The 72,089-nt window shown below is 45.1% G+C and overlaps 1 protein-coding gene and 1 non-coding gene across 11 annotated transcripts; both read left to right on the plus strand.

Annotated features, from left to right (window-relative positions):
* Window positions 1–526: 526 nt before the first annotated feature.
* LOC109895823 (E1A-binding protein p400-like) lies at window positions 527–29,685 on the plus strand. 10 transcript variants are annotated; one of them, XM_031830165.1, is made up of 53 exons: window positions 527–642; window positions 1,738–3,087; window positions 3,207–3,314; window positions 3,477–3,558; window positions 3,821–3,934; window positions 5,681–6,066; window positions 6,166–6,465; window positions 6,650–6,835; window positions 6,940–7,080; window positions 7,187–7,265; window positions 7,362–7,411; window positions 7,517–7,571; window positions 8,487–8,576; window positions 8,734–8,847; window positions 9,008–9,198; window positions 9,401–9,578; window positions 9,677–9,813; window positions 10,066–10,235; window positions 10,453–10,627; window positions 10,886–11,022; window positions 11,233–11,419; window positions 11,590–11,759; window positions 11,921–12,093; window positions 13,266–13,535; window positions 16,494–16,667; window positions 16,932–17,075; window positions 17,227–17,282; window positions 17,423–17,712; window positions 17,904–18,106; window positions 18,260–18,429; window positions 19,273–19,469; window positions 21,073–21,184; window positions 21,464–21,730; window positions 22,790–22,864; window positions 22,996–23,130; window positions 23,251–23,295; window positions 23,569–23,722; window positions 23,827–24,059; window positions 24,255–24,428; window positions 24,521–24,568; window positions 24,664–24,800; window positions 24,929–25,079; window positions 25,179–25,358; window positions 25,470–25,515; window positions 25,611–25,723; window positions 25,913–26,114; window positions 26,293–26,429; window positions 26,681–26,905; window positions 27,121–27,295; window positions 27,438–27,583; window positions 27,778–27,936; window positions 28,060–28,137; window positions 28,439–29,685. In XM_031830165.1, exons 2-53 carry the CDS (start codon window positions 1,771–1,773, stop codon window positions 28,730–28,732), a joined length of 9,330 nt encoding a protein of 3,109 aa, XP_031686025.1. In that variant the 5' UTR covers window positions 527–642; window positions 1,738–1,770; the 3' UTR covers window positions 28,733–29,685. The 10 variants fall into 10 exon arrangements, with proteins under 10 accessions (XP_031686025.1, XP_031686026.1, XP_031686024.1 ...); XM_031830166.1 differs by lacking the exon at window positions 527–642 and adding an exon at window positions 744–1,052; XM_031830164.1 differs by lacking the exon at window positions 527–642 and adding an exon at window positions 744–905.
* LOC116374910 (small nucleolar RNA SNORA49) lies at window positions 18,582–18,711 on the plus strand. Its single transcript, XR_004210935.1, has one exon. It is a non-coding gene; the product is annotated as a small nucleolar RNA SNORA49 (small nucleolar RNA).
* Window positions 29,686–72,089: the final 42,404 nt, after the last annotated feature.

Raw genomic sequence — 72,089 nt, forward strand, 5'->3', positions numbered from 1 at the left:
ACATGATAGATATAATATGTTACTATTACAATGATAACAAGACCATTGAAATGATTGGGATACTTTATACACAAACAAAAATTCTATACCAAAATTACAAATTTCTTTGATTTAATTTAATTCTCTTGTTAAGACATTATGCCTAGTAAATAACAACAAGAATAACATCTTCCTGAATCATTATAATTCGATTTTTGCACTAAAATTGTTTCTTTTTTATATTATTTAATTTATATTTTTTGTATGTTTGAGTATTTTCTTATTAATACCTGTGCTTTGTTTTGTTAGACATGTTTGATGTAGCAATGTAAGTTGATTTTTGTATTATGAATAATATATATTTTTTATGTATTTAAAAAAAACGAAGTTAGGGTACCCCAACAAGCGGCCCGCAGGCCAAATGCGGTTTTATTTGCCCCCAAGCTCCTGGTGATTTTAATTGTGGAAATCTGTTCCCAAGTATTTCCACACATAATGGAGAGACAGATGATGATATACAAATGTAAGCGCAGCTTTAAATATGATGTATGTTTGTGCTCCTTGCGGTCAATCTACAAAATTGTAATTGTGTTCCGCACCGACCAGCCGCTCAAGGAAAAAATCGTTCCTCGCTTGAATCTAGTTGAATATCCCTGGGTTGAGGTAAGAGTTAGGGTTAAGTAAGGGTTATGGTAAATGTTAGTTTAAGGTTAGGGGTTAAGGTTTAGGGTCGCGACGTCCCAAGGATACCAGATAGCACGATCCTTGAAAAATTTAAGGTGGCCACCGCCATGTTTCAGAATGAAATATGTCCAAAACATTACATGTAATATTTCCGTATAGCAGTATTTACATTTCATACATTTTTCTTTATTTTGAAATAATACTTTTTGGTTGATGACACTACAGCGTGAGTTGTATTTGCTGTAAGTAGCTAGTTCCGTCTATTTACCCATAGACTAACGTATTAGCTAGCGCGAGCTAGTAGCACGCTATCCGAGGGAAGGAGCGGAATATCGGCCTTACGCGTGCCAAGTATTTGGACATTTAGCTAGTTGACTCAAAAGCTTTTTGTAAGCAACGTAAATACACATTTCATTAATGCATGGTCAACGCTGCATAGTTGGCTAATATAATGCTCGACCGTAGCATTATAGTTAGCTGTATCACATCTGAGTTAGGACAAGGCCGTGCAAAAACATAAGCATAGTTTAGCTAGCTACTGTAGCTACAGCTCATTTGAAAATATAGGCAGCCTAATTGTTTATTATGCTGCTGGTTATGAAGGTGGTGTTAACTAGTTAGCTGCATAATATGAAATGGCTCGGCAGCTATTATTACCTAGCTTGCTAACGTTAGCGAGCTCAAATAGCATTGTTACATTGTCTTAAATTCTGCAAACAACATTGTTAGTAAGCTAGCTAGATGCTCAACTGCGTCTGTCAGTGGATGTTTTTCTTTATTTCTTTACAAAATAAAACACGTCAAATATAACTAGCTAGCTTGCATGATGGAACTCATTCATGAAAGGCTACCTTTGCCAAGCCATTCACTGATCTTTGCCATAGCTGTCAAAATGAAAAGTAATGTTACAGCGTCAAATAGCTACAGTTATTATGTACAGAATTATTCATGGTTGACTTGATACAAGAATATGTCAATGTTTGATTGAATGATACATATTTGGATAGTTTTGACCATTAAAATATGAAACCAATATTGGCTAAATGATTTGATGATAATGTCTACCCGCTGCAGGTATTGTTTCCCATAAAGTAACAGTGTTACGCAATGCACCATGGGAGTGGACAACAGCATATGCAACGGCAACTTCAGAGATCCAAGTCCATCACTGGATCTGAAGCAGAAGAGCAGCAGCAGCAGACCATGGCAGTTACTCAACAGCAGGCAACAGCCAACCACCCACAATCACCTGTGACCACGTTTGCATCTGCAGCCAGCCCTTCAGCCCCCAAGTCACCCAACTACCAGATAATCATGAGCCGCAGCCCTGTCACAGGCCAGAACATGAACATCACCTTACAAAATGTCAGTCAAATGGTGACGGGCAACCAACAGATCACCCTCACCCCGCTCCCCCTCCAGAACCCAGGCTCTCCCGGCTTCCAGCACACAGCTCCGCAATGGAGGTTTGAGCATGCCCCGTCCTCCTATATCCAAGTGACCTCACCCCTGCCCCAATCCATGCAGCCCCAAAGTCCCACCCAGCACAACCCAGTACCCCTCCATCGACCTGGGGCACCCGGAGCAGGACTGAGTGTGTGTGGACAGAGCCCAACACGTTTTGTTGATACTGGCATGCTTGTGAGACAAATCAGTCTTGGCAGCCCATCTGGAAGTGGCCACTTTGTTTACCAAGAGGGGACAGGGTTGACACAGCTGGCTCCAACCACAGCTGGGCAGGTGCAGCTGCAACTGTCCTCCCCAGGGGCACCAGGCTCTGTGCGGGAACGCAGGTTGTCACAGCCTCATTTACAGACTGGAGGCACCATCCACCACCTTGGACCTCAGAGTCCTGTGGTCAGTGGCACTGCTCTGCCCACACTGGGGAGCCCAGGCCACATCACCACCTCCAACTTGCCACCTCAAATCAGCAGTATCATCCAGGGGCAGCTGGCGCGTCCCATGATATTTGAGAAGACTCTTGGTGTGGTAGCTGGAGTGGGCACAGCTGCCACAGCATCTTTCAATATGCCTTCCACCATTCCTCCTTCCAGCCCTTCCCTCACTAACCCTCCCCAAGGCATCCCCAATCCCCCCCTTACGCCTACCGGCATGAGCATGGGCTCCATCAAGAAACAGATACCCAAAAAGCTGGAGGAGATTGCACCTTCCAACCCAGAAGTGGCCCAGCTGAGGAAGCAGTGTCTGGAGCACCACACTAAGAAGATGGAGGGTCTGAAGGAGGTCTTCAAAGACTACCTGATTGAGCTGTTCTTCCTCCAGCACCTCCAGGGGAACATGATGGACTATTTGGCTTTCAAGAAGAAGCCCTGCGTCCCGCTTTTCACTTACCTGAGGCAGAACGACCTGGACCTTGAGGAGGAATCAGAAGAGGAGGAGCAGTCAGAGGTCATCAATGACGAGGTACCGTTACAGAATTGATTGATAACTTGTTGTATTGTGTCTTAAAGTCCTATATTCAGAACTTGTTATCCTGTGTTTAGGCTACATGAGTCTAGTTCAAATCTCTGTGCCACTCCCAGGTCAAGGTTGTCACTGGAAAGGATGGACAGGCGGGGACACCAGTTGCCATAGCTACACAGCTTCCACCCAATGTTTCAGCAGCATTCTCTTCCCAGCAGCAGTTCCAGGTGAAGAACGGTGATGGGGCACCAAGTGACTGCAACCTCTATAACCAGAGCGGATGGAACGGATTTATCGTTGTTTTAAATGTTTCCTTTTTTATCTCTTGGAAGACCATTTTTGATCTCTTGTATCCAAGCTCTTGTTAACCCTTGGATATGTCTCCTCAGGTCCACCTGGGAGCATCAGGCAGCATGACAAACCCAGGGGACATGGATGCCTTTAAGAGGCAACAGGCAATGGCACACGCAGGTAGGGCAAGGACAGCACACTCCCGTGGCCTTTTTGTTGGTTTGTTTCCTCCCCCTTTTCGTTCTTTTTGTTGTTGTTTTTTGTTTTGTTTTCTTACCTCAAATTGCTTCTGCTTTTAGATATTTGGCATCTTCTACTAGCGCTGTGTGTAGAAGTCTTAACCCGAGGAAGGAGAGGTGGTCTGTATGGTGTACAGAAAGTAATTTCTGTTTGCCGAGTGTCTTTTTCTCGTTATGAGGGTATTGTGTGTTTTAAATCCCAGATCAGGCTAAGAGGTCCCGGATTGAAGTTGGTCGCCATAGAATGATTTTCCAGCATCCTGGTGTTTTAGGATCACCTGGCGTTCCACTCCAGCAGCTTATGCCGACAGCGCAAGGTAGGAGTGCTACTACCAGGCCGTTATGTGTTCTGTTCAATGCTGCTGGACGTGTCATCAATCCTATGAGACAAACTGAATTCCAACAGCGTCCCATTGTCTCCAACGAAACCTCAAAGCAGCATCAACAAAGCGATCTTCATCCATCCGCTGGACAGACACCCCAGGAAGTTCAGGCATAGCTCTCCCAGCACTCTCTCTCTCTCTCTAGAACAAGGGATAAAATGGGGAAGAAGAAAAAAAAAAGTCTGAAGAAAGGAGTAGCCTCACTGGGAAGATGCCATGTCTTATGATTTGACTTTTATGTTTTATTGATCATCCGTCTCCATCCGTTTCTATTGTCAAATGTGTTCTTCTCGAGCGTCTGTTTGGACGGACTTTCCTGTGCCGTTGGAGCTTTGGCTAATTCGCAAGCGGATCACGGAAAGTAAGAAAGGAGGAACCCTGGGAAAAAACAAAATGTATCTTTCCAGTGGGGCATGTTTGCTCATTCGGTGATTGCTTTTTTGTTCTTCCTTTTTTATACTCATCATTCTCATCCCTCTGTCTCCTGCACCCCCCTCCCTCTCCGTTGTCCATCATTGCATTGTCAACATGGATTCACAATGCATTTCAATACTAAATTCAGTTATCAGTCATCAAGAGCATCCGTTGTTTCCTTTTCTTGTTCCATCATGCTCATCCTTTGTTGGTTTCCCCCATCTGTTTCCATGGCATACCGTTCTGACTTGGCCTCTTTCCCCCCAGTTGTAGTAGGAAGGAGGGGAGCCGTGTGGAGGAAGCTTGATGCAGTCATGACATGTCACAGGTTGGCGTGGTGTATGTCAGGGCCAGGTGTTGATGTGGTCTAGGGGATGATGTGAGTGATGGTCAGGGAGGTAAGACAGGTGCTGCTCAGTCTGTGTGCACAGCTCCGCTCAGCCCTGCTGTCTGCAAGATCACATGTGTGTCCTCCTGCTCACTCCTTTGCTTTGCTTTGCTATGGTCTGTGACCACAAAACTAGAGGCAAGTATTTGCCAGCATTCCAGCTAGGCATGACATTGCTTCATGCATGCTGAACATATGGTGTTTTTGTGATGGTGATTGCTCAATTTATTTTATTTTTTCCTCCCCACTGTTTTTATATTTTCAATATTTTCTGTTTCATTTGATTTTTAACCCTTTCTTCTCAGTCCCTCTGCTGAAACTGTTTATGCATGATTAGTTCTGCTGTTTTAATCACATTCTCTTCTCTTAACATTTTAAAGATAATGTTTTTATTTTTGCATTAACAAAAGTAGTATTTTATTTGAAGGACATGTAGATGATCACATTGATTTTGTTTCTTCTGTAACCATTGTTCTTTATCATTTTCATGAATGTTCTCTCTTCGTCAACAGTAAGAAATACACTGCTGTTGACTCATAGTACATCCAATTGAGACGTTCTGGGTCGCTGGTACCATAGATGGAGCAGTAAACACTATCGTTTTAGAATCAGATGATCACGTTCAGTCAGTACTGAAATGTATTGGCTTAAGAATGAGGCACAAAATGCCCTTTGGCCTGAGTACAGCTCAGTCCCCCTTTAGTGCTCACCTGAATCTCAGTCCAGTGCAGAGTGTAGTGTTTTTAACAGGCCATTATTTTAGAGAGAGCAGGATTGGTATGGACAGAGAAACAGTAACTCACAGCCGCACCTTGTTATTCTTTCCCTCTCTCTGCTCCTTTCCTTGTTTTCCCTATGACTTGGTTACTGTGCACCAGGCGGGATGCCCCCCAACCCACAGTCAGTTCAGATCCCCGGGCAGAAGCAGAACCAGCCGCTCTATGACCCGTCTAAAGGGCCTCCGGTGCAGAACGCTGCCAGCCTGCACACCCCTCCCCCCCAGCTGCCAGGTCGCCTCCCACAGGGCGCCCTCTCCATGGCAGGCCTGCCCATGGCTCTCTCTCAGCAGTCACAGCTGTTGGAGAGCTCACCCCAGGCCACCAACCTGCTTCAGGCCCAGGTGAAAGTGCAGGGGGCCGGCCCCATCATGGCTCCAGTAAACCACCACACACAGCTCCAGCAGCAGATGCAGTCTGGCCTTCACCTCCAGATGCAGGCTCAGCAGCTACAGCAGCCTCAGCCCATGCTGCAGCCAGGACAGGCGGTGAGTCCAAAGGATAACTTCCAAACATTGCATGTTTTTGGTTTTGTTCATCGGTTTGTAGATCAACGGTTTGCCTTCTCTCTCTCCTCCCTTGATCAGACTGTGGCTCTTGCTCGTCCTGGAGCAGAGTCCAACCAACCTGGCCAAAGAATGATGATCAACTCCCTGTCTAACCCCTCCATGTCTCCTGCCCCCCTCAATGTTCCCAACTCACTCCCCTCCCCCCACACCATTAGCCCCCTCCGCCATCCCGGGTCCAACATCACCCCTGCCACACAGTCCAAACTGGCCGGGCCCAACAGCACTTCCACTATCAAAATGGGTGGCTTTGTTCAGGGCTCAGGTATGCAGTCATCAGAAGGGAGCTCACAGGACAAACAAGCTGAGCAGACCAAACTGGTGAGGAGTTGGTTCAGAAAAACCTATGACTCTGCAAGAGCTTTTGTGTTCAGACTGTGTTTCATACTCTTTCAGGTGCTTTTGTGTTCAGACTGCATTTCATACTGTTCAGGTGCTTTTATGTTCAGACTGATCAGGTGCTTCCGTGTTCAGACTGCTCATGATGTGACCTCTGACCCCCCAGGAGTGCCAGGTGCACCAGCGTATCTCTGAGCTGAGGAAAGAGGGCCAGTGGTCAGCCAGCAGGCTGCCCAAGCTCATGGAGTCCTCTCGGCCCAAGTCCCACTGGGACTACCTACTGGAGGAGATGCAGTGGATGGCAGCTGACTTTGCCCAGGAGAGGAGGTGGAAGATGGCTGCTGCCAAGAAGGTATGATGCCATAGTCCTCTTGGTGTACTGTTACTGCAGTACTGTCGTTGTTAAGATTTCAGTACACGATCATAACTGCATATGACATATTCCCCATTCCCCAGCTGGTTCGCACCTGTTCCCGTTACCATGATGAGCAGAAGAAAATGGAAGCGAAGTTCAAGAAAGAGGAAGAACTGAGGCTTCGTCACATTGCTAGCACCATCGCTAGAGAGGTGGAGTTCTTCTGGTCCAACATTGAGCAGGTGAGTTTCTCTTGATGTGAACTGTTCCATTGTTGTCCTTATTAATTTCAAGAGTGTGATCCACTCTGTCCATCCTAATTAATTTGTTCCATTTGGTTTCTCTCAGGTTGTCGAAATAAAACTACAGTTTGAGATTTATGAGAAGAGACTGAAAATGCTCAGCCTGCAGAGAGCATCGAGTAAGGGTGAGAGTTTATTTAAGAGCCTTTTGAAATGGTTTTACTACAAGCTAACTTTCATATAATATCTATTGAATATATTGGTTGTTCCTTGTGTCACAGGACAAGATGTTAAACCTACTCAGTCGACAGCAGATAAAGCTGAAAAAGACGTAGGTGCTGCATTGACTTCCTGGCTCTTGTCCAAATTATCCAGACATAATCTAATATTTTTTGGGGGTGATATGACACTTATTTAAAATGTATCTTATTCACAGGAACCCACTATGTCATCAAGGAAGCGAAAGTCCAGCACTTCATTGGCTGAAGAAGGTATCTGTCAAAAATATACTGAACAAAAATATAAACCCAACATGTAAAGTGTTAGTCACATGTTTCATGAGCTGAAATAAAAGATCCCAGAAATTGTCCATATGCACAAAAAGTTTATTCTCTCAAATGAGTTTACATCCCTGTTTGTGAGCAATTCTCCATTGCCAATATAATCCTTCCACCTGACAGGTGTGGCATATCAAGGAGCTGATTAAACAGCATGATCATTACATAGGTGCACCTTGTGCTGGGGACAATAAAAGGCCACTCTAAAATGTGCAGTTTTGTCAAACAACACAATGCCACAGATGTGTCATGTTTTGAGTGAGTGTGCAATTGGCATGCTGACTGCAGGAATGTCCAACATAGCTGTTACCAGAGAATAGAATGTTAATTTCTCTACCATAAGCCGCCTCCAACGTTGTTTTAGAGAATTTGGCAGTATGTCCAACTGGCTTCACAACCGCAGACCACGTGTAACCACGCCAGCCCAGGACCTCCACATCCGGCTTCTTCACCTTCGGGATCGTCTGAGACCAGCCACCCAGACAGTTGATGAAACTGAGGAGTATTTATGTCTGTAATAAAGCCCTTTTGTGGGGAAAAACTCATTCTGATTGGCTGGGCCTGGCTCCCAGTGAGTGAGCCTGGCTCCCAAGTGGGCACCCACCTGTCCAGTCATACAAAATTCATAGATTAGGGCCTAATGAATTTATTTCAATTGACTGATTTCCTTATATGAACTGTAACTCAGAAAGGTCGTTGAAATTGTTTCATTTATATTTGTGTTCAGTATAGATGTAATTTTGTTTAGGCTTTGAGCAGGTGGGTGCCAACAGGTGCCCTCTTGCATTGAACAGTTGTTTGAGCACAAGTTATCCTGTAACTTGTCTATGGCTGTGTTCTCTCTTACAGTTCAGGATGAGGAGAGCACCATAGAGGAGCAGGAAGCGATGGAGGTGACAGCTGATCAGAGGGCAGAGTTGGCCGATCTGGCTAAAGATGGTCAGCATGACACACCTTTTTCTCACCAGAACCAGTGATGGATTTAGCCCGATGACCTTTATTTAATGGTGTTTTCTTTAAAACATGTCATGTTTATAAGTGCCCCTTGGGTTTTGTCTATGCTGAGCCTTTCCTCTCTGTCTTGTACCGTTCTCAGCTGAGATGCCTCTGGATGCGTTGGTGAAACAGTATGCTGGTGCCTACACTGACAACTTTGACTGGCCCCAGCCTGCCCCACCGAGTGATGAGGAGGACCGGGAGGAGACTGAAGGTACACTTAAACTCTACATGTAAACTCCATCTCTGTGTACCCGTCTTGCTCGGTGCCGTGTGATTGTTGATATGCCAAGATGATTAGTTTCAAAGCAAAAGTATTTGTGGACGGGTGGTGTTCTCTCTGTAGTGCTGATGTGGTTATTGTTCCATCTCAGAGATGGAGTCCTCTCTGGACAGCCCCCACGAGGCTGTAGTGATAGACTCTCTGCTCAGTGTGGACCAGTATCGAGGTTCTGACAAGGCCTGCCCCCCTGGTGCTGACGGGAAGCCTAAGAAGGACATAGCAGAGGTGGCAGCCGCCACAGAACTCATCCTACCCAAGGGCAGTGCCAGGACCACCTCTTCTGTGAGTCCTCACATCTCAGCCTCACACTGACCCAGTGGTTCACTGTTGGGTGTCATATAACCAGTTTGAGAATGAGAGGAATTTGGCAAGATTAATTAAATAACAAAATTGCTTATAAACTTAATCTACAGTTTTAGAGGACAGTTAGTGGGTTACTATGTACAAACAGGGAATCATTATGACCCTTTGCTATGTATCTCAGGTCCGCAGCCAGGCTCCTTTCCTGCTGCACGGATCACTGCGTGAGTACCAGCAGATTGGAGTGGACTGGCTAGCCAGCCTCCACAAGAAACACCTCAACGGCATCCTAGCAGACGAGACTGCACTGGGCAAGACCGTGCAGATTGTGGCCTACCTGGCCCATCTGGCCTGTCAAGAGGGTAATCTAACCTAATGCTGAAATAGGTTATTCAATGCTTCTTTTATGTTTCTGTATGTAGACATTCATATAGACTTATTTTAATTTTTTTAAATGTAGGTATCTGGGGCCCCCACCTAGTTGTGGTGAGGACGTGTAAGATGCTGAGCTGGGAGATGGAGTTTAAACGCTGGTGTCCTGGCCTCAAGATCCTCCTCTACCTTGGCAACAGACATGAATGCAGAGCAAAGAGAAGGGTAACTACTAATGATCTGTTTCAATAGGACCTTTTTCAATAGACAGACCCATGAGATTGGGTCCATTCCAGCAGAGAGACTTTGGGCAGGACAGCAGCACCAAATGTGACACAGTAAATCATGGACACTTCTCATGAATACAATGCCATAAAGATGTACATTTTCTTCTCTTTTTGTCTTATTTCAAATGCCCTTGTGTACCAGTTTGTATTTGTCTGTCCATAACTTGTCGTGTTGTTGATGTGTCTCCAGTGGTGGGCGGAGGCCAATAGCTTCCATGTGTGTGTGACGTCCTATAAGCTGCTGCTGAAGGACCAGAACCACTTCCTGAGAAGGAGGTGGAAACACCTGGTCCTGGATGAGGTGCAGCTCATTAAGAACATGTCTGAGAAACACTGGGAAACCATCTTTGCTCTCAAGAGGTGAACAACTCTTATTTGAGATTAGCTCTGTGGTTACACCCAATCACAGACTGGTCTGCCGAGGGCTTTTCGGTGACAGCTTAGTTAGCATGAAATGAAGGCTAAACTCTGAAATGTGTTATTTTTTTACCTTGTGGTTTTCCATGCATTTTAAATTGTTTGCGACTAAGAGAAACAACTAAAACTAATGATGTGTTGTTGTGGTTTGTGTTTCCAGTCAGCAGAGGATCCTCCTGATCAACACTCCACTACACAACACACTGAAGGAGCTGTGGACCATGATCCACTTCCTCCTGCCAGGCATCACCAGACCCTACACAGACTTCCCTGTCAAGCCAGGCACAGACCAGAACCAGGACTACTGCCACAAACTGGTCATTCGCCTACACAGGGTCAGTAGGGGTACAACCAAACGCTCATCTTTCTAATCCTTGTGTGTTTAGAGATTGTCAGTAGTCACTGATATCATAGATCTCGATGGCAGTTTAGTTGTGGTGTGAAGTTGTTTATCATTCCTAATGTGTGTGTTTCATCATTAAAGAAGACATCTTGCTTAACATTGGTGGTCAGTATGATTCCCATTTACCAGGGCATAGCTGTTCATACCTAGTTACCAATTGATCTGACATCATTTCTCCTCTCCTCTCCAGATGATCCAACCCTTCATTCTGAGGCGCTGTAAGAGGGACGTGGAGAAGCAGCTCCCTAAGAAGTATGAACACATCCTCAAGTGTCGCCTGTCCAGCAGACAGAGGAGCATGTATGAAGATATCCTCACTCAGCCAGGGTGAGTCGGGCCTCCAGACACCACAGTTCCTCAGCCTAATGTATGGACAACCTGATTGCATTTTGTCCTATTCTTGTAGACTGAATATTTGAGCACAGGTTCAACGGTAGAAATGCATGAGGATTCTTTGGTTATTAACAGAGCATGGTTGCACCGATGTTAAATTCACTTGCCCTGTTTCTGAATGTCTGGTCCTCTGTCTGCCCCTAGAGCCCAGGAGGCGTTGAAGCCGGGTCATTTTGTGAGTGTGCTGCAGGTGCTGCTGCAGCTGCAGAGGATCTGTAACCACCCAGACCTGGTAAACATCAGGGAGACCAGCAGCTCCTACGTGTGTTTGTCTCTGCAGTACAACACCCCTTCCCTGGTGCTGGGAGCCCTGCAGGAGGACCAACGCACGGTAGGACTAGGAGGGTGCCAGTATCACACAGCGATTATTTTATTTCATTAGTACTGCTCACCCGAATGACGTACAATGAAATTGATTAAATTGGTTTTGATTTATCTCTAGGTCTTTATCTGACAACTTAGTCTCCACCTACATTCAGAACACGTTTTGTCCTTTTCTAGAGCTTGGACCTGTCCCTGTTTGACCTGATCAGTAATGAGAACAGACTGACACGCTACGAGACGGAGGAGGTTCTACCCAAACTCAAAGTCACCCGTCAGCTGATCGAGGAGCTCCACAGAACCCCGGACCCACCGGCCAGGCCCAAGCCCTGCAAGATCAAACCCATGAGGTCTGTGCGCTGCCTTTCACATCACATGGAAACCATAATACACACCACATGACATGGATGATTACATTCTGTTTCTGACGAAAATGCAGAATGAAGTATATTTTTGATATACTAGGCTGACTTGCTTGACCTTTTCATTGAATCTATGATTTGATTGACAGGTTGTTCCAGCCAGTGCAGTATGGTACCAAGCCAGAGGGTCGTCTAGTGCCCATGAGTAGTACTGTGGGTCAGCAGCGTCCTCCAGCCACCACTACCCCCGACACCTCCACCGCCCATCAGTCAGCCCAGACCAGGGGCAAGTCCCCAGTCACCACCACTACCGCCACACAGGGTAAGACCTCACTATAGATCCCTATAACAAGGGTGCACCTTGGTATGCACAGGGGTTCACACTGTTTTCAAGTTGAATAACTTGATGATGTAAATCAAACATTTATCTTAATGTGTTTTGATAATTGAGGTTGATTATTTACAGTATTTTTGCAGTGTGTATCACACAGATAATTGCATGATACTACCATGTAATGGCATGTGTGATTTTAGTCTGTCATGACACTAAAAACTGCATTTTAGTGAAGTTAATTAAACTAAATGCATATTGTGTCATTACCGCCTTTTACATTTTGAAATGGTCTGGTTTATGCACGTGTAACTTTAAAAGATGGGGTCATCAACGTAATTTTGGAAAAAAATCTACAAAACATTTTACTGCTCCAAATGTATTCTGAAGCAGGGAAGTCGAAGGTGAATTTGCCCAGGGATGGGCAACTTTGATGGGGGTGGGGGCCATCAAAAATGGGAACTCTCCATGAGGGGATGCCGTGGCTCGCGGGTGTGCATACATGAGGTCAGAGCCGGCCCTAACTGTTTGGGGACACTAAGTGAAATTTTGCAAGCAACATATTTTAGGTACCTCCTTGACAGTGAAGAGAGAAAAAAGGTAAGGTGAGATAGTCAATTTCCTGCAAATCTACACATTTTTAAAACAAGTTTGCTGCAATTTTACATATTTAGCTATGGAGCGGAGAGAAGATTTAGCAATTTTATAACTCATTTCATGCAATTCTACTCATTTTGCCATGATGGCGGAGAGAAAAATGTGTAGTTTTTTTATAGCTAATTTCCTCCAAGTCAACACATTTTACTGACATGGGCTACTTATTTGACTGTCAGTGACTGACATAACAAGAGAAAAACTGCTGATTCACAACCACATTTTAAACTTGCACTTTGTGTATTATACTATTCTAACTCTCCACAGTACGTTGAGACACCCGACTGAGTTCCATAATCAAAAAATTATAATAATTGGAAATTGATCTGCGGGCCTACAACGTCTGCCAGTTGCCCATCCCTGTTCTGGACCTATCTATCCCAGACCGGTATAAACCAAACCTATGTGATGGACCCACCACCCTCAGGTTGTGCTGTTGAATTAACTGACACGTTGTTTCAGTCCCTTCCTAACAGTTAGCCCATTCCAAACCCCCTTGTACTTCACAGTGGCTGGGACGGCTATTCAGAAAGCCCAGACTACCTCTGCAGCCACCGGCACCACTGGGTCTGCTGTAGGCTCCTCTGGGAGCGCTGCCACTGGCCAGCATGTGGTGGGGACTGTGGCCCTGGGCCAGGCTCTGTGTGGTGCAGCCCAGCCCACTCTGCCTGGCATTGTCCAGGTCCACAGGCCATCCCTAGGCCCCACCCATGCCATCCAGCCCAGCCTGGTTCCACAGAGGCTGGTTCTAACGTCCCAGGCCCAGGCAAGGTTGCCTAGTAAGTGGCCCCCTCCCCTCCCTCCAACGTTTCCCTCCACTTTCGGCTCAACAGATAGGGCTGCTCTGACAACAGGCCTCTCTCTCTCTCTGGGACACTGCTGATGTGTGTTTGGGTCTTGGCTTTTAAAGAAACAGCACTTCTTTCTGTGTAAATACAAAAATCTATGTCATTGTGGAATTATAGTATTAGAATATTATTATCATGTTAACAGTATTGTTTGATATAGTTTTAAAGGTAGAAAACATATTCAGGTTTACAGCTATGGCATTTCCATTGTCCTGTTTTATTGCAGCGTATCAATGAGTGAAGATAAAAAGCACTTTAAAAATGAGAACTACAGCCACATCAGCAGCATCCCCAAACAGCCCCCTCAGTATCTCTTCTGAAACCTGCATGTCCACAACCCAACGTCTGCTGCCATGATAGACCACAAAAGACTGTTTTAACCATTTGAAAATTATATTCCCCCACCCCTAAATATTGGTTCTCCCATTTTACTAATATTTTGCCTCTTATCAGCTCAGCTGCAGGAAGGGATCCTAAATCTTTGGTTCCTCTGTTTGTTGATGTCGTTTTTTCTGGTTTATTTTGACTCTGAAGTAGAGGTCGACCGATAATGATTTTTCAACGCCGATACCGATTATTGGAGGACCCCAAAAAAAACAGATACCAATTAATCGGCCAATTTACATTTAAAAACATTTTTATTTTATTTGTAATAATGACAATTACAACAATACTGAATGAACACTTATTTTCATTTAATATAATACATCAATAAAATCTATTTAGACTCAAATAAATAATGAAACCTGTTCAATTTGGTTTAAATAATGCAAAAACAAAGTGTTGGAGAAGAAAGTAAAAGTGCAATATGTGCCATGTAAGAAAGCTAACGTTTAAGTTCCTTGCTCAGAACATGAGAACATATGAAAGCTGGTGGTTCCTTTTAACATGAGTCTTCAATATTTCCAGGTTGTAGGTTAGGTTGTAGTTATTATAGGACTATTTCTCTCTATACCATTTGTATTTCATTAACCTTTGACTATTGGATGTTCTTATAGGCACTTTAGTATTGCCAGTGTAACAGTATAGCTTCCGTCTCTCTCCTCGCTCCTACCTGGGCTCGATCCAGGAACACATCGACAACAGCCACCTTCGAAGCAGCGTTACCCATGCAAAGCAAGGGGAACAACAACTCCAAGTCTCAGAGCGAATGACGTTTGAAACGCTATTAGCGCGCACCCCGCTAACAAGCAAGCCATTTCACATCGGTTACACCAGCCTAATCTTGGGAGTTGATAGGCTTGAAGTCATAAACAGCGCAATGCTTCAAGAACAACAAAGAGCTGCTGGCAAAATGCACGAATGTGCTGTTTGAATGAATGCTTACGAGCCTGCTGGTGCCTACCACCGCTCAGTCAGACTGCTCTATCAAATCATAGACTTAATTATAACATAATAACACACAGAAATAGGAGCCTTTGGTCTCATTAATATGGTCGAATCCAGAAAGTATAATCTCGAAAACAAGACGTTTATTCTTTCAGTGAAATACGGAACCGTTCCGTATTTTATCTAACGGGTGGCATCCATGAGTCTAAATATTCCTGTTACATTGCACAAACTTCAATGTTATTTCATAATTACGTAAAATTCTGGCAAATTAGGCGGCCCAAACTGTTGCATATACACTGACTCTGCGTGCAATGCACGCAAGAGAAGTGACACGATTTCACCTGGTTAATATTGCCTGCTAACCTGGATTTATTTTAGCTAAATGTGCATGTTTAAAAATATATACTTCTGTGTATTGATTTTAAGAAAGGCATTGATGTTTATGGTTTGGTACACATTGGAGCAATGACAGTCCTTTTTCACGAATACGCACCGCATATATTATATGCAACGCCGGACCCGCTAGATAAACTAGTAATATCATCAACAGTGTGTAGTTAACTAGTGATTATGATTGATTGATTGTTTTTTATATGATAAGTTTAATGCTAGCTAGCAACTTACCTTGGCTTACTGCATTCGCGTAACAGGCAGGCTCCTCGTGGAGTGCAATGTAATCAGGTGGTTAGAGCTAGTTAACTGACTAGTTAACTGTAAGGTTGCAAGATTCAATCCCCGAGCTGACAAGGTACAAATCTGTCGTTCTGCCCCTGAACAGGCAGTAAACCCACCGTTCCAAGGCCGTTATTGAAAATAAGAATGTGTTCTTAACTGACTTGCCTAGTTAAATCAAGATTAAATAAATGTGTGTAAAAAAACAAAAACTGCCTAATTGGTGTCCAAAAATTCAGATTTCCGATTGTTATAAAAACTTGAAATCGACCCTAATTAATTGGTCGACCTCTACTCTGAAGGTGTGCACTGCTAAGCATGTGTAAATGGTCGCACATACTGCTGACCTCAGGCCAGTCCCAACCCCCAGTGTGAACACACACGGTTACCTTTTCAATAGTAACTCAACACACAACTCAGAAATTATAGCATTTAAAACTATTATTGCCAAAAAATGTATCTTTAAAAGAGCATACAGGTCTTTTTGGGCAATCATTTGGATAAAGGTGCATCGTGTAATTGCATGCCTGCAATAGGTGTTGTTGTTGAAAAAGCAGTTAAGTGCAAGCCACTTTAACTGAAAAAAGCAGTGGCACCTGAAGATGACTTGTTCTATTTTAAAATTTTCAGGTTCTGGTAGAGATTAGCAACCACAATGGTTCTGGTGTTGTGGAGTGCAGCTACCTACGCTTGTCCCACTCATTAACCCACCCTGGTTCTGCATGTCTAGTCCCCCTCACCCTTCAACTAACTGAAATATCAAACATGTCTTTATTTTGTCTTTTTGGTGATGCACTGCTAGACTGTTTCTGACATCAGTCCTCTTTTGGTCTGTGGTGTTATTTGACTAGAGGTGTGTGTGTGTGTGTGTCTTCCCTCCTGAAGGTGGAGATGTGGTGAAAATAGCCCAGCTGGCGTCCATAGCAGGCAGTCAGAACCGGATCTCCCAGCCTGAGACCCCCGTCACGCTGCAGTTCCAGGGCAACAAGTTCACCCTGTCCCCCAGCCAGCTCCGACAGCTCACCACAGGGCAGCCCTTGCAGCTCCAAGGTACACTCGGTAATGTACACCCAACATTTCATACTCTCCTTATTACCTCTCTTTCCCTTCAATATTTTGCAATCATTTGCAACAAATATGTTACTTTTCTCTCTGCCATGTAATTTATTCCAAATCCCCATCATATAAATATTTAGAGTTGGATAACCGATGTTACATGTATAGACATTTTTACTTAGAGTGATGAAATTAAATGGTTATTACCCTAAATAGCTGTTTGAAGGTTTCCGTGTTGTCTGTGTGCCTGGTTGTGTGGTGGTACAGGTAACATTCTGCAGATAGTGTCGGCCCCCGGTCAGCAGATCCTCCGGCCTCAGGGCTCCATGCTCATGCAGACGGTACCTCAGGCTGTACCCGTCTCCAACTCCTCCTCCACACCTGGCACCCCATCCCCCCCAACCCACCAAGGTAAGCCATCCACCTTCAACTGTGAATAATGCAGATAGTGCCTGAAGAATTACATCACTGTCTCTGCTGTCATGGCTTACAACTCTATAGTCACCTTTCTGACAGTGGTTGTGCCGTAATAGTCTTGGTCTTTCTCCCTTTACTTGTAAAGTTTCAGCCTCAGGGGTGAGCGTCAAGCCAGCTCCTGCTGCTCCTATTGCCCCTCAGGTAGGTAGAACTGGCACCGGTAGAACACAGTAGAAAATGAAACAAAACTACATACCTATATTTCTGTAGTCCCATGATCCATATTCTCACCAACACGATGAAATGTCACTATGATGCCGTTCTTGTGTGTCATGTACAAGGAGTCGTCAGAGGAGAGGAGTCGTCTGCTGAAGGAGCGTCTGAGCCGCCTGTTCAGTTCCAACGAGCGGCGCTGTGGCCGCAGTGTCCTGTACGGGGCTGACCTGCTCCAAGCCTGTTCTGTGACCCCAGGGGCTCCTCACTCTGCCCTGAGCCCCAGGGGCTGGAGGTGGGTGGGCAGGGACAGCTGCCTCAGGGCCCAGAGGACCCCTGTGGCCACCACCACACACCTCCAGTCTGCCCTGCTCTCCTCCACACACCGCCAGGATGCCGGCAGCCACCTAGTCAGCAGGTATCCAACTTCCCACGATGGTCAATCACCTCACATCACTGTCAGATGAAACTTTTATTTCAGGATGGACGTGATCGCCCTGGTTCAAAATATAGTTATGTTTGCGTATAGTGAATTGAGTTAAAGCCTACTTGAGTTCATATAGCCTTTTGTATTTCTTACAGTCATTAAAAACTCTCTCCTCTCTTTAGGTTATCATGTGTTGTCCCTGTCGCAGTAGCTCCTCCCCCTCACCTGTATGCAGCCAATCCCCCAGCTCTCTACAGCCTGGAGCAGAAGTCGATCAGTCGCAGGCTTCGGGAGGCTGCAGCCCCCTACAGCACAGAGATCCACCGCCTGGCCTCTGGACACCAGCTCGAGTTCCCTGACCTGCAGCTCATGCAGATGGACTCAGGTGAGCTCAGCAGAAGACTATATTTAGCTTTGTGTGCCAGGGCTCTAGGATCTCCTATAAGCCTGGCTCAACATAGGTAGTCCATTTGGTGTGTGGGCTGCACACATTGTTCGAATTACGCAAAAATGAGCTTCTTTTTTTTCCCTGCCGAAGGTAAACTTGAGGCCCTGGCCATTCTGCTCCAGAAGCTGAGGTCGGAGAATCATCGAGTCCTCATCTTCACACAGATGGTGAAGATGCTGGACATCCTGGAGGCCTTCCTGGACCACCGGCAGCTCACATACATCCGCGTGGACGAGAGCCTGACCACAGAGGAACGCCAGGTAAAACACCTTTGTACAAAGGAAGTAATCCGCTGCACCAGTTATGGTGCCTGTGTTATAGTGAGTTCACACACAGAGACTTATATTGTGTTGCATGACTAGGGTTAATTGTAGTTCACTCACTCAGTAACAGCCCTGCCTCTCTTTCTGTTTCTCCCTGTCTAACACTGGGACCTCTTGATTCAGTGCAGTGTTCTGGCACTATAAGGGGACAGAGTACTACGCTCTCTTCCCTCCCTACTGGATTCTGTTCCTCCTAGGGCCTTAAGAGAAGCACACAGTGACAACTCTAGAGAACCTATTGGGCTTTTTTAGTGCTGTACTTTTTACTTTTCTGCTATACTTGCCGTTTCATTTTCTGTCTGAAAAACCTGTTTCTGCTACACTTGCTATTTTTATTTTCTGGCTGTCCAATCAGATGTGTCTGCCTCCTGTCTAACCGACCTCTTGTTTAATTCTCCTTCCGTCTCTCTGTCGGTTAGCTGAGGGAATGATACCGGAGGTGTTTGGTTTGTAACATTTGAAGCAGAGGAAGCGTGTCTTCATTTGTCTAAAAGACAAAGTATAGTTGTGACGAACTGCTCAGTTTCAGCACACCAGTCACTGATGCAGCATATACTCTTATCATAAACCATACAATAATTTGTAGGATTTAGACCTCTCAAACCATCTATACCATGTGTTTTGTAGATGCTAGACAAGTATTGGTCAGGGTCACAAGACGTAATGCTACCTATACAATTATCTTAATTGGAGTATTGGGATAGGATACAACTCTGAAGCCCTCTCCTTAGGACTAATCTGTCTCTCTCTCGGTTTCTCACGATATCTCCCTCCCATCAGGAGCATATGAAGACCTTCAACAGGAACAGACAGGTGTTCTGTAGCATTCTGACCAACCGCTGCTGCTCGGGCGTGGGGACCGTGTTCGATGCAGACACCATTATATTCTACGACACAGACCTCAACCCCAGCATGGACGCCCGCACCCAGGAGTGGTGCGACAAGATCGGACGCTTCAAGGACATCCACATCTATAGGTAACACACAGGCTAAAGACATGTTCTGCCATACAGTTGAAGTCGGAAGTATACATATACCTTAGCCAAATACATTGAAACTCAGTTTTTCACAATTCCTGACATATAATCCTAAAAAAATTCACTGTCTTAGGTCAGTTAGTATCAACACTTTATTTTAAGAAGGTGAAATGTCAGAATAATAGTAGAGATAATTATTTATTTCAGGTTTTATTTATTTCACAAGCTTCCCACAATAAGTTTGGTGAATTTTGGCCCATTCCTCCTGACAGAGCGGGTGTAACTGAGTCAGGTTTGTAGGCCTCCTTGCTCGGACACGCTTTTTTAGTTCTGCCCACACATTTTCAATAGGATTGAGGTCAGGGCTTTGTGATGGCCACTCCAATACCTTGACTTTGTTGTCCTTTAGCCATTTTACCACAACTTTGGAAGTATGCTTGGGGTCATTGTCCATTTGGAAGACCCATTTGCGACCAAGCTTTAACTTCCCGACTGATGTCTTGAGATGTTGCTTCAATATATCCACATCATTTTCCTCCCTCATGATGCCATCTATTTTGTGAAGTGCACCATTTCCTCCTACAGAAAAGCACCCCCACAACATGATGCTGCCACCCCCGTGCTTCATGGTTGGGATGGTGTTCTTTGGCTTGCAAGCCTCCCCCTTTTTACTCCAAACTTTACGATGGTCATTATGGCAAAACAGTTCTATTTTTGTTTCATCAAAAAGTACAATCTTTGTCCCCATGTGCAGTTGCAAACCGTAGTCTGGCTTTTTTATGGCGGTTTTGGAGAGGTGGCTTCTTCCTTGCTGAGTGGCCTTTCATGTTATGTCGATATAGGACTCGTTTTACTGTGGATATAGATACTTTTGTACCTGTTTCCTCCAGCATCTTCACAAGGTCCTTTGCTGTTGTTCTGGGATTGATTTGCACCAAAGTACGTTCATCTCTAGGAGACTCCTTCCTGAGCGGTATGACGGCTGCGTGGTTCCATGGTGTTTATACTTGCGTACTATTGTTTGTTCAGATGAACGTGGTACCTTCAGGCGTTTGAAAATTGCTCTCAAGGATGAACCAGACTTGTGGAGAGCTATCATTTTTTTCTGAGATCTTGGCTGATTTCTTTTGATTTTCTCATGATGTCAAGCAAGGAGGCACAGCGTTTGAAGGTAGGCCTTGAAATACATCCACAAGTACACCTCCAATTGACTCAAATGATGTCAATTAGCCTATCAGAAGCTTCTAAAGCATTGACATCATTTTCTGGCTTTTTCCAAGCTGTTTAAAGGCACAGTCAACTTAGTGTATGTAAACTTCTCACTCACTGTAATTTTTATACACGGAATTATAAGTGAAATAATTTGTCTGTAAACAGTTGTTGGAAAAATGACTTGTGTCATGCACCAAGTAGATGTCCTAACCGACTTGCCAAAACTATAGTTTGTTAACTAGACATTTGTGGAGTGGTTGAAAAACAAGTTTTATTGACTCCAAGTGTATGTAAACTTCTGACTTCAACTGTAACTCTACATACCATATCAGGATGACTAACTGGAATGTTAGTCAGTTTGAAGTTGGTAACTTGGTATTTTGTATCCCAGACTGGAGAGTGGGAACTCCATTGAAGAGAAGCTGCTGAAGAACGGCACCAAGGATCTGATCAGAGAGGTGGCTGCCCAGGGGACTGACTACACCCTGGCATTCCTCACACAGGTAGGATCTTTTACCCTCACTCCAACCAGCCCCACTCACACAGGTAGGATCTTTTACCCTCACTCCAACCAGCCCCACTCACACAGGTAGGATCTTTTACCCTCACTCCAACCAGCCCCCAGCCCCACTCACACAGGTAGGATCTTTTACCTTCACTCCAACCAGCCCCCAGCCCCACTCACACAGGTATGATCTTTTACCCTCACACCAACCAGACACCAGCCCCACTCTGACTAAAACCCCATACTATATTATTTCATATGTTGTGTCTCTGTCCAGCGAACCATCCAGGACCTGTTTGAGGTGGAGACCGGCTCTGGGGAGAAGGTTGAGGAGTTTGTTGTTCTGCACCAGGAGCCGTCTCCCTCTGAGGCAATCTCTCCCCGCGTGGCCAGGCCCTACATCCAGGCCCTTCACAGCATCAGCCTGGATGCCCCACCACCAGAGTGGCAGGGGGAGGAGGGTCAGGAGGAGGACCTGGAGAAAGAGGCACAAGTCAAGGAAGAGCCCTCTCAGCTAGAGGAGCTCAGTGCTGTCATGGACCAGGTGATAAACAGTCATTAAGTGCCTTCTTACAGTATGTTGTAGACTACATACCAGGGAGCTAACACATAGTTTTAACTACAGCTGGATGGTCTTGTAGACTACATACCAGGGAGCTAACACATAGTTTTAACTACAGCTGGATGGTCTTGTAGACTACATACCAGGGAGCTAACACATCAGTTTTAACTACAGCTGGATGGTCTTGTAGACCACATACCAGGGAGCTAACACATCAGTTTTAACTACAGCTGGATGGTCTTGTAGACTACATACCAGGGAGCTAACACATCAGTTTTAACTACAGCTGGATGGTCTTGTAGACTACATACCAGGGAGCTAACACATCAGTTTTAACTAGAGCTGGATGGTCTTGTAGACCACATACCAGGGAGCTAACACGTTAGTTTTAACTAGAGCTGGATGGTCGTGTAGACTACATGCAGGGAGCTAACACATCAGTTTTAACTACAGCTGGATGGTCTTGTAGACTACATACCAGGGAGCTAACACATCAGTTTTAACTACAGCTGGATGGTCTTGTAGACTACATACCAGGGAGCTAACACATCCGTTTTAACTACAGCTGGATGGTCTTGTAGACTACATACCAGGGAGCTAACACATCAGTTTTAACTACAGCTGGATGGTCGTGTAGACTACATACCAGGGAGCTAACACATCAGTTTTAACTACAGCTGGATGGTCTTGTAGACTACATACCAGGGAGCTAACACATCCGTTTTAACTACAGCTGGATGGTCTTGTAGACTACATACCAGGGAGCTAACACATCCGTTTTAACTACAGCTGGATGGTCTTGTAGACTACATGCAGGGAGCTAACACATCAGTTTTAACTACAGCTGGATGGTCGTGTAGACTACATACCAGGGAGCTAACACATCCGTTTTAACTACAGCTGGATGGTCTTGTAGACTACATACCAGGGAGCTAACACATAGTTTTAACTACAGCTGGATGGTCTTGTAGACTACATACCAGGGAGCTAACACATCAGTTTTAACTACAGCTGAATTGTCTTAAACTTATACTCCATCAGCTGACGCCGATAGAAAAATATGCCCTGCAATACCTGGAGTATCTTCATGTCAGTGAAGACGAACATGTTGCCAAGGTAAGACTCAAAACAGTCCTCTCAGTAGTACCTCTGGATGTCTAACTCGTAAGACCTTGCATTCTCAAGTAGCACCAGACCACAATTAAAAACAACGTTGAAAATTATTTCATGACTAATGTGAATTCCAGGAGCGACTGTTGTGTGCAAAGAGAGGCTGGGAGGTGCAGCACCTCCAGAAACTGAAGGCTGAAGACTCAGAGAGGATGATCATTGAGGATGAGGAGAACCTGTTCACCTACACCAGAGAGGATGCTTACAACATGGTAGGCTTTCACTCGCTCATCTGGTGGTCACGGTGTTGAGATAAGAGAACAGAGCCTGTAGTGAGTTTCCATTGTAACTCCGTGGTAATGGGAGCTTAGCTCTTGTCTCTGTTTCAACAGGAGTATGTGTTTGATGGAGAAGATGGCCAAACGGAAATCATGCCGGTAAGTCAGTCGCATAATGTCTACATCAAATCAAAGGGTATTGGTCACGTTCACAGTTTTGCAGATGTTATCGCAGGTGCATTGAAATGCTTATGTTTCTAGCTCTAACAACGCAGCAATATTTAGCAATACAATAACAATACACACATAATCAACAAAAAACGGACTTATCAGAACGAGCAAGACATGACAGTACCTGAGCTATGTCATAGTGAAGCCTCATATGATCCATGAGCCTGTCAGCTGTATGTTAACCTATGGTTCTGGTTGCAGCTGTGGACTCCACCTACCCCACCGCAGGATGACAACGACATCTATATCGACTCTGTCATCTGTCTGATGTACGACTCTGCCCCCATGCCGGAGTCCAAACTGCCTCCTGTCTACATCCGCAAGGAGCACAAGAGACTCAAGATGGACCCCTCGGGTAAGGCTTTGTATTTCTGTAACAAGCATTACAGTATGGTACATTGTGTGTGTGTGTGATGCACTTGTGAGCTCTGTCCTAACCCATGTGCTTGTGCTCCGCAGCAGGCAGGAAGAAGAAGAAGGGTCATGGGGAGACAGTGATTCCTCCTCGTTCCCTCTTTGAGAAGGCCAGCATGCTCAAGGTCCGCCGCGAGGGCAAGGACCAAAATAAGAACTTCTCCCTGAAGCAGCAGGCGCCCTTCGCCAAGCCTCTGCCCTCGCTGGTCAAACCTGCCATGGAGGCCGGACAGGACAATCCGGAGTGGCTCATCAGTGAAGACTGGGCCCTGCTACAGGTACTGAGAAGGCTTGTTTTACCCACGGTGGAAATGTCTGTCATAATGTACGTTTGCTAGGTACTCTCAGATGAGGTGAACTAAAATATACTTAGAAGCTAAGCTATTTGTAATTGTGGTGAAATGTGTTGTAGTTAAGTTAGTATGATGTGTTCCGTTAGTGAAGTAAGTGTCCCCTCTCTCTGTCCGCTTCAGGCTTTGAAGCAGCTCCTGGAGCTCCCTCTGAACCTAACCATCATGTCTCCGGCCCACACGCCCAACTGGGACCTGGTCAGCGACGTGGTCAACTCCTGCAGCCGGATCTACCGCTCGCCCAAGCAGTGTCGCAACCGCTACGAGAACGTCATCATCCCCCGGGAGGAGGGCAAGGTGAGCAGCCATGACTACTAAAGTCCTGAATGACAGCTGTTGTTTTGAGTATTCAGATAATTAACCCACACTGTTTTTGTTACTCATTTTAGTTGGTGTATGAGGCGAACCCCAAGAAGAAAACCAAGAGCATATACAAGGTCCATTGCCCTACTCTTGTCTTTTACAGTGGTCATATTGTTGGATTCACAGAGCTCTCTTGATTGGCCAGTTTCCCTCCTTTCTCCTTCCCCAGTCTAAGAACAGCCGGCCGCTCCGGACCTGTCAGATCTACACCCAGGATGACAACGCTACACACATCCAGCTCTACAACAGCCGCTTTGAGCTCATGAAGATCATCGCCAGCAAGAGGAGTCCCCCCATCAAACCCCTGTAAGCACTCGACATGACTATTCCTCTGTAGCATGAAGTAATGCATGTTGTTTTATCAGCCTCTTGATAAACATGCTTAGTGTGCAACTATCAATTAACTCTATGGAATGTTTGCTTCGTCTTCAAAGTCTGGGGATGAACCCATTCCAGAAGAACCCCAAACATGCCTCCGTCCTGGCAGAAAGTGGGATCGGCTACGACAAGCCCCTCCCTCCCATTCAGGTGGCATCACAACGTGCTGAGAGGATTGCCAAGGAGAAGAAGGTGTATACTGTTACTGTATGTTCTCTCTGGTTTTGGATTAATGGCTAAGTATGCAGTGTGACAGTGCTCGCGCTCTGATCTTCAACATTCCTATCTGTCTGTGTTTCCTGCCAGGCCCTAGCAGAGCAGCAGAGGACTCAGCAGCTAGCTCAGCAGGCTGGAGCCCCCCAGGCCGTGGCCGGTGCTGCCCAACCCCAGGCTGGGGCTCCTGCTGTAGGCCAAGCCCAGGCCCCGGGAGTCCCCCAGGCCTCTGCAGCGACTGGAGCTACCGCTGTACCCAACACCACTGTCCTGGTGAGAATGGGGAAAACCAGACCATTTTCAATGTCAGACCAGGAGCTGTCTATATAGGTTTATTTTGGGGAAAGAAAATGTTTTTACGAGAACGTTGCTTGTGTATTTCAGGCTGGAGCCATTAAGAATGCTGCTGGGGGGGCGACCATTCAAACTGGTGGGTTTTCATGGCACAGTCATTGATCATTACAAAACATTTGGTCTGTAATGAAATAATCACTTCTTAACTACTTTCCTTTTTGTTCCTTTCAGGCACCGTAGCGGGGAACGTGATTGTGAACACAGTGTCTGGAGTTCCTCCAAGTCCGTTCCAGGCCAACAAACGGCTGGCATCACCAGGTCAAGTCATACCAGGCACACTGTCTGTAAGTCACTCTATGTATTTACCCTGTTATTGTTTCCCTCAACTCCTAGGGAATCTTTCCCAGTTTTTGTTATAACACACAATCACCATTGTTTGAGAAATATTCAGTCTTGCTGACTGAAGTGAATGGTCCTAGTAGGTGTTGATTGTTGGTCTAACATGATGTCCTGTGTTCGTGTCACCCTTCCAGCCTGCCGGTGCAGCAGGAGCCCAGGTGGTCCACTCCCAGCAGAGAGCCGTACCTGCCGCTGCCACCCCTGGAGAGGTGATCGCCATAGCTACAGGTCAGGGTGTCAGGGCTGTTACCCCGGTGACCGCCTCTGCGGTGGTGTCCACCACTCTGACCCCAGTGCAGTCTCAGACCCGCTCCCTGGTCACTCAGGTCACACCAGGTACTGGACACATTATTCACACTGAACACATACAAACAATCAATTCATCTATCAAATGAATTTAGATAGCCCTTTTAACACCAACTTTAAAGTAACCCGTCAAAGAAAACATACAACATAATTAAAGTGCCCTGTTGCCTGGTTTTGTGATCTGACCCCTCTCCCTCTTTGTCCCCAGCCACAGGCATGCAGCTGCCCCAGGGGAAGCCCATAACCCAGGCCCACCTCCACATGCTCCGCCAGCAGCAGCTCCAGCAGCAGCAACAACAGCAGGCTTCCTCTACACAAGGCATTAAGGCTGTGGGCAAACCCCAGGTATTGTGCTCTACAGAGAAGCCCTTCATTCACTGCATGGCCTCCTGGCATTAGCTGCTACTGATGCTCGGTCCCCTTCTCAAAGCAGTGCAAGTTTAACACTTTGCAAGTCTATGTGAATGCACTTAAATTGGATTCACGTAGGATTGCAAAATTCATCAGTCAGCGAACCACACTGCACTATATTCCAGATTCTAAGATGTTAAAGCACTTGAGATATAACTTGACTTTAACTCGTTCTCTGACTGTAGGAGCTGCTGAAGATGCACAAGCAGAAGATGCAGATGTCCCAGCAGCAGGTGGCAGTGGCAGCAGCCCAGGGCCAGCAGCAGGCAGGCCAACAGGCCTCCCAGGTCCAGCTGGCTAACCCCCAGGCAGCCCAGGCCAACCCACAGCTAGCTGCTGTAGCTGCTGCTCCCAGAGCCGGGGCCGTGCTGGCTGGTTCCACCGTAGCCAACTTGCAGCTGGCCAGACTGGTAGGACCAACTTTATCCACTGCTCTTGTTTTTTTTCTACAGTATGTAGCCTGGTCTAGGGGATTAGTACCACTGTTGTGCTTTTATTATTTTCAGACTGGTAAATGCCACACAATGTCACTGCTGAGATGTGTCCATTTTGAATAACGATCTACCAGAAGTAACCGTGATGAATTAATGATCCATTGAAACAGTGTTTGTCTTTGCCACCCCAGACGCGGGTGCCCACCCAGGGTCAGATCCAGGCCCAGCCAGGGCAGACTGCCCAGGTGACCCTCACTAAGCCCCCCGTAGTCTCTGTGCCCGCTGTGGTCTCCTCCGCTGGCGTCACCACACTGCCCGTCTCTGTGGCTGGTATCAGTGTGGCCATTGGCCAGGGCCAGAAAACAGGTGGGGAAGCCCTCCTATTCTCAGCAACTGATTAGACTGAAGCACTCAGAATATTTTCCTCTTAGCACAAAAACACATACCCAAACACTCCCTCTGTTGGTTGAGGTTGTCCTGTCACTATGTTTCTCTTCTGCTCCTGTAGGTGGGCCGGTGTTGCCGCCCCCGTTCCCCCAGATGCAGGTGCAGCAGCTGCTCCAGATGAAGAAGCAGCAGGCAGCCGTGCAGGCAGCAGCAGCCCAGCAGAAAGCAGTGGAGCCACAGCAAGGACCGGCCACTGTGCAGCAGAAGGTGCGGCTCAAGGGACAAATATTTAAGTGTTCTCTTGTTGTTACCATAAGGGTATGGGCTGGTCAGAGGTGCATTTCTAATCTGAACTGAAAGTGGCGCTTATGAAACTACAATCCAGTCTGTCAATAGTTGCCATGCATTTTTGTCAGAAGAATCATGTTGTGAACCTAGTTCTGCTCTGTCCTCTCCCTCAGTTGGGCACCCAGCAGATGACAGTGCAGGGTCCCCAGGCCGCCCAGCAGCAGAAGGTCACCTATGCTGCCACCACCCAGCTCCAAACTGGCATCAAGACCCAGTTCTTCACTACCTCCATCGCCCAGGCTGGAAAACCCACTGGGGCCCAGCAAATCCAGGTATGCACTCATCTACTACTCAGGTACTTCAACCCACTGGCCTTTAGGTTCTGGGTCATACATGTATAGAGGGCTATTATCCAGAGGTGTGAGGAACGCTAACTGTTTTCCCTTGTATATTAGGTCGCTAAGCTCCCCCAGATAGTGCAGGGGCAATCCACTGTGGCCAACATCCAGCAGATCGTATCACCTCCACAGCAGGTAAGAGCACTATGCCCCAACAGAAGGGCAGAATTATACAGGATTCTTATGAGCCATAAGGAATGAGAAGTAACAGGTTTTGCTTACTGTGCATCATGACCTTTCACGTCTTCCATGCATGTGACTCAAATACCAGTCAGCTTGCTTAAATTGCACAATGCTTTCGTGCGTTTTGTCATTTCGGTCATTCCCTTCAAACTCTTGTGAAATGTCATGACAGTGAATATAGCTACCAAGAGGGCAGTATAGTCTGGTAACGTTGTCGTCTGTCTAATGTGACCCTCTTGTTGTGTCGTACCAGATCCACTCCCAGACTGTGCCCTTGACCCAGACTGCGTCCTCAGCCCAGCCCCAGGGCCAGATGATTCCATCAGGCACATCCCAGGTGGTTCAGCAGAAGCTTCTCCAGCAGCAGGTGGTGACTGCAGTCGCCTCGCCTCAGATCCAGACCACCTCTCCTCACAGCCCGGCCCAGCAGGCCCAAGCGCCTGCTGCAGCCGAGTCCCCTGTACTACAGCAGCCAGCCAAGGGCCAGGCTCGCGGAGGGTCCATGAGGGGCAAGAACCAGGCCAAGCCCAGTGGGGGCAGCAGCTAGGAGCCCACAGGAATAGTTAGCACTCCCCTTTCAGCTAGGCCAAAGAGCCCATATCATCAGTGTAAATGCACTCACAATGACATGAAGAGATGCTTTCACTTTGGCAGAGTGGTGAAGTCCTGACTGAGGTGGCTGTATTGAATCTAACCTGGCTAAAGGAACTGCTCCATGTAAAGGAATGGCATGTCTTCAAGAGTGTTAATCTTCTACAACAGTTTTGTAACTGTTTCAGAAGGTCACCCCTGGAGGCAACCTCCCCCTGCACCAACATCTAATAAAGATCTGAAAAGCATATTCATGCATTTTATATTGATGAATATATTAATGTTACTACGTGGCTGAAGCCTATGGGCTGGTGCATCACTAATTTGGGGGAATGTTCATTTGAATGTTTTGTATGTTCATACACTGCCCTCCTTGGTGTCCTCATGCTTACCTTTTATGTCTATAATTTCCTAGTTGTTTATAGATATAGAACATACCAATCATATCATGATCAAGTAATGTAGCTACATATCAGTACTACAGCTGCATTGCCTACCAGAAGGATAAGTGAGGATTTCAGTCCTCATTCACATACCATTAATTCACATAACCTTTTTCAATGTACCAATTTAACATTGAAAGAGGGGTCCTTAAAAGTTAGCTCATTTAAGCTTGCCATGTCAAACTGCCCCAATAGTCATTGTATCGCAGTTAAACTACTCAATACACAAATAAAATACAATCTGGATGTGACTTTTGCAGATATTCTATGGAAAATAATGCACGTTCCTTTAGTCCATTGTAACAAACACTGTAAACATTAAGTATCTTGTTTTCTCGTCATTTTGTATTGATGTAAAAAAAAAAAAAAACATGTAAATAACAATGGAAAACATTTGTACTTGTAAAGTAGTTTATTTGATTTTTTTCAGCCTAATTGTAATAAATTGTTTTGTTTTTATACACTATCTGCGCTGACCTTAGTGAATGATAAAACATATCTTTGTATATGAGTGAGTTATGTCGGTCATAGACTCTTAAAAGCTATGAAGCTCAAGAAAGCATATTGTCTTGATTGTGTCTTTGGCACCTGGATAAGTGATGGCAGGCAGTGTTACCATTGTGCACCGGCATAACCTAGCTATCTATAGCGGCAACCAGCTGATGTCTTTCAGTGTCATAGGTTGACTTTTTATATGACCGTTTGAAATTAATGGGGACTACTCATGTTGATTATGCTGCAATAGATAACAATTGTGTTTTAGCAGTGAGGGAGACAAGAAAGCTCTCAACACACAGTTATCCCATGCTGAAGAGACCAAATGTATTGGGATAGGAGGGCAGAGAGAGCTGAGGCTCAGGCCTACAGCCACTCGGATCATAGTTCAGAGGGCACGCCAGTGTCAGGAGACCATCTGGATCAGACCTTGTTTAGAAGAGCTAGCTATACAAACACCACTATAGTTAATGTGGCGATCACTGCTAACATTAAAAAGCCAGTTATTTTGTCATCTGATTTGTTAATGGGGGAGCACATAAGACAGAAAAGACATCAATTTAATGCAATGAATGATGTTTAATAAGTTGGCCAATAAATGGTCTGAGTTACTTGGCATTTGAGAACTGTTTGAAGGGCTTTCACAGGCCTTTGGAGTGGATGTTGGCAAGACTTCTGTTGAAAAATGGAGGGGAGATCCTCTGGCAGTGCATATGGTACTATGCTGGGCGCTACAGAAGGGGGAGAGTTGACATGCACTTTGATTTAGAAAGGATGTTTTGGTAGGTTACAGCCTTCATCTAAAATTGATTCAATTGTCCCCCCATCTACACATAACGACAAAGCAAAAACAGGATTAGACATTTTTGCTAATTTATTACATAACAAAAGTATAAAAATAAAATTTCCGTAAGTACTCAGACCCTTTACTCAGTACTTTGTTGAAGCACCTTTGGCAGCGATAACAGCCTTAAGTCTTCTTGGGTATGACGCTCCCATTCTCTGCAAATCCTCTCAAGCTCTGTCAGGTTGGATGGGGAGCGTTGCTGCACAGCTATTTTCAGGTCTCTCCAGAGATGTTCGATCGGGTTCAAGTCTGGGCTCTGGCTTGGCCACTCAAAGACATTCATAGACTTGTTCCGAAGCCACTCCTGTGTTGTCTTGGCTGTGTGCTTAGGGTCGTTCTCCTGTTGGAAGTTGAACCTTCACCCCAGTCTGAGGTCCAGAGAAGGTTTTAATCAAGGATCTCTATACTTTGCTCCATTCATCTTTGCCTCGATCCTGACTAGTCTTCCAGTCCCTGCCTCTGAAAAACACCCCCACAGCATGATGCTGCCACCACCATACTTCACCATAGGGATGGTGCCAGGTTTTCTCCAGAAGTGACACTTGACATTCAAAGCAAAGAGTTCAATCTTGGTTTCATCAGACAAGAGAATATTGTTTCTCATGTTTGAGAGAGTTTTTAGGTGCTTTTTTGGATACTCCAAGTGTGCAGTCTTGTGCCTTTTACTGAGGAGTGGCTTCCGTCTGGCCACTACCATACATGCCTGATTGGTGGTGTGCTGCAGAGATGGTTGTCCTTCTGGAAGGTCCTCGCATCTCCACAGAGGAACTCTAGAGCTCTGTCAGAGTGACCATTGGAGTATTGGTCACCACCCTGAACAAGGCCCTGCAGAAATGTTTTGGTACCAGTCTCCAGATCTGTGCCTTGACACAATCCTGACCTCTACGGACACTTCCTTCAACCTCATAGCTTGATTTTTGCTCTGACGTGCACTGTCAAATGAGGGACCTTATATCGACAGGTGTGTGCCTTTCCAAATCATGTCCAATCAATTGAATTTACCACAGGTGCACTCCAATCAAGTTGTATAAACATCTCAAGGATGATCAATGGAAACAGGATGCACTTGAGCTCAATTTCGAGTCTCATAGCAACGGTTCTCAATTCTTCTCTAAATAAGGTATTTCTGTTTTTTATTTTTAATACATTTGCATACATTTTTTAAAACCTGTTTTTGCTTTTGTCATTATGGAGTATTGTGTGTAGATTGTTGAATATTATTATTATTTTAATCCATTTTAGAATAAGGATGTAACGTAACAAAATATGGAACAAGTCAAGGGATCTGAAAACTTTCCGAATGCACTGTATATTTTGTATTCTTCCACAACAGTTACTTTAAACAAGTCTGCAGTAAGTTAATTGTCACCCTGTTCAGCCTTTGTAGGAAATGACACTTCCTGCTTCTATAGCTTATTGTCCTATAGGGCCTATAGACAGTAGCCTTCACATTCTCAGCCAGAGGAAGAGCCTCAGGCCTGGTGGCTTTGAACAATGTTCTTGAGGCTGCCATCGATGCCTCATTACATCTGTGGAGAAACTCTTCACTCAAAGACAAGAATCCTCTTAAATGTAGAGTTCTGAGTCAACACAGTCCGTTGAGGGATTTTCTCAGAGCCAAACTCCTCCAACAGATTTTTGTAGATGGCCCTGTAGAGTTTATGAATCCTCAGGTTATTGGGATGTGCTTGGGTCTAAAGGCAGCCTGACCATGCACATAAGACAGCCATGACTTTTGGGACCTAGTCTTGTGACGTGTGCAATGTCAACTGGGTACTCCTCTTTTGGGGTTTGGATTTAGTTAGAAGTCTCACCACTAACATGCTGATGAGGCTGGTGAAGTCATCATCACTGTGTGAGTTATCAGAGGATGGAGTTGGAAGTGGGACATCTTTGACCATGTCTGGGCTGGTTGACATATCTTCCCTGACAATGTTCTGAGCTACACAAGAACAACTGGAGGTTTCCACTTCCTCTCCATCCATGTAGGCCTTAAAGGTTCGTTGCTGCATTGGCGGTCTCACTTGTTGCCATAATGAAGCTAGAGAGAGACAGCCAAGGGGAGGACTTGCCACTCAATAGACTGCCTTCATCAGTTAAAGTGGTTAGAGATTCGGTTGGAAAGGCCCTCTACTTTGTGCATCAGAAACCACAGAGTCCATGACCTGGTTTACCATAACTTAGTAAAGACACGGATTGTGTCAATAAATACTGATGAAGAAGAAGAACATGAAACTATCTTCAGAAACTCTGGCATACACCCGGGCTCCCTGAGCCAAGCTCATTGACACCTCTGCAAACAGCTAAACCAGCACATAAATTGTAAGCTTCCCCACTTTCTTGTCATTCCTCTTCAGCTTCACAGGGACCATATCAGATGCACTCGTTCCAGCCGGCACTGTCGGTACCAGAGGGGCCAAATTGCTCTTAGAAATGATGCGGTTGACTTGGTGACTGAGATCACAGTAGAGAGCACCAATCCTACACTGAGATATGAGTTCCTCCAGTCTAGCTATTTCGGCTGTCAGATTCAGGTGAGATGTAACCTGCCCTTCTTTCTCTGGATATACCTTCTTTGTGATGGTATCCACTATCGCAGACATGCTTGTTCTGGCATCACACACCATATGTTTTTGGCTTAGTACAGTATATTCTCTCATTTCAATGACTGAGCATTTTACAATGGGCTGAGCAGTAATCTCGGTTAACTCGGAAGGGATGGGAGGGAGTGCCAGGGAGTGAAAATTCCCACTCTGACTTAACTTGGCAGATGAGGAAGACCACCGTGACTCTTGATAGACCAGTTCCTCACCACATTCGCTGCTTATCTTCTCAACATCCTCCAGCATAGTTCCAACCACTTTCTTTATTTGTGAAAGCTCTCCTGCAGTCACCGTTTTTTACAGTTCTTTCTGAATGGAAACCAGAATATGGCTGAGGGTATTTTTGGCTTGAGCCTTTGTGGCTTTGGCTTGTCTTTGCAATGACAAATAATCCCTCATCTTTGCCTTCACATTGTGGTAAATAGTCCTATGCAGTTGTCCAGATTTTCTTCTCAGATATTTCTACACCAGAATGAGAACTTGTAGCTGCAGCCTCAGTGGCCTCTGAGGTTTTCTAATCACTGTTTAAGCATTGAGCCTGCCTGCCATAACATTGTAGAAGCAGCTGAATCGGTATGCTTTGAGGAAATGGTGAATGTTAGCTGGCAACATCTGAGAATCGGTCTGGCTTGAACCGACTTTACTGGGGACGCTATTGATGGATTTGATCAGTATTTTTCTGACTTAGTTGCTTGCCTTCATCTGGAACGTGTCACTTGAGAGCTTCTCAATGACTGAGGCTGGATTAACACTCCTATGGGGAACTGGACACGGGCATGTCTTCTAGGTAAGACATGATACCATCGAAAAAGTCACAGACCTCAAGGGAGTTGTAAGAGGAACTTTCAACAACACTGGATGTGGATTCCAAGTATGACATTTCTGACCTATACACATTCACAATCTGAGATCAGATCTCTTTGGTGCAGGGCTCCAGGTTTGGAACACAGAGAACCAGTAGAGGTTGGGAGTTCCCACTCTGGCATTTGCGGAAAGCACCAACTCCAATTGAATTGACTGACCTCTTGCAGTACAGCCTCACTCTTACTAAACAGAGGAGAGTTCTGACTATGACTATAATCTGCTCTGGTCTCAAGTGTTTTCTCTTCTACAGAGCCAGATGAAAGATGTCCTCTAGGAACAGCGGATGAACTGGGTTCTGCTATGGGTGACTCACTCCTACTTGCTGAAGATGAGTTCAGGGTTGAACCAGGCAGAACCCTGGAGTCAGTGTGCTCCAAAAGCAAAGCACTGGAGTCAGCTTTCTCCGGAAGCACAGTACTGGAGTCACAGTACTGCTTTATCCAGAAGTTCTTCATTTGAACATCTTGGCCATGTTGTTATAATCTCCACCCGGCACAGCCAGAAGAGGACTGGCCACCCCACATAGCCTGGTTCCTCTAGGTTTCTTCCTAGGTTTAGGCCTTTCTAGGGAGTTTTTCCTAGCCACCGTGCTTCTACACCTGCATTGCTTGCTGTTTGGGGTTTTAGGCTGGGTTTCTGTACAGCACTTTGAGATATCAGCAGATGTACGAAGGGCTATATAAATACATTTGATTTGATTCTTCCCCTTGGACTTGAGATCTACCCATTCTGTGACATTATTTGTTTAGCTTTGACTGAAGCCTGTTGCAGAGTATACAAGCATTGTGAAAGGGTTTCCACTTTGGCATACAGTGTCCCACTTGGGAATCCTAATTTCCTAGTTGTTTATAGATATAGAAAATACCCTTCTGGAAAAAGCAATCTTATCATGATCAAGTAATGTATGTGAGAGTTCAGTGACCAGCCGGAGAAAGACGAGACGAGAGCACCCTCCTCAGGGGATAGGTACTCAGTGGAAAGCCAATTAGTACGCAGCTGGGGCCACTAATTGCTTTGTGTCTTCTTCTACATAGGTGTGGCAGGAGAGGAGCTAGGTGAGGATTGAGAGTAGAGATGGGAACCTGTAAGGACATTGGTGTTGCCTACCTCAGAGAACTTCTGTGACTGGGCACCTTGTCTCTCTGTCAACCTAGGCAGGCTTTAGGTAGAGAGAAGCGTTCCTCCTGTAACTGTTATGTGTAGACGATAGAAGTAACGGTTTGTTGTTTTGTTTAACCTTTTTGGCCACAGCCTTTTGGTCAACGGCTTAGTTTGTTTATTTGTTTACGAGGGGTATGAGAGCAACTCGTGGGAGCCGGATCTTACCAGACCTCCGTCCTGAGTCAAGTTGACAAGCTCCAGAGGGAGCAGTTATGCCAGGTGTTTCAGGAGTCATCGAGGGAGAGCACCAGGAAGGGGTTTGGCCCCGACCAGGAGCGCAGCCTCCCTTGCCCCAACACACACAACTTCAGCCTGTTGGAAGAGCTAATGGGCCAATTCAGAACCTCCCGACCCTGACCTTCACCAGGTAATGCGGAAGGTGAAAAGGATAGATGGGAGGAGTATCGGCTCGGAGGGTGAGGTAACCACTCCTTATTACGCCATCAAGTGGGGTCTCTTGTACTGGGTGGCCAAATGTAGAGGGGTAGAACAGGATCTGCTAATAGTGCCCTGTTCATACAGAGATGTAGTGTTACACATGTACTAGGGGGGCACCTCACCAGGGAGAAGATCAGTTGTTGTGGCGTTTCTATTGGCCGCGGATTACCCAAGATGTCGCTAAGTATTGCAAATCTTGTGGCACTTGCCAACGCACTGCTCCCAAGCGAACATACCGTAACCCTCTTATCCCTCTCCCAATTATAGAGACCCCGTTTGAGCACATAGCCATGGACCTGGTGGGACCCCTTCTGCATTTGACGCGCGGACATGAGTATATCTTGGTGGTGAACTATGCAACAAAGTTCCCAGAGGCTATTCCCTTGATATCAATGAAAGCCAAAGCAAAGGAACCGTATCTCATGTTCTCCCGAGTGGGCCTCCCGGCCACCATCCTGACCGACCAGGGCACACCGTTCATGTCCAGACTGATGAAGGATCTGTCACTTATACCGGGTCAAACAAATAAGAACCAGTGTGTACCATCCCCAGACGGACGGGCTGAAGAAAACCATCAAAAGCATGCTACACCAGGTGGTGGACTGGGACGGGAAGAATTGGGATATGTTGTTGCCCCCCTCATGTTCGTGCTCCGGGAGGTCCCCCAGGCATCCACGGGCTTCTTGTCTTTTCGAGCTACTCTATGGGCGGCCCTGTCGCTTGATTTGGCTAAGGATTGCCTGGGAGAACCAGCCCTGCCCGTACTGTTCCCTCATCGAACACGTCATCTTCATGAAGGACCGAATGGCAGCGATATGGCCGGTGGTGAGGGAACACATGACCAAGCTCGTACAATAGAACGGCCCAGCCGAGACAGTTCTGCCCAGGAGATAAGGTACTCTTCCTCATCCTCACACTGGTACACAGGCTCCAGGCTCAGTGTCATATGTGGTGACAGAGCAAGTCTCCCCCATCCACTACAGGGTGAGTCAGCCTGGATGACGGCGCCCTCAGCAGATATACCACATCAACCTGTTGAAAGCCTATGTGGAACGAGAGGCACAGGTGATGGAACTTAAGGCAGACAGAGAGAAACGTCTGCCAGAAAAAGGTGCCTTTTGGCACCACTCTTACGGCTCAACAGATGCGAGACCTTAAAGGTTGTCCACCAGAACCAACGGGTCTTCTCCCCCCTTCCGGGGCAGACCTCCTTGCTCTGCCATCGCATAGCCACTGTGCCAGGGAAGAAGGTCCATCTCTAACCCTACAGGGTACCAGAGGCACGCCGGAAGATGGTATGGAAAGAGGGGAGGGAGATGAGAGATGGAGGTCATCAAATGGTCCAGCCTATAGAAACCAGATGGGTCTATTTGCTTCTGCAACGATTTCAGAGCCCTCAACGCCATCTCTAGGTTCAACGCCTACCCCATGCTGAGGATCGATGAGCTGATCGAGTGGCTTGGCAAATCCCGCTATATATCGACCCTTAACCTCACAAAAGGGTACTGGCAGGTTCCTCTGGCCCCCGAAGACCGCCACAAAACGTTTTCCTCCCCTTCGGCTTGCACAGAGTGGCTGCCACCTTCCAGAGGCTTTTGGACATGCTGTTACGTTCTCTCTTTTTTATTTTTTTACCCTTTTTCTCCCCAATTTTGTAGTAGTAGCTACTATCTTGTCTCATCGCTACAACTCCCGTACGGGCTCGGGAGAGACGACGGTTGAAAGTCATGCGTCCTCCGATACACAACCCAACCAGCCGTACTGCTTCTTAACACAGCGCGCATTCAACCCGGAGGCCAGCCGCACCAATGTGTCGGAGGGTACACCGTGCACCTGGTAACCTTGGTTAGCTCGCACTGCGCCCGGCCCGCCACAGGAGTCGCTGGTGTGCGATGAGACAAGGACATCCCTACCGACCAAGCCCTCCCAAACCCGGACGACGCTAGGCCAATTGTGTGTCGCCCCACGGACCTCCTGGTCGCGGCCGGTTACGACAGAGCCTGGGCGCGAACCCAGGGACTCTGCTGGCGCTGCAGTACAACGCCCTTAACCACTGCGCCACCCGGGAGGCCGCTGTTACGTTCTCACCAGGCCTTCGCCACCTATATTGATTACTTGGTAATACACAGTGACGACTGGAAGGACCACCTCCAAAGTGCCACCTGGGACTGAACGAGGCTGAATACCTCGGCTACACCATCGGCAGCTGTCTGATCAAACCTCTGGTGGAGAAGAACCAGGCCATCCAGAAGTGGCCGCGGCCCAGGGACAAGAAGGGGGCTGCTCATTCTTTGGCCTAATGGGGTACTACAGGCTGTTCATTCAAAGCTCCGCCACCATCGCCACCCCACTGACCAACATGACAAAGAAGAGGAACCCGGTGAGGGTGGCATGGACATGGGAAGCCAAGACACTGTCCACACTGACTCCTCCAGAACAGGCTTGGGTGATATTCTGTTCCAAGGGGATGTGGTGGAAGAAATTCCCGTCCTATACCTAATCTGCAAGCTGTCCAACAGGGAGCGGAAGTACGATAGAGAAGGAAGGACTGGCAACTAAGTGGGCCCTGGAATTCCTATCTCCTGGGAAGATGATTCCGGCTGGTCATGGATCATGCGCTCCTCCAGTGGGTGGCGGGTATACGAGACACGGACAGCCGAATAACAAGATGGTTCCTGTCACTTCAACCTTTTAATTTCCAGGTGGTTCACCAATCGGGGAGAGCACACGGCAATGCAGACGCGCTATCCCATCAAGACCCGGAGGTCTCGTCTGGCGCACGCCCCTCTGGGTTGATCTTGGGAGGGAAGGCATGTGAGTTCAGTGACGGATGTCGGTTTTTCCTACCTCAGAGAAAGCTTTTGTGACTGGGCACCTTGTCCCTCTGTTAACCTAGGCAGGCTTTAGGTAGAGAGAAGCGTTCCACCTGTAACTGTTATGTGTACAGTTGTGGCCAAAAGATTTGAGAATATTATTATTTGAGAATAATATTTGAGAATATGAAAATATTCATTTTCACAAAGTTTTCTGCTTTGGTGTCTTGAGATATTTTTGTCAGATGTTACTGTGGAATACTGAAGTATAATTACAAGCATCTCATAAATGTCAAAGGCTTTTATTGACAATTACATGAAGTTGATGCAAAGAGTCAATATTTGCCGTGTTGACACTTCTTTTTCAAGACCTATGCTGTCAATTAACTTTGACCACAAGTGGCAGCCCATTCTTGCATAATCAATGCTTGGTGTTTGTCAGAATTTTTTGTTTGTTTGTCCACCCGCCTCTTGAGGGATTGACCACAAGTTCTCAATGGGATTAAGGTCTGGGGAGTTTCCTGGTCATGGACTCAAAATATAGATGTTTTGTTCCCCGAGCCACTTAGTTATCACTTTTGCCTTATGGCAAGATGCTCCATCATGTTGGGAAAGGCATTGTTAGTCACCAAACTGTTCCTGGATGGTTGGGATAAGTTGCTCTCGGAGGATGTGTTGGTACCATTCTTTATTCATGGCTGTGTTCTTAGGCAAAATTGTGAGTGAGCCCACTCCCTTGGCTGAGAAGCAACCCCACACATGAATGGTCTCAAGATGCTTTACTGTTGGCATGACACAGGACTGGTGGTAGCGCTCACCTTGTCTTCTCTGGACAAGCTTTTTTTCCCGGATGCCCCAAACAATTGGAAAGGGGATTCATCAGAGAAAATAACCCCAGTCCTCAACAGTCCAATCCCTGTACCTTTAGCAGAATATCAGTCTGTCCCTGATGTTGTTCCTGGAGAGAAGTGGCTTCTTTGCTGTCCTTCTTGACACCAGGCCATCCTCAAAGTCTTCGCCTCACACCTTGCACTCACACCTGCACTCACACTTTCACTCACACCTCACAGTTGCACTCACACCTGCCTGCTGCCATTCCTGAGCAATCTCTGTACTGGTGGTGCCCCGATCCCGCAGCTGAATCAACTTTAGGAGACGGTCCTGGCGCTTGATGGACTTTCTTGGGTGCCCTGAAGCCTTCTTCACAACAATTGAACCGCTCTCCTTGAAGTTCTTGATGATCCGATAAATGGTTGATTCAGATGCAATCTTACTGGCAGCAATATCCTTGCCTGTGAAGCCCTTTTTGTGCAAAGCAATGACGACGGCACATGTTTCCTTGCAGGTAACCGTGGTTGACAGAGGAAGAACAATGATTCCAAGCACCATCCTTTTGAAGCTTTTAGTCTGTTATTCAAACTCAGTCAGCATGACAGCGTGATCTCCAGCCGTGTCCTCATCAACACTCACACCTGTATTAACGAGAGAATCACCGACATGATGTCAGCTGGTCCTTTTGTGGCAGGGCTGAAATGCAGTGTAAATGTTTTTGGGGGATTCAGTTCATTTGCATGGCAAAGAGGGACTTTGCAATTCATTTTATCACTCTTCATAAAATTCTGGAGCATATGCAAATTGCCATCATACAAACTGAGGCAGCAGACTTTGTGGAAATTATTATTTGTGTCATTCTCAAAACCTTTGGCCACGACTGTAGATGATAGTCTAAGACAGGAGTAACCGTTTGTTTTGCTTTCGCTTTTTGGCTGCGGCCTTTTGGTCAACGGTTTAGTTTATGTTTATTTGTTTTGTGACGCTGGTGTTACCGCGTTGGACGTTCCCTGTACTGGATTTATTTTGTATGGCGAAAAAAGTCCCATTTAGTAAACAATGCGAAAGAAAAAGAACCACAATCACTGTTTCTGGTCTGTTCATTTTATGTCTCACGCCTGTGTTAGGTTGCTTCGGACAAACTAATCCATTCACATGTATAGTAATATGGCTGCATCTCAGTACTACAGGTGCGTTGCATTGACTAGCAGAAGGATAAAAGTGAGGATATCAGTCCTCCTGCTAATTGTAATTGTGAAACATGTAATCACACAAAAAAGCCCTGAGCCATGAGTGATTGCAGAGTTGTACCCATAGAAACACATTCACATAACCTTTTTCAATGTACCAATTTAACATTGAAAGAGGTGTCCTTAAGTTAGCTCCCCAGGGCTTTAGACAAAAGAAGTGCACTACATGGGGAATAAGGTGCTATTTGGTACGCAATGTGCATCCACCCTCTCTAGCCCATGCCTCCACCAATCCAATGACTTTATATTTGTGGGAAGTAGAGAATGAGTGTACACTTCAGGAGAAAGGAGATATTATTGGGACGTATCCCTAGGCTATTGCCAAGGTTTAAGCAAAGTGGCCTTTAGTGCGAACCCAAAAGCTCAGACACCTAAAGCTCTATCAGAGCTAATTTAGTTTTAAAAAACATTAACACTTCTAAACGTAAAATGAATCTAGGTCCTCCTGAGTGGCGCTTCGGTCTAAGGCACTGCATCGTGCATAATTGACCCATCGTCGTCCGGGTTAGTGGAGGGTTTGGCTGGCCGGGATGTCCTTGTCCCATCGTGCTCTAGAGACTCCTGTGACGGGCCGGGTACATGCACACTGACATGGTCGCCAGTTGACGGTGTTTCCTCCGATACGTTGATGCAGCTGGCTTCCGGCTTAACTTAAGCCAAGAAGCAGTGCGGCTTGGCAGGGTTGTTTCGGAGGACGCATGGCTCACTCCTGAGTCTGTAGGGAGTTGCAGTGATGGGACAAGACTGAAACTACCACTTGGAAATCATGAAAAAGGGGGTTAAAACAATCTACATTCCCCAAAATGTCACTTACATATTCTTCTTCCATAGTCAATGTATATCTCCAAAAGCATGTTCTTGACTGTGTTGGCTACTTTCAAGTCGATTATTTAGGGTGTGTACGTAAATTGCCTCCAGTGTGTCAGTGTGCTCTGGGTTGTTTTGTAAATTCGGAGCATTTTCAGATTGTCTGTTCAGAAATTCACAGCGCTTAGCTCTGGGAGAATTCAGAACGCACACTGGACACTGGCTGTGGAGAAGGGTTGATTCACAAAGGCAGTCAAGCCCACTGGCTAAAGTTGATTAGCTCACTAGCTACTTCCAGACACAAATGAGAGAACACATCACTCTGACCATTTTACTCACCCTGGCATAGCTGGTTAGGCTTTTTTCATGTTATCTAGAGTTAGTGACTCTTAACAGTTATTCATTTTGAACTCTTTATCCCTTTTTTCTCCCCAATTGGTAGTTAGTTTTGTTCCATCGATGCAACTCCCATACGGACTCGGGAGAGGCAAAGGTAGAGAGCCATGCGTCCCCCGAAACACGACCCCGCCAACCTGCACTGCTTCTTGACACACTGCTCACTCTACCCGTAAGCACCGTACAGCTGGTGACTGAAGTCACCATGCATGCGCCCAGCCACCACAAGGAGTCACTAGAGCACCATGGGACAAGAACATCCCAGCCGGCCAAACCATCCCCTAACCCGGACGACACTGAGTCAAATGTGCGCTGCCTCATGGGTCTCCCGGTCGCGGCTGGCTGAAACACAGCCTGGGATCGAACCCAGATCTGTAGTAATGCCTCTAGCACTGCGATGCAGTGCCTTAGACCACTGCGCAACTCGGGAGGCCCTAGTGACTGTAACTGTTATGTTTTTTTGCCAATGTTTATTGACACTGGCCATATTCAACAGGTGTTGCACATTTGTAAATTAATCAGTTATTCTGCGCTCTGGCACATTCAGACGAGAGTGCTCTGAAATCCGATTCGATGAGAGTGAATTTACGAACGCACCCTTAGTCAGTCGGCTACCTGCCTACATAATGGCATCACTATAGTTTTTTTTGAGAAGTGTGGGAAATGTTACTTGGTTTTAAGAAATACCTAGTCATGCTATGTATGTCACCCTCTTGTGGATTTATTTTAGGTACAGTACAATGTGTAGCATCAGATTGATTGTTCCCTCCTTGTGACTGTCTTGTGTCCTGTTATTAGTCATCAGCTACTTCCCCACAGAGCAATACATATGAATAGAACATTTTTTTTAAATCTTCAAAAGGTACAGTATATGGGTGAACCAGTGGAGGCTGCTGAGGGGAGGACGGCTCATAGTGTCTCAAACTTATTTAGCTCCAGCCATTACCACAAGCACGTCCTCCCCAATTAAGGTGCCACCAACCTCCTGTGGTGTGAACAGATCAGTGGTGGGAGTGATGCAAGTGTTTGCTGCACCGCTAGGGGGCACTGTGGTGTCAGCCTTGGGTTTTATCAGAAATGTATCAATGCTTTTCTAGCATCTTTCCCATGTCTGCACCTCCCTCCTCCATCACTCCTCCCATTTGACACTTTGGTCAGTCTTCTGCCTCAACAAACAGTAACAGGGACAGTGTAGGTGACATGGAACAGAGGACAGGGGGAATAGGGACATACAGTAGATGGCCTGAGATGTTCTTTCTCTGGAACTCTTCTGCTATGATGTACCCATAGCCGCCGGAAGTAGTTTGGGGTTGGGGGTGCTGCAATTTGACTGAAGTGGGGGTGCAGAAGAAAAACAATTGCCCGTGCTGAAGATGTCTATTTTAGTCCAAATCACTAATTTTGTGAGATTTTGTTTTTACTAAATGTATCTGTACAAAACAGTTAATCTGATGATAATTGTGGAATATAAAAACACTTGCTTGATATATGTTTTCCAGTACTCAATTACTGTATTGTGCATTGTTTTTCTTCATGGTGATGGAAAGTCTCCAGGTACGACCCTAGATGACCAGCCTATGTACAATAAACTTATTTAAATTAAGTAGTTGGTAAGAATGGACTTTTTTTTGACAGGGGGTGCAGGATTTCTTGGGGCCTAATTTAGATACACTTAGGTTGGAGTCATTAAAACTTGTTTTTTCAACCACTCCACAAATGTCTTGTTAACAAACTATAGTTTTGGCAAGTCGGTCAGGACATCTACTTTGCATGACACAAGTCATTTTTCCAACATTTGTTTACAGACATTATTTAACTTCTAATTCACTGTATCACAATTCCAGTGGGTCAGAAGTTTACATACACTAAGTTGACTGCGCTTTCAAACAGCTTGGAAAATTCCTGAAAATGATGTAATGGCTTTAGAAGCTTCTGATAGGCTAATTAACATCATTTGAGTCAATTGGAAGTGGACATGTGTATGTATTTCAAGGCATACCTTCAAACTCAGTGCCTCTTTGCTTGACATCACGGGAAAATCAAAAGAAATCAGCCAAGACTTTAGAAAATAAATTGTAGACCTCCACAAGTCTGGTTCATCCGTGGGAGCAATTTCCAAATGCCTGAAGGTGCCACATTCATCTGTACAAATAATAGTACGCAAGTATAAACACCATGGGTCCACGCAGCTGTCATACCGCTCAGGAGGAAGACGTGTTCTGTCTCCTAGAGATGAACGTACTTTGGTGCGAAAAGTGCAAATCAATCCCAGAACAACAGCAAAGGACCTTGTGAAGATGCTGGAGGAAACGGGTACAAAAGTATCTATATCCACAGTATCGATATAACCAGAAAGGTCGCTCAGCAAGGGAGAGGCCACTGCTCCAAAACCGCCATAAGACATGGTTTGCAACTGCACATGGGGACAAAGATCATACTCTTTGGACAAATGTCCAAAATAGAACCGTTGGGCCATAATGACCACTGTCATGTTGGGAGGAAAAAGGCAGATGCTTGCAAGCCGAAGAACACCATCCCAACCGTGAAGCACGGGGGTGGCAGCATCATGTTGTGGGGGTGCTTTACTTCAGGAGGGACTGGTGCACTTCATTAAATAGATGGCATCATGAGAAAGGAAATGTATGTGAATATATTGAAGCAACATCTCAAGACATCAGTCAAGAAGTTAAAGCTTGGTCGCAAATGGGTCTTCCAAATGGACAATGAGCCCAAGTGTACTTCAGAAGTTGTGGCAAAATGGCTGAAGGACAACAAAGTCAAGGTATTGGAGTGGCCCTCACAAAGCCTTGACCTCAATCCTATAGAATATTTGTGGGCAGAACTGAAAAGGGGTGTGTGAGCAAGGAGGCCTACAAACCTGACTCAGTTACACCAGCTCTGTAAGGAGGAATGGGACAAAATTCACCCACCTTATTGTGGGAAGCTTGTGGAAGGCTCCCTGAAATGTTTGACCCAAGTTAAACAATTTAACGGCAATGCTACCAAATACTAATTGAGCATATGTAAACTTCTGACCCACTGGGTATGTGATGAAAGAAATAAAGCTGAAATAAATCATTCTCTACTATTATCCTGACATTTCACATTCTTAAAACAAAGTGGTGATCCTAACTGACCTAAGACTGGGAATATTTACTGGGATTAAATGTCAGGAATTGTGAAAAACTGAGTTTAAATGTATTTGCCTAAGGTGTATGTAAACTTCCAACTTCAACTGTATATATACAAAAGTATGTGGACACCCTGTTCTCTGGAGTGATGAATCACGCTTCACCATCTGGCAGTCCGACGGACAAATCTGGGTTTGGCGGATGCCAGGAAAATGCTACCTGCCAGAATGCATAGTGCCAACTGTAATGTTTGGTGGAGGAGGAATAATGGTCTGGGGCTGTTTTTCATGGTTCGGGCTAGACCCCTTAGTTCCATTGAAGGTAAATCTTAACGATATAGCATACAATGACGTTCTAGACAATTCTGTGCTTCCAACTTTGTGGCAACAGTTTGGGGAAGGCCCATTCCTGTTTCAGCATGACAATGCCCCCATGCACAAATTGAGGTCCAAACAGAAATGGTTTGTCGAGATGGGTGTGGAAGAACTTGACTGGCCTGCATAGAGTCCTGACCTAAACCCCATCGAACACCGTTTTTGATTGAATTGGAACGCCGACTGCAAGCCAGTCCTAATCGCCCAACTTCAGTGTCCAACCCCACTAATGCTCTTGTGGCTGAATGAAAGCAAGTCCCAGCAGTAATGTTCCAACATCTAGTGGAAAGCCTTCCCAGAAGAGTGAAGGATGTTATACAAGCAAAGGAGGGACCAACTCCATTTTAATGCCCATGATTTTTGAATGAGATGTTCGACAAGTAGGTGTCCACATACTTTTGCTCATGTAGTGTATGTTTCGGCTTATAATTTCCAACATTTTGGTAGGCTATTTCTTTAGTCAACTTGTCTATAATTAGATACATGTAGCTTCTATTTTGTTATTATATGTTGCCCTAGAAGACTAATAATGTAATAGAGTTTTCACTTTAACCTTTCGCTGAGCAAGGAGGTTTAGGGACTGTTGAGAAAATACAATAATGAGCAAAATGTCCAAATGACATCAGTTTGACCAGTTTAGAAGTTTTGAAAACGACCCAAGGTGTTTCTGATAAGATTTCAGTTTGGCTTCGATGCATATTTTATGTGATTGAAATACTGTCAACTTTTATGATGCTTTGATGATGAAGACAGCACCTCTACAGATTTGATCTAAATGAGCGTTACATTCTCTCAAGATGCAGAAATAAAAAAGTTATATTTCTCCATTCCTGTTTGCTAGATCAGATTTTGCCTACATTTTGTGTATCATTTTACTGCAAGAAATGCTTCATTTTGCAGGAGTTATTAAGGCTATGTGAGAGGTTATAAACCTACAGTCAGTGTCCAGATTTCAGTTTCCAATTAACCCATCTAAACAGTAGGCTGCAGTTCCCTTGGCATGCCATAGACCTATATGATGTCCCGTCTTGTGACTGTCGAAGGTGTATAGCGCCTCACAATCATCACACAACATAGCCGGCACTGCTATCATACTATTTTATCACTTCAGCAAAAAAATTCCAAAGATTACATTTCTGGCTTTCCCTCTTGTTTTCAACTCTCCTTTTGCAGACTTTGTCTTCAACTGTCCTTTTGCCTCCGTTAAAGCATTATTTGGCTTTCTGCCCGTTCCCAAAAGCTTTGGCGATTGGCTGTGTAGGCTATTTGGCATGCACAGAGTTAAGCCCTAAAGTTTAGCCAAAATGAAATAAAAACCTCAATGTAGCCTATATAAATTGCACAATAATTATACATTTATGGATTTTTTCCAAAGGTATTGTTTTTCTTTATTCAACCCGCCTCCCACCCACCTGCCCTACAGCCACACAATATTTAATGACCCTACGCCATCAGCCCGCAGATTTAACCCCAGGGACTGCATAATCCTGCATCACTAGTTTGAGGATAAGAGTTTGTTCTTTCTGAATTCCAATATAATGACAATCTCAGAGAAAGGGACAGGGCAACAACTCTTACAACTATTGAATCCTGCATGATACTGTTCTTAACTATATAACTTTTGCGAAAGTGGAGATGCTGAATTTTTTTGTTGTTACTTGAGCTACAGATGTTAATATCGGTCCGCTAAAAATAAAAATGTCACCGGAGAAGAAGGCAGACTTTTGTGTTTTTTTGTTTGTTTATTTGCAACTTTAAAAAAAAGTATTTTGTACATAATGTTGCCGCTACCGTCTCTTATGACAGAAAATAATTTCTGGACATCAGGACTGTGAATCCTTTTTTTCCTTCAACAAGTCTGATGAGCCTGATGGGACCGATATACTGCTTTCTCGAGAATAGGCCCAGATCCCCGTGATTTGCGTGAAGAGGAGGCGGAGAAAAAGGGTCCGGAGGGCGGGCTGCCTTCTGAGAATTCGTAGGCGATCGAATAAACCCCTACTTTCCTTCCATTCTGCTAGCAAACGTGCAATCTTTGGACAATAAAATAGATTACCTATGCGGAAGATTAAACTACCAACGGGACATTCAAAACTGTAACATCCTATGCTTCACGAAGTCGTGGCTGAACGACAGGAGGATAGAACAGAGGCGTCTGGTAAGACCAGGGATGGCGGACTATGTATTTTTGTAAATGACAGCTGGTGTACGATATCTAAGGAGGTCTCGAGCTATTGCTCGCCTGAGGTTATGCATCTCATGATAAGCTGTAAACCACACTGTCTACCTAGAGTTTTCATCTGTATTTTTCATAGCTGTTTACATACCCCCACAGTCAGGGGCTGGCACTAAAACAGCATTGAATGAGCTGTATTCCGTCATAAGCAAACAGGAAAACACTCACCCAGAGGTGGCGCTCCTAGGTAGCCGGGGACTTTAATGCTGGGAAATTTAAATCCGTTTTACCAAATTTATATCAGCATGTTAAATGTGCAACCAGATGGAAGAAAACTCTGGACCACCTTTACACACACAGAGAGGCATACAAAGCTCTCCCTCGCCCTCCATTTGGCAAATCTGACCATAATTCTGTCATCTTGATTCCTGCTTACAAGCACAAATTTAAGCAGGAAGCACCAGTGACAAGATCAATAAAAAAAGTTGTCAGGTGAAACAGATGCTAAACTACAGCACTGTTTTGCTAGCACAGACTGGAAAATGTTCTGCGATTCCTCCGATAGCATTAAGGAGTACACCACATCAGTCATTGGCTTGATCAATAAGTGTATCGATGATGTCGTCCCCACAGTGACCGTATGTACATACCCCAACCAGAAGCCATGTATTACAGGCAACATCCGCACTGAGCTAAAGGCTAGAGCTAAAGGCTAGACTCTAACCCGGAAGCTTATAAGAAATCCTGCTATGCCATCCGACGAACTATCAAACAGGCAAAGCATCAATAAAGGACTAAGATCGAATCATACTACACTGGCACCGATGCTCGTCGGATGTGGCAGGATTTGCAAAGGGACTACAAAGGGAAGCACAGCCGAGAGCTGCCCAGTGACACGAGCCTACCAGACGAGCTAAACTACTTCTATGCTCGCTTCGAGGCAAATAACACTGAAACATGCATGAGAGCACCAGCTGTTCCGGAAGACTGTGTGATCACGCTCTCCGCAGCCGATGTGAATAAGACCTTAAAACAGGTCAAAATTCACAAGGCTGCAGGGCCAGAGGGATTACCAGGACGTGTACTGTGAACAGGCGCTGACCAACTGGCAAGTGTCTTCACTGACATTTTCAACCTCTCCCTGTCTGAACCTGTAATACCAACATGTTTTCAGCAGACCACCATAGTGCCTGTGCCCAATAACACTAAAGGAACCTGCCTAAGTAACTACTGACCCATAGCACTCAGGTCTGTAGCCATGAAGTGCTTTGAAAGGCTGGTCATGGCTCACAACAACACCATTATCCCAGAAACCCTAGACCCACTCCAATTTGCATACTCCAACAGATCCACAGATGATGCAATCTCTACTGCGCTCCACACTGCCCTTTCCCATCTGGACAAAAGGAACACCTATGTGAGAATGCTATTCATTGACTACAGCTCAGCGTTCAACACCACAGTGCCCTCAAAGCTCTGGGACACCTCCCTCCGCAACTGGATCCTGACTGGTTACGTCTCCACATCTTTTACAGCGCTGGTACTCTCTGTTGTTATCATCTATTCTTAGTCACTTTAATAACTCTACCTTCATGTACATATTACCTCAACTAACCGGTGTCCGCGCACATTGACTCTGTACCGGTACCCCCCTTGTTTATAGTCTCGCTATTGTTATTTTCCTGCTGCGCTTTAATTACTTGTTCCTTTTATTTCTTATTCTTATCCATATTTTTTTAACCGCATTGTTGGTTCGGGGCTCGTAAGTAAGCATTTCACTGTGAGGTCTACTCATGTGTGGCACATGTGACTAATACAATTTGATTTGATTTAATACTGACAAAGGACCAGTGCACCACTTTTCTGAATTTGACATTTATTTTTTTATTTTGAATAATATATTTTTTAAATTCTGTTTTTTTCAGGGGGTGCTGCTGCTCTCTCAATGTCAAATGCATGGTTACATTTGATTGCACATTAGGCAGGTAACCAACGCAGACAGGAAGAGAGTAATATGGGTCATTGTGGTTAAGAGTGATGATAGAGGGAGGATTTCACTGCAGGTCAATGCAGAGCCAATGATGGAGGATTTTTATGGCAAGACATAAAATCAGATACATCACCACACAGGAAACCTCTGAGGGCCGTAATGGCTGGTACCATTAAATCTGGGGGAGGAGGTGGTGTAGCAGACCTCAGAGGACAGGAGCTGTCATGGTGGGGTTAAGGACAGTAGATGGATCACAGCACTTTACCCAATTCATTCATATCATACCCCCGAGTGTATGTGCTTGTGCGTGCATGTGCTCTTGCTCCCCCTCGAGTGTGTGTGTGTGTGTGTGTGTGTGCGTGTGCGCGTGTGTGTGTGTGTCTAACTGACAGAGATCGAGAGTGATGAAATACAGAATTGTGTGTTTGTTGTACATCTCTATTATTGTAATAGCTCAATTTCATCCCTAGCTGTTTAAATCATATACCTAAGAGAATGAGGCAAGATGAAGTCTAAATTCTTAAATAAGAAACATGGCTGACTGTTGCCTTTCAGGTGAATCCTCATTCCCTTTTAAAACTGAGCAATGATGCAAGAGCTCTGATCTAGAAGCCAGTGAAAATTAGGTTTTACAACTGTAAGTTCCACTCAGTGTTTTGATATCTCTATTTCCATTGAAAGTGTCTCCCGCGTGCAATTGGAGTAGATAAAGCAGTGCTGGGTAGAGCTGGTGGAGCTGTCAGAGTCAGTTTCATCTTTCTGCTCAGGCGTGGGGCGGACATCCTATGAAGTGTTTACCTCAGGAGGGCCCTCTCAAAATGCTCTAAATGGTGTCAAATGTGAGAGACAGTGGGATCGAGTGCTCTTTTTCCGTTGTGTGCTGTCTCTCTGTTTCACAGAGCCGTGAAAGCGAAGCCCCGAGCTGTGTAAGACATGGAGGAAAGCCTTGCCAATGATCGCCTTATTCCAGTCAGAGAGATACTATCATTATTAGTCTAATGCTTCAGTCAGGTTAGCAACACGAACACGGCTGGGGCTTTTGCTGACGTCTGTCTGAGACCCAGATACTGCCTGAGCAGAATACATTTAGCGGTACAAAGGGGGAAAATCACTCAGGAATGAAGCAGCCCTCTGTCTCTGCGATGCTCCTATCATTCTTGTAAGTTGACGATAAAGGGAAATACCTATCCTGACATTGACAATCTATTCTATTCTGTACTATTCTATTTTATCTTGATCCTAGTAATAGAAACACAATACCTATCTATTTACCACTCCGTTATGCCCTGATTGGACGGCCAGTCAGTCTCTGATCACAGAGACCCAGGGGGCTTCCAGCTAATCATGAACCTCCAATGATGTAGATCATCGCTACTGAACAAAGCCTACGTTGGTGTGAAGTTCAAAGAACTTCAGCCATACCGAAGGGTTGTCATGGAAACCAATTGCTACCCCTCTGTGTGCTTACCATGGGGTTGGTAAAACAGCACCTCATGTCGTACAGGGTACCAATACTAATACCTCTATATGTGATGTGTGTCATATCAATATACGTATGCCATTTCTGAATAGTTTACGTTTTTTAAATTATAATAACGTACTGTGCATTGATAATGATGAGACATCTTACACTGCTAGTACATCATTGCAATTCCTTCTTCTATTGATCGTGGAGTTAAACATTCGCTATTACATACGTGTATGTAGTGTCGGAACTGTGGTTGTTCCTCCGTGTATTGACACGAGTTTCTGTTCCTTCCAGAGAGTAGTTTTGGATTTTCATCTGTGCCAATTTTGTATTGGTGGACTATGTGTGTGTATATATATATATATATATATATATATATATATATATATATATATATATATATATATATATATATATATATATATATATATATATATACATATATATATACATATATATACATATATCTATATTAAACACGCTTCTCAGAAATCCCTGCTCTCCTGCGCCTGACACCTACACCTCTCACCAAGACGCACCTTATCACACATTGCATATGATAGCTAGACATCTAAAGGATAAAACCCATATGATATGGGTGTAATGTTCTACCTATTGTATTTATTGTCTGTCCCTGTAGTCTGACAGCTTTGTACTCTGTCGTTTGTCTATCCTGTGGGTGCAGTAGGCGACTCCTGTGGCCAGGACCAGACAGACCTATTACTTTAAAAGTACCACTGAGACATACGTTATCTGTGCCACTCTTCTGCTCCCTCTCTCTCTCTCTCTGCTTTTGGTATAACAGTTGTCAAAGCAAAGGTCGTATGACTACAGAGCAGGTCTGGGGCCAATTTCATTTAAATTCCAGTCAATTCAGAAAGTAAACCAATTTCCAAAATGTTCAAATTTTTCTCATTTAAGAAGCATTGAAGAGAATTAGAATTGGATTGTCAGTGTACTTCCTGAATGGTCTGGAATTTAAATGGAATTGACCCCAGACCCTGGTACAGAGAAGTTATTTCAGCCATCTTTCTTCTTAGTGATAACTTTCAGTGTGGTGTGGCCCAGTCAGATCAGCTTGCTTCACACCAGCAGCATCAATCCAGAGCCAGCTCCACTTCCCTCCGTGTCTCCTCTAATCTGCAGTCACTCACTAAATCTGCCTGTGATCTCGTTGGCGCTGCTGTCCTACGTGGTTTGGCTATTTTTAGACTTCATATCATTCATTTACTGAGGCCAGGGAAGACAGCCAAGTCACTTGACTTGAATTGCACTTCCTAACTAGGTACTATCTCTCATTGGAGCATGCCAAATCCATTCCCAACTTTAATCTAATATATCTAGTAACTGAGAGAGGAACATAAATTGTAATCAATCATACCACCATGCATCCCACTGTTGGCTTGCTTCTGAAGTTCAGCAGGGTTGGCCCTGGTCAGTTTCTGGATGGGAGACCAGATCCTGCTAGAAAAGGTGTTGGAGGGCCAGTAGGAGTCACCCTTTCCTCTGGTCTAAAAAAAAATGTCCCAGGGCAGTGATTGGGGACATTTTCCTGTGTAGGGTGACATATTTCGGATGGGACGTTAAATGGGTGTCCTGACTCTCTGTGGTCACAAAAAGAGCACATGGCACTTATTGTAAGAGTAGGGGTGTTAACCCCGGTGTCCTGGCCTTCATGGCCACCTAATCATCCGCAGCTTACAATTGGCTCATTCCTCCTCTCCCCTGTAACTATTCCCCAGGTCGTTGCTGTAAATGAGAATGTGTTCTCAGTCAACTTACCTGGTAAAATAAAAAGCCTCAGTTAATATCTACAGATGTATGATCTTAATTTGAGCCAGTTTGCTACAGCAGAAAAATAATACTGCAGCAACAGGAAATGTGAATTATTATGTGGATTATAATTAATGGACATTTTGTAGGGGTTGATGCATTTTTCGTAATGGAAAATCAAGTCTTTAATGTCAAAGTGGAAATTACAATCTTCAGAAGCCTTAAATGTTTTAAATGTTCTGCATTGCAGGAAAGTTCTTCTGCAACAAGTTGATCAAAATAAGATCCTACATCTGTAGGGATGTTTTGAAGGGAGCAGTGCCCAGAGCACAAGGGGTCACAATCTATTTTTACCATTGTAAAAAAAAATGCTACCACAAGTGTTGCTTGTATCTATTTGGACCCCCCTGTACAATACATTATATTATATCAAATTGTGTGAAATTGTATGATGATAAACTCAAGGGACACAAAGTGAAAAAGACACCTCTTTTCTGAGCAGCAAGGGATTTAGAATTTGGACAGTTCGAGAAAATGTGCACATTTGTGCCGCAGGGAGGCAAGTTGACAGGTTGACACAATGAGGTGTGTGTGTGTGTGTGTCAGTTTAGAGCAATGCAGTACCCTTTTCAATGAGTGAAATGAAGTACAATTGGCTCCTAGGCGCCGGCTGTCATGCTAGCAGAATGGATAAGACTCTCCCTGCTTGGCAGCCAGACCTTGGAGAAGACCGCTCTTGATGTTGGCTCTGGGGAAGGAGAGCTGCAATGGCTAATGTTTAACTCACCACACACACTTACTGGAACAGCAACAGTGGGCCACGGAGCCTGGGGATAGAATGGTCGAATAGTGTTGGGGGGGGATGGGTATCGTGCTGGTCCAGAGAAGGAGTACAAAAACATGAGCAATCGCCTCTCTCCCCACCCTCCCCAGTCCTCACCCACCCACCCACCTTCCCTCCCTCCCCCTGTCACCCACCCCCTAAACAAACTCACACACATGCTGAAAGATGAATGTTCAACAAATGGAGGAGAGAGAGTGAGTGAGGGCTCAGGTTCAGAGGTGTATTGTGCAGACAGCTCTTCCACCCCCCCTCTGAGGTAGTAATCAGGGGCCCTGTCTACAGGCCTGGGGTCCCAGGAGATGGCTGTCTCACTAGGATGTTATTTATTGGCCTGGCTCAAACCTCCTGCTGCCTCCTGCACTCCACATCACTCCCATTGATCTTGTCCTGATCCGCCCCCACTGATGGCTCGCTATCAAACCACCTCTTCGGTCTTCTATCTTTTCTCCTTTCTACTGGGTAAATCCTGGGTGGGGGCACGGCAGAGAGAGGCCTTGAGTTTCATCATCAGTTTACCGTAATTATCCCCCTTAAAGCTATACACTGAGTTCTGGTGGTGAGTCAGTGTTTGCATATCACGCATGGTAATTGCCTACAGCATGCAGTAATAGGCTGTATTTGTGAATGGATTGTACATACATTCTCTTCCTCACTCATGGACTGAAGTGGAATTAATCAAATATCTTTGTCACCTCACTGTGAAATACTTACTTACAAGCCCTGAATCAACAATGCAAAGTAATAAAATATTTGCTGAATCAACTAAAGTTAAAAAAGTAATAGATTGGAGATGTTGAGGTTTGAGTAGGACAGGAGTAAAACAAACAACATAGAACCATTGTAAAATAGACCGTGTCCATAAAATGTAGATACAGTTGAAGTCGGAAGTTTACATACACCTTAGCCAAATATATTTAAACTCAGTTTTTCACAATTCCTGACATTTAATCCTAGTAAAAATGCATTGTCTTAGGTCAGTTAGGATCACCACTTGATTTTAAGAATGTGAAATGTCAGAATAATAGTAGAGAGAATTATTTATTTCAGCTTTTTTTTCTTTCATCACATTCCCAGTGCGTCAGAAGTTTACATACACTCAATTAGAATTTGGTAGCATTGCCTTTAAATTGTTAAACTTGGGTCAAACATTTTGGGTAGCCTTTCACAAGCTTCCCACAATAAGTTGGGGGAATTTTGTCCCATTCCTCCTGACAGAGTTGGTGTAACTGAGTCAGGTTTGTAGTCCTCCTTGCTCGCACACCCTTTTTCAGTTCTGCCCACAAATATTCTATAGGATTGAGGTCAGAGCTTTGTGATGGCCACTCCAATACCTTGACTTTGTTGTCCTTTAGCCATTTTGCCACAACTTTGGAAGTATGCTTGGGGTCATTGTTCATTTGGAAGACCCATTTGCGACGACCAAGCTTTAACTTCCTGACTGATGTCCTGAGATGTTGATTTAATATATCCACATAAATTTCCTTTCTCATGATGCCATCGATTTTGTGAAGTGCACCAGTCTCTCCTGCAGCAATGCATCCCCACAACATGATACTGCCACCCCCGTGCTTCACGGTTGGGATGGTGGAAAGCCTCCCCCTTTTTCCTCCAAACAAAACAATGGTCATTATGGCAAAACAGTTATATTTTTGTTTCATCAGACCAGAGGACATTTCTCCAAAAATATCTTTGTCCCCACATGCAGTTGCAAACCATAGTCTGGCTTTTTTATGGCAGCTTTAGAGCAGTGGCTTCTTCCTTGCTGAGCGGCCTTTCATGTTATGTCGATATAGGACTCGTTTTACTGTGGATATAGATACTTTTGTACCTGTTTCCTCCAGCATTTTCACAAGGTCTTTTGCTGTTGTTCTGGGATTGATTTGCACCTTTCACACCAAAGTACGTTCATCTCTAGGAGACAGAACACGTCTCCTTCCTGAGCGGTATACCAGCTGCGTAGTTCCATGGTGTTTCTATACTTGCGTGCTATTACAGATGAACAGATGAACGTGGTACCTTCAGGCATTTGGAAATTGCTCCCAAGGATGAACCAAACTTGTGGAGGTCTACAATTTCTTTTCTGAGGTCTTGGCTGAATCCTTTTTTATTTTCCCATGATGTCAAGCAAAGAGGCACTGAGTTTGAAGGTAGGCCTTGAAATACATCCACAGGTACACCTCCAATTGACTCAAATTATGTTAATTAGCCTATCAGAAGCTTCTAAAGCCATGACATAATTTTCTGGAATTTTCCAATCTGTTTAAAGGCACAGTCAACTTAGTGTTTGTAAACGTCTGACACACTGGAATTGTGATACAGTGAATTATAAGTGAAATAATCTGTCTGTAAACAATTGCTGGAAAAATTACTTGTCATGCACAAAGTAGATGTCCTAACCGACTTGCCAAAACTACAGTTTGTTAATAAGAAATGTGTGGAGTGTTTGAAAAACAAGTTTTAATGACTCCAACCTAAGTCTATGTAAACCTCCGACTTCAATATTTTTTCCCCCATTTTTTTTCCAAAATAATATACGGGGAATTGGAAGTGATGCAGTCAATTCCATGAATGGAAGCTACAATCTATCTGCAATATCCAAGCTGATCTACCCCCTAACAAACAAACAAAAAGTATCAATAAAAGAACAATGAGGCAATATACAGGTGTTACTGATACCGTGTCAATGTGCAGAGGTACGCATTAGTCGAGGTCATTGAGGTCATATGTACATGTACGTGAAGTGACTATGCATAGATAATAACATGTAAAAAAGGGAGTCAATGCAAATAGTCCGGGTAGCCATTTGATTAACTGTTCAGCAGTTTCATGGCTTGGGGGTAGAAGCTGTGGGGATGATATGATACACAGACTGATTTTGGACAATCCTATAATGTTTTATACCATGCACTAGTCTATATAGTAGCATGCATGTGACTGCACACATGGTCAGTGTGTGGACAGTTTGGTGTCAGAGCATGATTGATGCCTAGCCACTGCATGGTCAGCACATGTTCAGTGCAGAGTGCAGCTTCAGAATGTGGTGTACTACTCGTTGACTGCATCCTTGTCATGTCTGTCCTGTATTCTATATGCAAAATGATGAGCCGGATTCCGCTCTTGTGTTTATTTCTATGGCAACTGGATCGATTTGGGCACGCACTCTAGATGCTAGATCTTTTAGTGGAATTCTGGCCGATACCCGGAATGTCACGGCCATGATGGGGAAACAGGTGTGTTGGATTGGGAGATCGGCGGGAGATAATGGAGGGGGATCTCATGATCAGGGCTCTGCATGGAGAACCCAGGCAACCCTGCTGCAGTACTCTTCAGTATAGCACAGTGCAGGAAGTGACAGGACAGTATGTACACTCAGTACATTGTACTCAATAGACTCTCCTCTGGCACACCATGTTAAATGTCATAGGTTAGGAACTGTCATAGAGTCCCCAGATGCACAAACAAACCCTAGACACACACTAACATCCAGATATGCAACCTTGCCACAAACAGACATTAATTACTACATTGCTAGGAAGCTGAGCAGAACAGAGGTCATTAATCTGAGTATTGTTATTCTGGTCTAACCACATCCACAAATCTCCCTCTGATAGCAGTCACCACAGGCTGGAATGACACAGGAGAAGAGAGGGTCTCTAAAACAACTTTGAGCATGCAGTCTGCTACATGCTTCTACTTCCTCCATGGAGGTCTATGCTCTGTTAAAGGTGACCTCGTCAACTGATTGAGGAGGGGCACGAACAATCCTGTCCAATGTGCAGACAGAGGAACGTAAATCTCTTGTCTCTGTGTATCTTGGGTCTGAAAATCGTAGGCAATATCCAGGATGAGCCAGTCAAGATGGAGGGAATTTAGTGTGAGGGGGCTATTATTCTGCTGAAGCTGCTCCTATTTAAGGGAGCTCTGAGGAAGACGCAGTACACCGTCAGTGAGGAGTTTTCCATGAAAACTGTGACTCATTGTGGTGTAAGCTTGTCTTAAACACACAGGGGAGGTAATGAACATTCATAATATATTTAGCATTCTTTAAGCATGCCTTAATTCAGATGATCGGAATGGCTGTACACTTATGTCACCAAATGCCTGACCATATCGTGTGGCTATGTTGGTGTTTTGGCGTTGCCTATTCTCTCTTAGAGCTGTATTGGTATTGCCTTGTAGAAGGATAAGTTCAGCCTTGAATATAGACGTTTAGCTCTATTACATGTGATTATATTTAGTTTGGCTTGTATTAGTATTTTAGTGTAGGAAAATATAACCTTAGTTACATGCATTCTTAGTTCCGCTACACATGCTAGTATTGCTGTTGTTGTGTGGCTGCGTGTGTTGGTCTTGTGGTGTGTTGTTGTGTGGCTGTGTGTGTTGGTCTTGTGGTGTGTTGTTGTGTGGCTGTGTGTGTTGGTCTTGTGATGTGTTGTTGCGTGGCTGTGTGTGTTGGTCTTGTGGGGTGTTGTTGTGTGGCTGTGTGTGTTGGTCTTGTGGTGTGTTGTTGTGTGGCTGTGTGTGTTGGTCTTGTGGGGTGTTGTTGTGTGGCTGTGTGTGTTGGTCTTGTGATGTGTTGTTGCGTGGCTGTGTGTGTGTTGGTATTGTGGTGTGTTGTTGTGTGGCTGTGTGAGTTGGTCTTGTTGTGTGGCTGTGTGTGTTGGTCTTGTGGTGTGTTGCTGTGTGTGTTGGTCTTGTGGTGTGTTGTGTGGCTGTGTGTGTTGGCCTTGTGGGGTGTTGTTGCGTGGCTGTGTGTGTGTTGGTCTTGTGGTGTGTTGTTGTGTGGCTGTGTGAGTTGGTCTTGTTGTGTGGCTGTGTGTGTTGGTCTTGTGGTGTGTTGCTGTGTGTGTTGGTCTTGTGGTGTGTTGTGTGGCTGTGTGTGTTGGCCTTGTGGGGTGTTGTTGTGTGGCTGTTTGTGTTGGTCTTGTGGTGTGTTGTTGTGTGGCTGTGTGTGTTGGTATTGTGTTGTTGTGTGTCTGTGTGTGTTGGTATTGTGGTGTGTTGTTGTGTGGCTGTGTGTGTTGGTCTTGTTGTGTGGCTGTGTGTGTGTTGGTCTTGTTGTGTGGCTGTGTGTGTGTTGGTCTTGTGGTGTGTTGTTGTGTGGCTGTGTGTGTTGGTCTTGTGGTGTGTTGTTGTGTGGCTGTGTGTGTTGGTCTTGTGGTGTGTTGTTGTGTGGCTGTGTGTGTTGGTCTTGTGGTGTGTTGTTGTGTGGCTGTGTGTGTTGGTCTTGTGGGGTGTTGTTGTGTGGCTGTGTGTGTTGGTCTTGTGGTGTGTTGTTTTGTGGCTGTGTGTGTTGGTCTTGTGATGTGTTGTTGCGTGGCTGTGTGTGTGTTGGTATTGTGGTGTGTTGTTGTGTGGCTTTGTGTGTGTTGGTCTTGTGGGGTGTTGGTGTGTGGCTGTGTGTGTTGGTCTTGTGATGTGTTGTTGCGTGGCTGTGTGTGTGTTGGTATTGTGGTGTGTTGTTGTGTGGCTGTGTGAGTTGGTCTTGTTGTGTGGCTGTGTGTGTTGGTCTTGTGGTGTGTTGCTGTGTGTGTTGGTCTTGTGGTGTGTTGTGTGGCTGTGTGTGTTGGCCTTGTGGGGTGTTGTTGCGTGGCTGTGTGTGTGTTGGTCTTGTGGTGTGTTGTTGTGTGGCTGTGTGAGTTGGTCTTGTTGTGTGGCTGTGTGTGTTGGTCTTGTGGTGTGTTGCTGTGTGTGTTGGTCTTGTGGTGTGTTGTTGTGTGGCTGTTTGTGTTGGTCTTGTGGTGTGTTGTTGCGTGGCTGTGTGTGTTGGTCTTGTGGTGTGGTGTTGTGTGGCTGTGTTTGTGTTGGTCTTGTGGTGTGTTGTGTGGCTGTTTGTGTTGGTCTTGTGGTGTGTTGTTGTGTGGCTGTGTGTGTTGGTATTGTGGTGTGTTGTTGTGTGGCTGTGTGTGTTGGCCTTGTGGGGTGTTGTTGTGTGGCTGTGTGTGTTGGTCTTGTGGTGTGTTGTTGTGTGGCTGTGTGTGTTGGTCTTGTGGTGTGTTATTGTGTGGCTGTGTGTGTTGGTCTTGTGGTGTGTTATTGTGTGGCTATGTGTGTTGGTCTTGTGGTGTGTTACTGTGTAGATAGGGGCTGTTGAGACTACTTCCAGCCTGTGAGCATGTCGATAACGAGCACCAGCCTCACTGACAGAATCATTTACTGCCTGGAGGGCTGTGAGATGGAAGGGGAGTGTGCATGCCTGCCTCTAACCTACTGAAGCCCCACACTGCACAAATGGAAGTGTTGATATGCAACATGAGCTGCCAAGGTGGATTCCAGGCTTGCTGGGATAAATGTGAAAGATTAATGCGAGGGGGAAGCACTATCTTTGTATAATGTGTGTGTGTGTGTGTGTACGTGCACATTTTTGAAACTGTCCTGTACATAAATGACAGCATGTGGAAGTGATTGAAGCAAACGTCTATATTTATACTCACCAGCCAATCATTCTGGACACTAAATGTCTGATGAGGGTTCAGTATGAATGAAGGAAAGACCAAGCAAAACACCAGTCTCAACCTCAACAGTGAAGAGGCAACTCCGAGATGCTGGCCTTCTAGGCAGAGTTCCTCTGTCCAGTGTCTGTGTTCATTTGTCCATCTTAATCTTTTATTTTTATTGGCCAGAGATATGGCTTTTTCTTTGCAACTCTGCCTAGAAGGCCAGCATCTCGGAGTCGCCTCTTCACTGTTGACGTTGAGACTGCTCTTTTGCGGGTACTATTTAATGAAGCTGCCAGTTGAGGACTTGTGAGGTGTCTGTTTCTCAAACTAGACACTCTAATGTACTTATCCTCTTGCTCAGTTGTGCACCGGAGCCTCTCCCTCTTTCTATTCTGGTTAGGGACAGTTGGTGCTGTTTTTTGAAGGGAGTAGTACACAGCGTTGTACGATATCTTCAGTTTCTTGACAATTTCTCGCATGGAATAGCATTAATTTCTCAGAACAAGAATAGACTGACGAGTTTCAGAAGAAAGTTATTTGTTTCTGGCCATTTTGAGCCTGTAGGCCAGCCGCACCAATGTGTCGAAGGAAACACCGTACACCTGGCGACCGTGTCAGCGTGCACTGCGCCCGGCCGACCACAGGGGTCGCTAGTGCACGATGAGACAAGGATATCCTTGCCGGCCAAACCCTCCCTAACCTGGACGATGGTGGCCAAATTGTGCACCACCCCATGGGCCTCTCCTGGACTCAAATCCAGAATCTCTAGTGGCACAGGCAAAAGGGTTTTCTAATGATCAATTAGCCTTTTAAAATGATCAACTTGGATTAGATAACACAACGTGCCATTGGAACACAGGAGTGATGGTTGGGGATAATGGGCCTTTGTACGCCTATGTAGATATTCCATTAAAAATCTACAATAGTCACTTACAAGATTAAAAATGTCTACATTGTATCTCTGATCGATTTTATGTTATTTTAATGGACAAAAAAATGGCTTTTCATTCAAAAACAAGGGCAACAAGTGACCCCAAACTTTTGAACGGTAGTGTATGTGTTTGTGTATGTATAAATTAGGACTTTTCAGTGTTACAACTGAACTGACTGGAAAGGGGGACCTGCCGGTTGAGTTACATGAAATTACATACATATCTTTCATAAAAACAATAAATACAATAGCCCTAACGTCCGTTATGTACTCACATTCTACACATTCTGACAACTAGGAATGTTGACTGGTTGGATGCACAGTCTGAAGTCACCACCTCTTTCATATTTTCTGTCTAGGGAAACTCCCCAACTGCCACACACACACACACACGCAGGTATGTACGTACACACACACAAACGCACGTACATACGCACGCACACGCACAGAAAGTAGCTTTGTCAGAGAGGTGGGACGGAAGGGGTTGCGGTTTAGTTTCTGAGCTCCGACAGAGACAGGACACGACACATAAATTACACACACACACACACACACACACACACACACACACACACACACACACACACACACACTTCCCTGTCGTGCAGCGTAGGGGTCTAGTATCTGGGCCAGAGGCCTCTCTGAGCCGTCCCAAACGGTTGATGGAGGGGGAGGGGAAGAAGGAAGGAAAGCAGGAGGAGAGATGTATTTATTCAATAATGGCACATCCAGACAGGCAGGGTTGTGATCATGGTTGCACATTCCACAGCCAGACACCACTGGTTGGGGAAGAAAGGGCAGGGGAGGAGGAGGATGTGCTCTGGAGTGCATAAATGCAGTCAATGATCCCAGGGAATGACACCTCTGCCCTTTACTGTGGGGCCTGTTCCCTCACATCACCACATCATATTCCCTAACCCCAATGTACACATTACACATGATCTGCCATGACCAGGCCCTCCCTCAGCATGTTGCCTCCCATTTTTATGGCAACATTTAACTAGAGACAAAAGTAGAACTATTTGATGTTATATGTATGACTCCAACTGGGACTGTGGTAGTTCTTTGGATGTATCAAATATAGCCTGCATACGTATGATATGAATGGGTATATTACAGAAAGATAGAGAGAGGGATAGGGAGGCGGAAAGACAGAGAGAATTTGACGTGCAGCTTGCTAAAACTTGCACACAGGTATGTTGGTATGTACCAGTGAGTATGTATCATCTACTGTTCCTGTGTACTCTGACACATTACATTACATTGTTAAGAGTTCTACTTAGGACTACCATGACAGCCAAACATAGCTTCTTTTTTTAAACAATGTTGGATATTGAACCAGCATATCAGTTAATCATGCAGATCGTCAGGGTAAGTATGATCGTTTTCTTAAGGACTTTACACTGTAATCATGCAGGCTTTATAGAGATCTTATCTGTACACATGCTTCATATTTTACTCCGACTCTTGTTTGTGTGAGTGTGTGTGGTGAGTGAGTGAGCAGGCCAGTGTGTGAGGGGTTAACCAGTCAACCATTATGTCTGGCGGTGGTGTTGGCTGACTCATCTCAAAAGAGTCTCATCAATTAACATGCTATTATCAGAGCTGAATGCTGGCTGACTCAGATTAATGCTGCAAGGAACTGCTTCTGGGTTAAAGGTCATATCCTGTGTGTTAATCACCCAGCACCTCTGACCCCTATGAGGAAACGCCAGAGAATTGGCACATTATTGCCAGCAGTCTCGGCACCAATTATTAATATGATAGAAAATAAATGTCTATTACAGCTGACGTTAGCACACATTCACACAATCACACACACCACACACACACACCCCACACACCACACACACACTCACACACACCACACACACACCACACAAGCGTTCACACACACCACACACATACCACACACACCTCACAAACATTCACACACACCACACACACCACACATACACCACACAAACATTCACACACAACACACACGCACTACTGTCTTTCCCTCTCATTGCTTCCTCAGCCTCAAAGGCCTTGAGGATTTTCCAAGGAGGACAGATTTATTTCTTGGTATACAACAGAAACGCTGCCCACACACCTCCCCCTCTCCCAAATCCAAAGACAATCTCTCCACTTGGATGTGACTCACTACCTCTGGCAGCAGAGGACTAAATTCCTATTTTGTTACACTGTTAAGATGACCACTCAGCTTTTTCCATTGCTCTGTTTCCTCTTATTGTAAATAGGCGTTTCAGGCTGTTCTTTGGTCGTGTCATACTGAGGGGAATCACTATTGTACAGGCAAACATAAGTTGTTTTTGATTAAGTGAGCTGGAATACTTGCACAGTTACTCCACCTCAAGAATTGCATTTGGCGAAAGGCTTGGCACACGCATACTCAAGCTGACTGGCTATTGTTCAGGCAAATGAGAAATAAGTGCACTCAGGCTATCCGAAAGGCCAAAGTTAGTTACTTTAACTTTGTGGGTCTACTTTGTGGGTCTAACCCTAAGAAGTTCTGGAAAATGGTTAAAGACTTGGAGAATAAACCCTCCTCCACACAGCTGCCCATGTCCCTTAATGTTGATGATGTGGTTGTTACTGACAAGGAGCACATGGCTGAGCTCTTTAATCACCACTTCATTAAGTCAGGATTCTTATTTGACTCAGCCATGCCTCCTTGCCCGTCCAACATTTCCTCATCTCCCACCCCTTCTAATGCAACTATCCCCGATGCTTCTCCCTCGTTTTCCCCTGCCCCGCTAGAAAGTTTCTCCCTGCAGGTAGTCACTGAGTCTGGGGTGCTAAAGGAGCTCCTTTAACTTGAACCCTCAAAAACATCTGGGTCAGATGGTTTAGACCCTTTCTTCTTTAAGGTTGCTGTCCCTATCATCATCAAGTATATCTCCAACCTTTTTAACCTGTCTCTCCTCTCTGGGGAGGTTCCCATTGCTTGGAAGGCAGCCACAGTTCGTCCTTTATTTAAAGGGGGAAATCAAGCTGATTCTAAATGTTATAGGCCTATTTTTATTTTGCCCTGTTTTTCAAAAGTGTTGGAAAAACTTGTAAAAAATCAACTGAATGGCTTTCTTGATGTCTATAGTATTCTCTCGGGTATGCAATCTGGTTTCCCCCACTCAGGTTATGGATGTGTTACTGCAACCTTAAAGGTCCTCAATGATATCATCATTGCCCTTGATTCTAAGCAATATTGTGCTGCTATTTTTTTTAACTTGGCCATAGCTTTTGATATGGTAGACCATTCCATTCTTGTGGGCCGGCTAAGGAGTATTGGTGTCTCTGAGGGGTCTTTGGCCTGGTTTGCTAACTACCTCTCTCAAAGAGTTCAGTGTATAAAGTCAGAAAATCTGCTGTCTCATCCACTGCCTGTCACCAAGGGAGTACCCCAAGGCTCAATCCTAAGCCCCATGCTCTTCTCAATTTACATCAACAACATAGCTCAGGCAGTAGGTAGCTCTCTCATCCACTTATATGCATATGATACAATCTTATACTCAGCTGGGTCCTCCCCAGATTTTATGCTAAATGCTCTACAGCAAAGCTTTCTCTTAGTGTCCAACAAGCTTTCTCTACCCTGAACCTTGTTCTGAACACCTCCAAAACAAGGGTCATTTAGTTTGGTAAGAAGACTGATCCTCTTCCCACAGGTTTTATTACAACCTCTGAGGGTTTAGAGCTTGAGGTAGTCACTTCATACAAGTACTTGGGAGTATGGCTAGACGGTGTACTGTCCTTCTCTCAGCACATATCAAAGCTGCAGGCTAAAGTTAAATCTAGACTTGGTATCCTCTATCGTAATCGCTCCTCTTTCACCCCAGCTGCTAAACTAACCCTGATTCAGATGACCATCCTACCCATGCTAGATTACAGAGACATAATTTTTCAGATCGGCAGGTAAGGGTACTCTCGAGTGACAAGTCATTCTTTACCATTCGGCCATCAGATTTGCCACCAGTGCTCCTTATAGGACACATCAAATCAAATCAAATTTATTTATATAGCCCTTCGTACATCAGCTGATATCTCAAAGTGCTGTACAGAAACCCAGCCTAAAACCCCAAACAGCAAGCAATGCAGGTGTAGAAGCACGGTGGCTAGGAAAAACTCCATAGAAAGGCCAAAACCTAGGAAGAAACCTAGAGAGGAACCAGGCTATGTGGGGTGGCCAGTCCTCTTCTGGCTGTGCCGGGTGGAGATTATAACAGAACATGGCCAAGATGTTCAAATGTTCAGAAATGACCAGCATGGTCGTATAATAATAAGGCAGAACAGTTGAAACTGGAGCAGCAACACAGTCAGATGGACTGGGGACAGCAAGGAGTCATCATGTCAGGTAGTCCTGGGGCATGGTCCTAGGGCTCAGGTCCTCCGAGAGAGAGAAAAAAAAAGAGAGAATTAGAGAGAGCATATGTGGGGTGGCCAGTCCTCTTCTGGCTGTGCCGGGTGGAGATTAAAACAGAACATGGCCAAGATGTTCAAATGTTCATAAATGATCAGCATGTTCGAATAATAAGAAGGCAGAACAGTTGAAACTGGAGCAGCAGCACGGCCAGGTGGACTGGGGACAGCAAGGAGTCATCATGTCAGGTAATCCTGGGGCATGGTCCTAGGGCTCAGGTCCTCTGAGAGAGAGAAGGAGAGAATTAGAGAACGCACACTTAGATTCACATAGGACACCGAATAGGACAGGAGAAGTACTCAAGATATAACAAACTGACCCTAGCCCCCCGACACATAAACTACTGCAGCATAAATACTGGAGGCTGAGACAGGAGGGGTCAGGAGACACTGTGGACCCATCCGAGGACACCCCCGGACAGGGCCAAACAGGAAGGATATAACCCCACCCACTTTGCCAAAGCACAGCCACCACACCACCAGAGGGATATCTTCAACCACCAACTTACCATCCTGAGACAGGGCCGAGTATAGCCCACAAAGATCTCCGCCATGGCACAACCCTAGGGGGGGCGCCAAGCCACACAGGATGACAACATCAGTGAATCAACCCACTCAGGTGACGCACCCCTTCCAGGGACGGCATGAGAGGGCCCCAGTAAGCCAGTGACTCAGCCCCTGTAATAGGGTTAGAGGCAGAGAATCCCAGTGGAAAGAGGGGAACCGGCCAGGCAGAGACAGCAAGGGCGGTTCGTTTCTCCAGAGCCTTTCCGTTCACCTTCCCTCTCCTGGGCCAGACTACACTCAATCATATGACCCACTGAAGAGATGAGTCTTCAGTAAAGACTTAAAGGTTGAGACCGAGTTTGCGTCTCTGACATGGGTAGGCAGACCGTTCCATAAAAATGGAGCTCTATAGGAGAAAGCCCTGCCTCCAGCTGTTTGCTTAGAAATTCTAGGGACAATTAGGAGGCCTGTGTCTTGTGACCGTAGCGTACGTGTAGGTATGTACGGCCGGACCAAATCAGAGAGATAGGTAGGAGCAAGCCCATGTAATGCTTTGTAGGTTAGCAGTAAAACCTTGAAATCAGCCCTTGCTTTTACAGGAAGCCAGTGTAGAGAGGCTAGCACTGGAGTAATATGATCAAATTTGTTGGTTCTAGTCAGGATTCTAGCAGCCGTATTTAGCACCAACTGAAGTTTATTTAGTGCTTTATCCGGGTAGCCGGAAAGTAGAGCATTGCAGTAGTCTAACCTAGAAGTGACAAAAGCATGGATAAATTTTTCTGCATAATTTTTGGACAGAAAGTTTCTGATTTTTGCAATGTTACGTAGATGGAAAAAGCTGTCCTTGAAATGGTCTTGATATGTTCTTCAAAAGAGAGATCAGGGTCCAGAGTAATGCCGAGGTCCTTCACAGTTTTATTTGAGACGACTGTACAACCATTAAGATTAATTGTCAGATTCAACAGAAGATCTCTTTGTTTCTTGGGACCTAGAACAAGCATCTCTGTTTTGTCCGAGTTTAATAGTAGAAAGTTTGCAGCCATCCACTTCCTTATGTCTGAAACACATGCTTCTAGCAAGGGCAATTTTGGGGCTTCACCATGTTTCATTGAAATGTACAGCTGTGTGTCATCCGCATAGCAGTGAAAGTTAACATTATGTTTTCGAATAACATCCCCAAGAGGTAAAATATATAGTCACTGCACTCTATACTCCTTTGTAAACTGGTCATCACTGTATACCCGTCACAAGACCCACTGGTTGATGCTTATTTATAAAAAGCCTCTTAGGCCTCACTCCCCCCTATCTGAGATTTCTACTGCAGCCCTCATCCTCCACATACAACACCCGTTGTGTCACATTCTGTCACATTCTGTTAAAGGTCCCCAAAGCACACACATCCCTGGGTCGCTCCTCTTTTCAGTTCACTGCAGCTTGCCACTGGAACGAGCTGCAACAAACACTCAAACTGGACAGTTTTATCTCAATCTCTTCATTCAAAGACTCAATCATGGACTCTCTTACTGACAGTTGTGGCTGCTTTGTGTGATGTATTGTTGTGTCTACCTTCTTGACCTTTGTGCTGTTGACTGTACCCAATAATGTTTGTACCATGTTTTGTGTTGCTACCATTCTGTGTTGTCATGTGTTGCTGCCTTGCTATGTTGCTGTCTTTGGTCTCTTTTTATGCAGTGTTGTGTCTCTCTTGTTGTAATGTGTCTTTTGTCTTATATTTATATTGTATTTATTTATTTATTTATTTTAATCCCAGTCCCCGTCCCCGCAGGAGGCCTTTTACCTTTTGGTAGGCCGTCATTGTAAGTAAGAATTTGTTCTTAACTGACTTGCCTAGTTAAATGAAGGTAAAATTAAAAATTTTAGTTTATGTATTTTGTTCCCGTATCAAGTTCAGTTACATAAGGGATTGAGGAGGGTGATCATTATTGTCATATAATAATTCTATAATAACTATCTATTGTAATGATACATCACTTTATGTGTTAAAGTTTATCAGTGTGATCTATTTGTAGAAATCTCGACAAATAAGAAAATTCAGAAACAATGGTGAAATCAATGCATGTTTCGTCTGTGATAGAAAAGGTAGGCGAGAGAAGATGAACCCAGGTGAGAACATTGTGAATGTTCAGACAGGAGATGCGCACAAGGCTACCGCGACCGTACTCTGTATTCTGGCTCATTGGCTCTACTCTCAGAGGATCCTGCATTTTTTCCAAGAAGCTGACAGGTGCTTGGTTGAGTAGGTTGTTTTGTAGAGTACTTTTCCTCCCTCTCTAGCAGGGCTGTGTGTGTGTTAGTTGTGACCTTGATGTCAGCAGAGACAGACAGCAGCTTCTGAATAGGATATTTCCCTCTTCCTCCCGGACATCCCATGGCAATAGGGATGTGTGTGTGTGTTGATGCCAGACATTTAATTTTGAATGAAAGTGAGAGTAAGACTTCTTTCCTCATGTCATTGTGTTGTTCTTTCATAGATATTAGTTTGGGGGAACTTATCCATAAGCAAAACATAGAGAAATCCCCCCATGTATAACAAATATCAGTTTACATGTAATTCAGACAGTGGCGGTCAGTGCTGTTTAAGATGAGGGAGGACAAAAATAATTTCATGAGCATGGCCTTATTTCTATTACAGCATATTGGATGACTGTCATTCATATTCCATTCACCCAGCTCAATGTAACAGCGATAGGTTTAGGCTACTACATGACAGTCAAATTTTCCCTATACCCATCATGAGGTTTCTACTATCTAGCCTATGAATGAAAGTTTACAACGTAGGTGCACATAGGTCGAGAGACAAATTTGAGGTGACAGACAGTGACACATGGACAGACAGTGACATTCAATACCGTCTTGCACACTCTTGCCTGCATCTATCTGATATAAGGGGTAATCATTAGTCCAACAGTGGCAAACAAGAGTTTCTATTGGACAAATTCAGGTATGTTATCCGTTTTCTACGTTTTCAGAAATGTTTTTCAACAGAATCGGCAGAAAGAATACACTCCTGATCACACATAAACACAGTTCACTTTCATGGCAGCCACATTGTATTCCTTTTCGCACCTATGCGCTCTCCTTCTCTCAGCTCTTCCCTTCACTTCTGGACTTCAACGCACAACACATCAGCTGTATGTGACCAGGCAAAATACCTTCTCCAAGCCAAACCACTACACATAGCTAATAGAACTAATGTGTTAGTAACCCCGCTACAATCATCCAGTAATGTTACAGTGTACAGTCAGTAAGCAGTTACACAGGTGGGCCCCGGTGGCAATAAATTAGTAATACCAAAAGCTTACATAGACTTGGAAGAGTTCCACTGTTGTGTTGGAAAGTCATAGCCGGCTAGCTAACATAGCATTCCTCTGTTTGAGCAGGGTGTTTCAGTAGGCTAATCTAGCTAGCTGCATTTGCTAGCTAAGTAGGTGAAACTGAAAGTAAAAAGAAATGACATTCTCTCTCTCTCTTGATCCTCCTTCATTTTGGAAGAAATTCATTTGTTCAAAACTGTTAAAATATTATCTTTCGCTCTCTTTGAGTCAACTACTCACCACATTTTATACACTGCAGTGCTAGCTAGCTGTAGTTTATGCTTGCAGTACTAGATTAATTCTCTGATCCTTTGATTGGGTGGAAAACATGTCAGCTCATGCTGCAAGAGCTCTGATAGGCAGGAGGACGTCCTCTGGAAGGTGTCATAATTACTGTGTAAGTCTATGGAAGGGGGTGAGAACCATGAGCCTCCTAGGTTTTGTATTGAAGTCAATGTACCCAGAGGTGGACGGAAGCTAACTGTCCTCCGGCTACACCATGGTGCTACCCTACCGAGTGCTGTTGAGGTTACTGCAATCAGTTATTTGGTGACATGTGATTATATTTAGTGTAGTTGTATCTAAAAAGGATACATTTTTAAATGTTTTATAATTTCAAACAATGAAATCCACTGAAGAAGATGGTCCTCCCCTTCCTCCTCTGAGAAGCCTCCACTGAATTCTGCACTATATCAACTATGATATTGCACTGCAGCACTATTTCCGTTCATTTATTTGTTCTGAGGCCAGAGAACTTTTAGGGATCAACTGGACCATTGCAGAAGCCAAGTCGTGTCGACATTGTGTTTCGGTAGACGTAACTCACACACACACACAAACTTCCACTCATAAGGAAAGAGCACATTAGCAGTATATCCACTGAGACCCAGAAACATAAAGAAAAAGTACTGAGGACTATGGCTGGGAGTGGGCACATTAGATTGGTCTAGCAAAGGTGGAGCTTAAAAATAGCCCAGGTCTCTCCATTGTCCTGTGGAGGTTGGAGTGTTGGGCTGGCTGCTGTGACTCACAGACAGCTCCCGAGGAGAGAAGAGCAGAGCTCTGGTCTGCTTGAGAGGAGGTGGAGGGAGAGTGAGGAGAGAGAAGGCAGTGTGAGGATGAACACTGACCTCAAAGCCACGTGCTCTGTCTGTGGTGATCCAGTCTGAGGCAAGAAAGGTCTATTTCTCTCTTTGACTTTGCAGCTGCATAGGGTCCATCACTGTCTAGAGCAGTGTGTGTACTGAGCAGTGGTTAAAAACAAAACCCACATATGAACTTTTAAGATGGCTTCTCTTCTCCTTGTGAATAGAGATCCCAATCCACGCCAGGCCTTGGATCCTTTTATATTAAATATAGAAAGGAGGAGACTGATAAAAATGGCACCAAGCTAACTCTATTTGTGGCTTTACCTAACCTGTGTGATTAGCTGGTTTTCTCTTCCATCTCCTGAAAGGCTCTTCCCTCAGGGAGTGTTACTCAATCCTGACGCATAGACTGACAGTACCTTGTGATCTCACCGCACAAAGCACATAAAGGACTAGCCTCAACCAGTACACACACACACACACACACACACACACACACACACACACACACACACACACACACACACACACACACACACACACACACACACACGCGCACACACACACACACACACACACACACACACACACACACACACACACACACACACACACACACGAGTCAAGGCTTTGATGTGCTCAGTGTGGTTAGATCATAAGGAACTGTCATTCCTTTGAGCTTGTGTCTTTGTGTGAGTGTGTGAAAGGCATGGTGAGAGAGAGAGAGAGTGAGAGTGAGAGAGAGAGAGAGACAGAGAGACAGAGCGAATGGGAGTAAAATGTCTGTGATTCATATCCCTCTAAGAGAAACATTTCATTATACTGTCTGTCTACCATGTGTATCAAATCAAATGTTAGTTGTCACATACTCCGAATACAACAGGTGTAGACCTTACAGTGAAATGCTTACTTGCAAGCCCTTAACCAACAATGCAGTTCAAGAAAGAGTTAAGAAAATATTTACTAAATAAACTAAAGTAAAAATAGTAAAATGAAAAAGTAACACAAAAAAATACAGAGTCAATGTGTGGTACAGGTTAGTCAAGTTAATTTGTACATGTAGGTAGGGGTGAAGTGACTATGCATAGATAATAAACATCGAGTAGCAGCAGCATAAAAACAAAGGGGGGGTGTGTCAATGTAAATAGTCCGGGTAGCCATTTGATTAATTGTTCAGCAGTCTTATGGCTTGGGGGTAGAAGCTATTAAGGAGCCTTTTGGTCCTAGACTTGCGATCCGGTATCGCTTGCCATTTATGACTTGGGTGACTGGAGTCTTTGACATTTTTTGGGCCTTCCTCTGACACCGCCTAGTATATATGTCCGGGATGGTAGGAAGCTTGGCCCCAGTGATGTACTGGGCCGTATGCACTATCCTATGTAGCGCCTTACGGTCAGATGCCGAGCAGTTGCCATACCAGTCAGTGATGCAACCGGTCAGGATGCTCTCGGTGGTGCAGCTGTAGAACCTTTTGAGGATCTGGGGACCCATGACAAATCCCTGAGGGGGAAAAGGTGTTGTTGTGTCCTCTTCACGACTATCTTGGTGTGTTTGAATCCATGATAGTTAGTTAGTGATGTGGACACTAACTCTCGACCCGCTCCACTACAGCCCTGTCAATGTTAATAGGGGCCTGTCCAGTCCGTCTTTTCCTGTAGTCCACGATCAGCTCCTATGTCTTGCTCACATTGAGGGAGAGGTTGTTGTCCTGGCACCACACTGTCATGCACCACACTGCCAGGACTCTGACCTCTTCCCTATAGGCTGTCTCATCGTTGTCGGTGATCAGGCCTACCACTGTTGTGTCGTCAGCAAACTTAATGATGGTGTTGGAGACGTGTTTGGCCGAGCAGTTCTGGGTGAACAGGGAGTACGCTAGGGGACTAAGCACA

This window comes from Oncorhynchus kisutch, linkage group LG8, assembly GCF_002021735.2.
Source record: "Oncorhynchus kisutch isolate 150728-3 linkage group LG8, Okis_V2, whole genome shotgun sequence".
NCBI classification, from domain to species: Eukaryota; Metazoa; Chordata; class Actinopteri; order Salmoniformes; family Salmonidae; genus Oncorhynchus; species Oncorhynchus kisutch.

What these genes read in the sequence shown, in the direction of transcription:
- LOC109895823 (XM_031830165.1), top strand. Translation starts at nt 1,771, where the DNA reads ATGCACCATGGGAGTGGACAACAGCATATGCAACGGCAACTTCAGAGA. An exon ending in GTGCCAGGACCACCTCTTCT is followed by an intron (nt 9,199 to 9,400) that starts GTGAGTCCTCAC and finishes TATGTATCTCAG; the next exon opens with GTCCGCAGCCAGGCTCCTTT. An exon ending in TCCCCCGGGAGGAGGGCAAG is followed by an intron (nt 24,429 to 24,520) that starts GTGAGCAGCCAT and finishes TACTCATTTTAG; the next exon opens with TTGGTGTATGAGGCGAACCC.